Source organism: Petaurus breviceps, unplaced genomic scaffold (genome assembly GCF_028583685.1).
Source record: "Petaurus breviceps papuanus isolate PSGF00001 unplaced genomic scaffold, PetGlider_PUasm1.0 90865, whole genome shotgun sequence".
Classification (NCBI taxonomy): Eukaryota; Metazoa; Chordata; class Mammalia; order Diprotodontia; family Petauridae; genus Petaurus; species Petaurus breviceps.
In genome coordinates, this window is record NW_027187367.1 from 18,554,359 (window position 1) to 18,618,966 (window position 64,608).

Below are 64,608 nucleotides of genomic sequence, written 5' to 3' on the forward strand. Positions count from 1 at the left end.
GGGGTTAAGTAACTTGCCCAAGGTTACACAGCTAGTTTTTGTGTGTGTGTGGGTGTTAAGTGTCTGAGGCCAGAACTGAATTCGGGACCTCCTGACTCCAGGGCCAGCACTTTACTCACTGTGCCACCTAGCCACCCCTAGTCCCTTCAACTCTATGACTGTGAATGGGATGAGGGTCTTAGGAAGGAGGTTTTCAGCTGGTTTGAAAGGGAACAGATACATGGTTTGATGGAGAAGAAAGGAAGAATGAAACCATAAGAGCACAGATTTTAAAATGGAAATCATATTAGAGGACATCTAATTCACCACCTTAGGTCATAAATGAGGAACTGAGATCAAGAGAATTTAAGTGACTTGCCCAAAGTCTTGCTGATCATACATATTAAAGTCAAGACTCAATCCCAAGCCCTCTGACCCCAAATCCCTCTCTTTTTCCATTATTCCAAAGTCCTTCTCCTTTCTGCTAAACCAATGGTTCATCTTAGGTGTTCTAAATGGTTGCTAGTTTGGAGTAAGTCTAACCTTGTGCTAGGGTAAAGGGTGGGCTCCAGGACAGGGAACTCATCAGAGTCCCCATTCTTTTGAAATGTTAAGTAAATAATAAACACCTCTGGTTCAGGGACAGAGGGGCTTAGGGAGCTAAGTATAGTGTATTGAGGAATCCCAGAGGCTGGGCCCCCACAGTCATTTATCTCTATAGTGGAAAATTAGCTTGACATGAGGGAACATGGAAACTTGAGTTTCAGTGGGGGAAGGGAGGGCATGGATTCTACAGGGGATTACTTAGCATTCACCCCACTCTTTGGCATCCATGGCTGATCCCTTAGGTCATCAGTATATGGGAGCACCAATGCTCCCCCTGCACATTTGCCAGCAGTTTGAGTAACCACTACCTCAAATTAGGTCAGAATAGGATCATGGATTTCAAATTGGAAAGGACTGAGGTCATCTTAGTTCAACCCCGTCATTTTACAAAAAAAGATAGAAATGACTTGTCTACTAATGGGTAACAACTAGTTAATGGCAGTGCTGGGACTTGAACCCAGATTCCAAGGCTCTCTCCACACTGCTTCTCATAGTCCAAACAATTTAGCCCTTAATTAAATATTGTCTCATATTGTTCTGTTTCAAGTATGTCTTATCTTCCTTGATTAGATTCAAGGTAGGAACTATTTTTAATTCTCCTTTTGCATCCTCCATTGCATCTAGCTCAGTTCTGGACATACTGTAGGCACTTTCTCAATAAATATTTGATTAGAAAGGTAGCTGTTTGACTTTGTATGATAAGTCACTCACAAGGTTGTTGTAAAGTACAGGTGAGATCACATATATTGTCAGAGAACTCTCTTGACTGAGAAGAATGGGACCGTCTTAGAAGAGGGGTACCAGTAAATGGAGGTCCCAGTGATTACAGGTCAAAGATAGGAAGCCAAACTAAAACAAAGAAATTTATTAGTATGCTAAGGAAAGCTGCTCTCACTAAAAGAAGCTTCTACTTCTTACATTACAGATTTGGTTTTTATAACCTTTTCAGGCCTGCTTAGAGTACACAATCAGCAGCATTTTGTGGCAAATTTGGATAGATAAGAAACGAACTTCACATAAGGAGGAGTAGAGAAGAAGGGAGAGAAACATAATAGTTGGAATACAACCAGCAGGATTTATTATAAGAAAATATTCCCTGTTCAAGGGAAGGAGACAAGAGGAAGCGACCAAGTACTTTTACAATTGTGAAAGGCCTTTCAGGAAAAAACTGCAAGATCTCCTATCTAAGGATGACAACTAGTTGTCACAACAGTAGATGAGACCATCTACTTTATTATATCCTTTCATAGTTTATTATATTTCATTTCTCCTTCAATAGGAGTTAGGAACTTCATAATATTTGGCTACCAAATAGTTGAAGTATTAGTCCTTCAAGATATTGCAAAATAATTGTAGTTCCTATTTCCCACCATGATGTAAAGCATTATGGCATATAAATGCAAGGTGTTATTTCTATTTCTCATAATAATTAGTAACTATTAGTAACAATGGTGATAATAATATAGTTGAGTGTTGACTACTTCCATCCATCAAAGTGATTAAGTGATGATGATTGGGACAAAAGGAAGGAGAAGGGAAAGATAGGTAAGGAGAATTCTTGCAAGTTTATCTGCAAGACTCATCAAAAGTCACCTCATTTTCTTCTCTACCATGTATAAAGAGAAATGACTGTGGTGGAAGAAGGATGGAGTTTGACATGAAAATGGACAGTTTTGCTGAGGTCTTTGGTAAATGGATGCAAGAGGGGGCAGACAAATGAACACCAGTAAGGTAAAAAGAAAATGAAGTTTTGTGAATTCCACACTTATTATATCCCCAGAATTCACCACCCAAAGCCAAGAGAAAGTTAGGAAACAGCCCCAGATGGCTTTGGGTGGGAGGTTTATGTGGGAGTTTGATCTGTTTTCTAAGTGGGATGAAACTGTGTACACACTGCACTCATCTCATCCCTCACTCTGGAGTCACCCTTGCTGCTTTTTTTAGTAGGGAATCAGCTAAAAGTTGGGAGGCAGCTTAGTTAGTGAATAGGGTGCTGAGGTCGGAAGGCCTGTGTTTCAGTCCAGGATTTGACACACTCAAGTTATGTAATATCGATGCCTCAGTTCTGTTACCTATAAAATTATAGTTTAATATCTGTACAACCTATCTCATAGGGCTGGTATGAGGAAATTGTAAAACTTTAAAAGATACTGTATATTTGTGTAATTTTATAGTTTCTTTGTCTAACTTGAAGGAGTTGTAACATGATAAATTAAGTTCCAACTCTGAAATCCTATAATTCTTGATTGGGGCAGGGCTCTCCATTGCAGTATTGATCTTTAACTGGCTATCCTTCCAAACAAAATCTCACCTGATGGCCCACCTCCTTTCCTTTTTTTTCCCCTCTCTTCTTCATCTTTAGGGAACGGCTTCCTGTCAATTACTTTAAGTTTCAATTCAGGAATGTGGAGTACAGCTCTGGACGGAACAAGACCTTCCTGTGCTATGTGGTGGAAGTCCAGGGCAAGGACGGCCAAGGCCAGATGTCCCGAGGCTACCTGGAGGATGAGCATGCTGGATCCCACGCAGAAGAGGCCTTCTTCAAAACCATCCTGCCCACCTTTGACCCTGCCCTCCGCTACAATGTCACTTGGTACGTCTCCTCCAGCCCCTGTGCAGCCTGTGCTGACCGCATCTCAAGCACCCTGAGCAAAAACAAGAACCTTAGGATGCTCCTCTTGGTGGGTCGGCTCTTCATGTGGGAGGAACCTGAGATCAAGGCTGCCCTGAAGAGGTTGAAGGAAGCAGGATGCAAGCTACGCATCATGAAGCCCCAGGACTTCGAGTATGTGTGGCAGAATTTTGTGGAGCAAGAAGAGGGAGAGTCAAAGGCCTTTGTACCCTGGGAAGACATTCAGGAGAACTTCCTTTACTATGAGGAGAAGCTGGCTGAGGTCCTGCATTGATCTGCCCTTACATGTGAGTCTGCCTTCTCCCTTAACCCTCATCTGGGCCATGGGCTTGGGGATTAGGAACCTATAACCTAGCCCCCTCCTACCCTTCCAGTCTTCTTGTACTTTACCCCCCAACCTATACTCTTCAATCCAGTGGCGTTGGTCTCCTGGCTGTCCCGCACACAAAATACTCCATCTCTCAGCTCCTGGTATTCTTTCTGACTGTCCCCCATGCCTGGAATGCTCTCCCTCCTCCACTCCAACTACTGACCTCCCTGGCTTCCTTTAAGTCCCAACTAAAATCCCAGGATTTTAGGAAGTCTTCGTAAAGGTTCCTGAAGGAACACAGGAAGTCTTCCTCAACCCCTCTTTAATTTTAGTGCCTTCCCTTCTGTTAATTATTTCCTATTTATATTATATATCATTATATTATTTCCTAATTATAGCTTGCTTTGTATATGTTTGTTTGCATGTCATTTCCCCCATTAGATTTTAAGCTCTTTGAGGGCAGGGACTGTCTTTTACCTCTTTCTGTACCCCTAGCACTTAGCACAGAGCCCAGAACATACTAGGTATTTAACAAATGTTTATTGAATGAATGAATGAGTAGGGAGGGAGCTCCAGTTCTCCTACGGAGGGCTTTAACTCTGCCATGCAGAGGATAGAATGATGGACCTGGAGTCAGGACAACAAGTTCAAGACTCTATTCAGACATTTGCCTGCTGTGTGATGATGGTCAAGTCACTTAACCTCTTTTACCCTCAATTTCCTCACCTGTGAAATGGGGATAATAGCCCCTACCTCATAGGGTTGCTGTAAAGACCAAGTGACATAATATAAGTCAAGTGCTTTGCAAACCTTAAAGCATTAAAGTCTATCATCATCATCAACAACAACAACAAAACCTTTATTATCAGAGAAAAATCATTCCAAACCTGTTTTGTTTCAACCTGGCTCTGCTTTCCCCTCCTTCCCACTGGTCAGGGGAACTGTCATACTTTTAGAAATTCATAAATTCCTAATTCATGCCTCTTGGTCCTTCAGCCTACAACAGCATGACTCACCCTGATGGTGTAGACATGCCTTGATCAATCTTGTGCAAACTGGTCTCATCCTGCTACATCTACATATCTTGGTTCCCTTCTCTAAGGACACAGTTTCCTTTTTGGCAAAATGAGGAGATAAGATTAGATAATCTCTATGATTTCTTCCATCTCTAAATCTATGATCTTATAATCAAAATAACTTCCCCATACCTAAGGAAAGAGATATAGCTGAAGTTGACCAGGGATTCTAGAGTTGGGACCCAAAGCCCTGGTAGAGTGGGAAGTGCATTTTATTTTAATTTTGCTTTTTGGAGGGGGAAGTGCAGGGCAGTTGGGGTTAAGTGAATTGCCCAAGGTCACATGGCTAGTAAGTGTTTATCATCTGAAGCCCGGTTTGAACTCAGGTCCTCCTGACTCCAGGGCTGGTGCTCTATTCACTGTGCCACCTAGCCGCCCCAGAAATGCATTTTCTATAGCCAAAAAAAAAAAAAAAGAATATGAGGACTAAATTTGGTTATTAAAGTAAATATCAAAGAAACCATTATATCTACAGATTACCTTCCTTTTTGCCTCATGCCTGTTAAAAACCTGAACCCTTTGCAGGCACATTGTTGTTGCTACCTTCCCATTATCCTTACTCCTCTTTACCGGGTTTCTCTCTCTTCGAGGGATAATGTTTTAATTTCTAAACAATTTTTCAAGTCCCACAAGAGGTTTGAATTTAATGTCTTTGGTTTTGGTATTTCTAAGCAAACAATTATAAAATTATTTTAAAGGAGATTTATGATTGGTGTTTAGATGTATAACTCAGGAGCCATTCATTTTTTGTTGAGGAGCATCTCACTAAAAGCCCATGAAAATGTGCTGAAAGGAAAGGAGCTTGGGATGGCAATGAGCCATGCTCTGCAGGAAATGTGGCTGGTTAAGATGATGTATTTATCCAACTGGTTGCAAACATCAAGTCAAACCCCTACAGTGGTCAAGAGAAGATAAGAAAACTAGAAGAGTAGCTGTGTTAAGGGAGGATTAGCCATTTAAACATCCAATTAGGACACAATTAAGACCAACTTGGTGTCTTGCTGGGGTGAGTTAGATCCTTAACCAAAACAGACTGAGTGCCCTCTTCGAGATTAATGGATCCTTTTGTACACATTTCTAGGTTTGTTCTGCTCTAATTTTCAACCTTAGAAATTCTATGTAATATTCACTGAATCCCTCTGCTAGCCTCTGGGTAGGTAGTCACAATTACCCAACCATTGCAAAAGGCCTTGGAAGTCTTCCTGACTTTTGCATTATTTTACCTTAGGTATTTATCAGCAGTCCTTTGCCCTATGGCTTTCTTCATATTAGTTTGAGATGTAGGGCCAGGTTAGTTTTAGAATGCTACCAGTAAGGATATTTCAGTGCCCAAGAGCCAGTGTTTTCTATGCACCTGATCCATACCTTAATGATAACTTTTAAATGACATTTTATTTTATTTATTTGGCTTTTTGGAAGGGGGAGGTAGGGCAATTGGGGTTATGTGACTTGCCCAAGGTCACATGGCTAGTTTTTATGTGTGTGTGTGTGTGGTGTGTGTGTGTGTGTGTGTGTGTGTGTTAAATGTATGAGGTCATATTTGAACTCAGGTCCTCCTGACTCCAGGGTGGGTGCTCTATTCACTGTGCCACCTAGCCGCCCCTAAATGACATTTTAAAAAAATCTTGAATCTGCTTGAATTTAGTGGGAAATGCAGATGGAGAGGGACCTGGCCACTAATAGAAAACCAGAAGATGGTTTTCAAATTGAGCTTTATTGAATCCATAGCCTGGGCTTTCCACCCTGTTTTCCTCACCAAAAATTGGACCCTTTCATTTGATTTCAAGTTTAAAATAAAACACAAAAGTCCACTGGTTTGAGATTGTGTCTTTGACTCCACCATCCAGGTAATTAGACAAATAAATCTTGACCCCAGGTGATCAAGTAGTAGTATGCTTTCCTTTCTATGAGGGCTAAAGAGTTTGGGAAAGGACAAGTTGGCAGAGTGTTCACATGATCCCAGTTTGAGATCCTGAAGAGACCCTAGTCCAATACCCTTTCAAAGATGAAGAAATTGAGATTCTGAGAAATTAAATGTCCTTTAACTTGTCCTGGGTCACAAAGTTAGTAAAGTGTCTGAGGCCAAGTCCAGGATCCTATCAACTATACCATGTTACCCCATTATTGGATCTTTTAAAAATATGCTTATCCACAAAGTTATAGGCATATGCCTCTGTAGGCATGACAGTGCACACATGTCAAATATATATATTTTATAACAAATTTTAAAACCCTGGATGTTTTTGCCTTTCCCATTCTACAGTTTCCTGGACTACTCCTTCCTGAGGTCCAGTTGTTATATGTTCAGGGAATACATGCTAATTATTACTATTTTTTTTTTGGCCTGAGCAAAACAGTTAAATTTACCTTAAAAACAATCACTAAAAGCATATCAAAATAGATTTTGAGATCAACTTCTGATTATCTGTAACCACAAGGCCATGGCTAATTAAGGGTTTTGGTTATTGATGTAACCAATCTGAAAGTAGGTCTGTGGGGAGAAAGTTTAGGGGAAATAATTATTCCTAGGTCAGAGAGAAATGATTTTTTAATTCAGAATAATTGGAGGTTATTCATGTTACTGAACATTTAATGATTAATTGGCATAACAGCATTATCTATATTGGTTAAGAATGCTTCCTTCTTTCTGAGTTAATCCTGTTACTGAAAGGGTGATCATAATTATGAAGTGGTTAAAGGATCAACATGGCTGAAGCAACAGTCTTAGAAAACAAGTATGTTTTAGCATTGATTTGTTGCAAGTTTCTTACTCAGTTTTGCAAAACACAACAGAACTTTTCATTCAAGATAAGAAATTGCTAAGACTGGTTCTCTCTGCATTTTCTATCATAAATATGAGGGGAAGAAGGGAGGGAGCTCAACCAAAAAGCAAGCCAAAAATCCCAAGACATTATGAGGCAAATTCAGGAAACTAGCTCTAATGTGAATGGTATTCTTAACTCTGAAAGAAATTCTTATTTTGGACCAGCAGTTAGCCTCTAGTAACATTTTTTCTCTATCTTTCCCTAGGCTAGCCTGTCACCTCCAAGAGACATCAGTGACATACACAGCCATCTGGGACATGCCTGTGGCTTCCTAATACCACTTGGAGCCAGACAGTATCCAAGTCAACCTAATCAGACAGGCCCCTAATGGACTAAAAATATACTCCCTGTGCTGCAATTAATTTAAGCTGTGCCCCTCTTTGTTAAAGTTGCTCATGGGGGAAGGGAGGGACAAAGTAAATCTGGGTGGGGGAGGGGGGGCAAAAGTGAAAATTCAATTGTTTAGTAAACAGGTTAGTCACTCACCAACAGGCTGTAGCATAAACCAAATATCCTCAGACCTAAGGTACCAATCTTAGAAATACATCCAGCAATGTGTTTTGTAATGTTAAGAAACTTTTTTTAAAAGAGAAAACCAGCAATCATAACCAAGAGAATAATGTTGTGTTTTGGTTTTTTTTCCTCATGCAAACTGAAAGATGCTAGGCTTTCAAGAAACCTAGTACCTAAGAGTTATAAATAGCAGGATATGATCCAACACAGGGTCGAAACTCAAGTCTAAGGATTAGAACTGATTTTTTTTTTCCTCCATCTGTGACTTCACTGGTGCAGAAACTCCTTCCACAGAGGTAGCTCAGTAATTTATGTATTTTATAATTATTAGAGTAGCCTATGATAACTGAGGTTAAGTGAATTATCCAAGGTCATATAAAGTTCATATTTGTCAAGAGAAAGGACTTGAATTTAGGTCTTTATGATTCTAAGGTCAGGTCTGTCTTCATTCTAGCACTGCCTCTGAATCAGTTCATAGTAAAAAATAATAGGAGGCTTAATTGGTAATTGCTCCAACAACATGACAACTCCTTTTTTTTTGCTTTTTGGAGGGTAATTTGGGTTAAGTGACTTGCCCAAGGTCACACGGCTAGTATTTGTGTCAAGTGTCTGAGGCTGGATTTGAACTCAGATCCTCCTGACTCCAGGGGCAGTGCTCTATTCCCTTCGCCACCTAGCTGCCCCATTAAGTGCTTATTTCTTTTGTTTTTTTGGAGGGCAATTAGGGTTAAGTGACTTGTCCAAAGTCACATGGCTAGTGTGTCAAGTGTCTGAGGGCGCATTTGAACTGGGGTCCTCCTGACTTCAGGTTCAGTGCTCTATGACAACTCCTTATACAACTTTCTACTAGTGTCTTTCATCTCCATAATAAGGTTGTCTTGGGGTTTTTAAAAAATTTTGTCCCACATTCAGGCTGGCTTCTGGATGCAATTATTTTATTAAATTATCTGGCTTCCTCAACCTTCTCTGAAAACAAAGATCAGGTATGTAACAAAAGAAAAGTGAAACTTTTATCTCCCAAGGAGTAGTCCAAAGCTTAATTACCATAATAATTAAGCAGCTAACTTTTCTAACTCCAGAAAGAGGGCAGGAATTCCCACACAGTGAGATACAAATTAAATCATTTACAGAGCCTCTAAAATGTTAAAATCTTGGTCATTATTCCCACTTCTCTGGGACACAAAACCTTGTAAAAACACACTGTGTGAATTCTTGGTGTTTTCCTAAACCTTGGCCAGGTCTTCCCAGGAATAACATTCCTCATTTCGAAATCAGGGTCCTGTTTCCTTTCTCCATTCTTTCAGTGCGATAAGTCATAGGAATCTGACCCAAGTACTATCTGCAAATGTCCTGACCCCATTCATCTCCAGACCATACTGGCTGAAGTAAATGTAGATTTAATGGCAAAAACCAATGAGACTTTTCCAAATGCAAAAATCGACCCTGAACTCTTTTTTAAAATGAGGGAAGCAGAACTTCAGGGGAAAATCTTGTACTTAATAGTGCTGAGCACAACAGCTATGTGCAACCACGAACCTCTCCAGCATTCAAGGCCAGAGTCTAATGGAGACACACTACACAGGGGAGTCCTAAAATCTATGTGTAGATACAAATGAAGTTAAGTAGATATTGAAACTGCTTTTTCTTATCTGAATGAAGTGATAAACCAAACACAGGTCTGAAGTACAAAGATTACATTCAAAGGTAGTTTTAAAGTGCTTTACCAAGATCCATAACCCTTCTAACATTCATGGTTTGTTTTTTTTTTCCATTTGGAAGGGTAGCTCAAGAAGTCTTGTTTTATTGAGAACTCACTATAGGAAAAAAAATCACTAACTGGTCTGGCTATTCTAATTCTTAGAACAGAAACACAGAAGGAAAACATGTACATATAGCTTTCATAAGCTACTCATTTTAAATATCACGAGCTTTGTTCTGTTGGTCTAAAAAATGAGATAAATGAAATGGCTGCAATACCTTAGTTTGTCACAGGTGGGTTTGGTAATACAGTTTGAAACTAGTGAAAGGAACAAAGAAGACCACCACAGGGATAGCTAGGAAGCTTTCTCTTCTCTCTTATCAGCCTTTAAATAGCCAGGTGTGTTGGTCTTTTCTTGGAGTGGGCTACAGATGAATCTGGTACCAGGCACTAGGTAGCATTTAAGTAACAGATAGCATCACAGATGGGATTCCACCACTGAGAAGATATATTTGGTTGGCAATATGTAAAAAAAGAGCAAAGAAACTCTACCACCTGAGGGACGTTAATTTTGCTCACATCATTGTAAAGACATTTCTCAGTCTACAAACTGGAGAAGATGGGGGGAGAGAGCAAAGATATGAAAGCTGTAAAGTCTCAGTCATTCATGGAGAGGGCTCCTGACTCATCATTAATTCCAGTTATATAATTTCTCATGAAAATGACTGTATGGTTCCTTACAGTAGCTTTGAAATAAGGTACTACAGTCAAATGTAACTGAAAACTCTTGTAATTTCTTTACTCTAAAGTGAGAGACTAGGTTACAGTCCATGAACACAAAACCTTAAATTTTATAAAACTCAAGAGAAAGCTTTTTTTCCCCACTTTATTCAACAGAATTCCCCCTGTCAACAACATAAAGCTGTTATACAAATTAAAAAAAAAAACACCTTAATTCACCTGTCCTAGAATGGCTCTGGCAACACAAAGACAACACTGAACAAGTGCACAAATCATGATTTCAGGGGGGGCAAATATACAAAAAGAAATGCCAAGCCAATTGAAACTTTCATCCTCCCTGAAAGTGCTCTCCTCAAAGAGAAGCAGAGTCAATGCTGCCACTTAGTGGCCAGCTGAACAAATCAATGATACACACCAAGGGGTGTTCAACCTGTTAACTTATCACCCGGCATTTCCTCGTCTAACAGACCATCAACTTCTCACCCTCATGTGAACAAAACAGCAACATATCTGAAACACCCTAGTCTCCAAAGCCCATCCAAACAACGGCAACTGGAATTTGTCCGGTGTAAGAGAGAGACTACTTCAAATAAAACTTTTCCCTGCTCAATTTAAGATCTCCTGTCCCAGTTCTCTGGGCTTGGTGGGGGTGAGATGAGAGACATGGACACATCCACAAGGTCCATCTGTTCAGAGAGTATATACAGTAATCTTGATGTCTGTGCCCTCAAACACCTCTTCAATCATTGCAGACACTTTCTCCCACTGTAGTCGGTCAAGACCACATCCAATCCTGGAAGAAACAAAAACATTCTTGTTGGGTGGAAATGAGGTACTCAGAGAGCATTGCCCATGTCCCCCAAACCCCAACCCCCTCCACCCCTTTCATGAAGGTTAGATTGCACAGCAAAAAGAGAAAGAAGGTCTTTGCTTGGTGGCTAATTTCACAACGATTGGCTTTGTTTTAGGTCAAGAATTATACAGCTCATGCTGCTATGAATTGTCTGAGGTTAGCCCTATCAGTACCAAGGGAAAACAAAAATTTACAATTCTCTTTTCAGTGGAACACAGCATCCAAATCTTTTCCATATCAAAGCCAACTTTTAGAAAAGTCTGAAATTTTTGCAATACACTCCAAAAAATTAAGGGGGAAGAAGAGAGATTTTCTCTGTATCTTCTAATGAAAACTATCTGGCAGTGAAAGGGAGTGTAAGGCCTCTAAAATAACATTTATGATAATGGATTCCAAATGAAGGTGTAAGCAAAAGAAGGAAAAAAGTATGGAGTAGGGTGCCAACTCAAGGCCACACGTGGCCCTTTAGGTCCTCAAATGCAGCCCTTTGACTGAATCTAAACTTCACAGAACAAATTCCCTTGATAAAAAGATTTGTTCTGCAAAGTTTGGATTCACTCAAAGGGCCATACTTGAGGACCTAGCCCTGGATTAGGGTCTCTTTAGGTAGAAAGTTTAATGGCCTAAAATACAGTAACATCTTTGTGGAAGTCGTATTTCTTTATACAATCTAACCAGGGGACTTGGTTCTTGTCTTGAAAACGTTATCAGTTCAATTTGGACTCAGCCCACAATGTTGTCTAGAGGAAAAAACACTGAGTTTGTGGTCAGAAACCTAGTTTCAGGTAGTTACTGCTCTAAGTCTTAGTTTCATCTATGAAATGAGTAAAATGCTTCTGTTACCTCCTTCACAAAGCAGTTAAGAGGAAAGCACTCAGCAAAACTTCAAAGTGCTATCAAAATGCTATATTATTATAAGACAATAGCTTCAATACTAGTGGCTGGGTAAGTCAGGAAAGAATATTATTCCCAGAGGAGACATTTGCATTTGTTTACAAACTATACACCCAGACATTTTCCAGATACCTTCCTTCCATTAGAAGGGAGTAATTCTCTACTTTATTGATTCTTATCAACCTTGGAGGCAGGTAGATACCAGGCATCATCAATGTTATTTTGCAAAAAAGAGAAAAGTAAGTGCTAAGGGCTTAATTCATTCCAGGCCCCATTTAGTATCTAAACCAAACAACTACTATAAGAAAAAACAAAGAGACAGGCACTCTGGTCAAGTTCCCAAGAGAGGAGAGTTAAGGGAATCAATTAGCACTTTCTAACACATGGAAAGAATTTAAAGGAAGAAGTATAATAGAACCCTAAAGAGATTCCCATGGTTCCATTTATATCAGAACACTTATAGAATCAAAGCTCCAGCAAGGCAAAGAATTTTTGAACAGGGATTACAATGGCCTATCTTCCAGTTATTAACTGTGACAATTCAACTTTCCTTATAAAGGGAAGTGATCATTTTGCCACTTTTGTGCCCCAAGCTTAACACCTCTGGGGGACCTGGATGGGGCATGGAGAAGACCAAACAGCCCAGATTTGGTTTCTAAATTCATATGACTTCAGGAGTTGAAGCCAAGCTCCAGCCTTAAAATGTCATGCATGCAATTGCTATCTGACAAATAAAACTGAGTGAACTGTTTCACTTTCACTGTGTAGTACACTGTACTACAAATGTACAACGATGCTTTTTCAGCACCAATGCAGGGACAGGGAGTAGACCTCTAATTCTGCAATTTATTGTTCTGAGAGTTGCCTAGTGCACCAAGAAGCTAAGTGGCTTGCCTGGTAACATACAGGCAGTATATGTGCCAGAGGTCAGACTTAAACCCAGGTTGCCTGGCTATCAGGCCAGCTTTCTTTTCACTAAGTCTCAATGCTTCTCTCTGTTATACATTATCATGAACAACACTGATTATTCAGTGTGAGTAGTAAGCTGGACAATGGGAATAGCTTCCACTTAACCAAAATTTTCACTTCTGATTTGAAGACTGAAAATAAGAAAATCAATATTTAAGCCCCTAATTATGTGGAATATTAGACCATTTACAATATAACACTTCAGGTAGTATAGTATATTAATATCCTTAATGTCCTCAAATTAATGAAATTTTAATTCTGGACCCCAGAATTCCTTACCTAGGCATGGAGAGGTCAGTCACCCCATTCTTGAGACAATGGGTTTTCATGGCCTCTAGACTCTTTTGCAAGTTCTCATAAGTTGGCTTGTGAGAAGCCCTCTTCTTTGTAATCTGAGGACAAAGAGAAGATTTAGATTCTTATTAGCCAAAATGACAAGGAGTCAAAGGTCAATACCATATTATAATCACCCAGCAATAAAGTGTTGGTTTTATTTGACTGAGTCATCTGTCAGGTAAACATTATCTGTATAATAGGTCTGTATGATATTCTTCTGAGATGGTTGTTTTTTGATATGTGTGGTTTAAAAAACTTACTAAAATCATTATATGCAAAATTATTTTCCATTAGCCAAGTGTTAACTATTCCATTACATCAATTAGAAACTTTCCCTACTAAAAAGCCCACCCTGAAATCATGTTTCTAGTCAACCTTAAAAGCATACTAATTAGTTTGTTTTCTCTTACCAGGTAGTATACATATCTTTCATCTCTCTTTAGCACTGCTACTTCACCAGATTTCTTTTCTTTAAGAAAAAAAAAGGGCAAGTATTTAATATAGGAATAAAAAAAAAACTTAAACACTTAAGTTCACTAATATATGAATTCTTTCTCTAGAAATAAGACAGAAAGGTTTTCTAACTAAAAATGTGAATGCTAAATAGAATTCTATTCCTTCTACATTCCGTGAACAAACATTAAAGCATTCCCCTTCTAAACTCCTTAACATCCTGTCCTCCCCTTTTACTATTATTCTCTTTACTCTAGCCCCTCCTTTTATCAATTCCCAATACCTGATTCACACCTTACCCTTCCTCTTTTAACTTTTTACAAACCCAAGTTTCAAAATAATAAGATGAAAAAAACTACCTATGATGTTATATTTATAAAATATTTTTCATTTCTCAAAACATTGTTTTTTATTAGGCACATTTACTCATTCACTCAACAAGTAACTGCTAAGTATCTATAAGAGTTAAGGCACTAAGTGCTTAAGATACTACAAGGGGATATCATGATGTATGTACATAATCCTCCATCCATTAAGAGTTTAAATCTATTAGGGAAACTGACATGCACATAAATAACTAAGCCACCATAAGTTCTACAGGTGAAAATGCTATAGATCAAGGAGCGGAAAGATCACTTTTGGCTAGGAAAGCTTCACAGAAAGGCTGGGATTTGAGCTAGGCCTTCAAAACAAAAAGGATTTCACCGGGCAAAGGAATAGCATGAGCAAAGATGCAGCATCAGAAATATGCAAGACATGTTCAACAAACATAAAATAGGCCACTATGGTCAAATAAGAGTTTTCCCAGGCGACAAGTGTGATATAAAGCTAATGGCCAGTTGTGGAGTACAATAGACCTAGTTTCAAGGCCTGCTCCTAACACATACTGGCTACATGGCTATGAATATTTAGCTGTTTAGTATCCTCAAATAACTCTCTAAAATAGTATGCAAGAGGGCATAGAGGGCTAGAGTACAGAAAGCCTTGAACATGTATAGATTTTGTATGGTAGGTAACTGGGAACTACTCAAAGTTGTGGCACATACAAGTGATGAACAGAGAGACAAGAGGTTAAGATACAATTAAAAAGTTATTATAATAGTTATTATAATACTATTATAATAGTATAACTAGGGTGGTAGCATTCAAAATAAAGGGATGTATAGGAGTCTGGAGGGCTGATACTAACTATCTTCTGAACTCCTAGTGAAGAAGAATATCCTTGTGATCATATTTTGGACATAGACTTGCCCATAGTAGTTTAACAAATATTTCTAGTCAACTGAAACCACAAGACCTAAACTCTACAAAAACTCACGTTGATTTAAGAGCTCCTGCACCCCTCCAAACTTCTTTTTGAAGAGCACAGCTATCCCAGCACCCATTCGACAATCCTCACTGATGCAGTGGGCCAATGAGTCTGTTTGGGGGCATGCAAAAAGGTCCCCTTTCACATATACAATCTGGAACATAGAAGAAGGGGAAGTGAGAGAAAACAGTTTAACAGATATGCAGAAATGCTTGGCTGTTTCTTTTGGCCTCTTTCCCCTTCTTCCAGGGAGCAACTTTATTCTTACTGGAATCAAGCATAATCTTTCACAGAGAAAACCCCAAGAGACTAATTCAAAGAGCTGAATGTGAACTGAACCATGAATATGATGGAAGTAATGATCCCTAAGATTGCATTAGCCTCTTTGGAGTAAATGAGTTAAGAAAAGAAAATTCAGTTATGTTGCTTAATTAAAAACAGTGCTTAATGCCTATGAACTCGATTATTCTGGATTTTTATTTGCCAATGAGACAACAATTTTTTACGCACTCTGTTCTCTCCTGGATCTTCATCAGGGCTGCTGGCCATGATAAGGAGCCTCTATTTCCAAGACTTAACAGTATTTCTTCAGCTAGGAGAATGAAAAAGGAAATCAATTTGCTTAGGGTTAAGCACATTCCTTGACCTAGCTCTCCCTGTTTACTACATATAAACTCTTACCATTCTCATTCTGAAGGGGCAAAAAAAAAAAAAAAGAAAACCTAGTGCAAAAACTGGAGATGAAGGCACCACTCTATCCCATCCCAGCTCCCCAACAGCACCCTGGCCCCACTCCCCCTAACTTGGGGAAAGTTGGACCCGTCCTTTATTCCACTGGGGCTCCAAGTCTCCGAAAGGTGACCTCGAGCAAATTACTTCCCCTCTTTGGGCCTCAGTTTCCTCCTTTGGGCCTCAGTTTCCTCAAGTGCAAAATGAGGGGTGTAGAAAAGGCTCCTTCCAGCTCCAATTCTACATTTCTGGCTCCTCCCCACAATCACATTTGTTACAGATTTCAGAGACGCTCCGCGGCTGGGTGATTAACCCTTTTTTGTTTGTGCCAAGGCCACCTTGGGTGTCAGATGGAACCTCTGGACCCCTTCTCAAAATATTTCTAAATGCATAGCATTACAAAGCAAACCAAGTATATTGAAATAAAGACGTAATTGGCATTTTTTTCTCCATCCAAATTCAAGGGGCCCCTGAAGTTTATCGACGGGTCCAACTCATTACACAAGGAGAGGAAAAGGAAGGGGAGCCCAGGCCTCAGAAGGCGCTTAAGGTTAACAGCCCAGCTGGGCCCGAGGACAGGGGGCGGGCCAGCTTGACCCCTCCAGTAGGGTTCTTTGTTTTCCTCGTGCCCCCGCCCTCTTCCCGCGGCTTCCCCTCCCCCCAGGCCCGAGGGGAGGAGTGTGCAGGCTAGCTCCTCCCTGGCTCCCGCTCGGGGGACAACGGTGGGAGCCCGACAGAAGCCTTGCATGCGGCGCCCGGCCCGACCCAGAGACAGATGGACTGACGCCCCGCCCCCCGACTCCTACCTAACCCAGGAGCGCTGCGGGGGGATGGGTGTCTGCAGCCCCAACATACCCAGGATCCCGGCAACGGGCCAGCTGGCGGGAAACCCAGGCCTTGGCCCCAGAAGGCAGCTGCTTCCGATTCAGCCCGGGTGCTCGTGACCGAGCCAAATCGGACTCGCGGCTGCCCCCACAGGGACCTAAAATGGCCTCCCACGATCCGCCGGCGAGCGGAAACGGGGCACCTCTAGCCAGACCGGAGGGAGGGTTGCGCTCTATGGTGGTTCCCCTTCGAGAACTTCCGGCGGGAAATTTCTCCCGCCGCCAGGCTAAGCATGCGTAAAGCAAAGAATGGGAACACGCGCGGGACGAATCGGCGCTTGCGCGCCAAGTACGGGGGTGTGTTTTCAAAGATCTGCGGCGGACATTGGGGAAGAAGGACGGAAATGGCCGGTAAACGCTTGCGCAGTAGCACCTCCAAGGTGGAGTTAGAGTTGAAAGGGCCTGGAAGAACCTACGCGTTCTTCCGGAGGTGGGGGGGGTGGGGCCCGGGCTGGGTCTCGGGGACGCGTGCGCCGTACGCACCCAGCACGGGGCGGGGAGAGTCCGCAGGTGGGGAGGGGAGTGGGGGCGGGGAGAGGGGCGTGGCTTATAGGCGCCTGCGCCGAGGCGGTGGGGGGGGGGGGCCCGGAGCTCCTTTGTTCGCGTTCGCCATTTTGCCAGGCAGCGGCAGTGGCGGCGGCAGCGGCGGCTGGAGCCTCTGATTGGGTTTCGGGGTCCGGTACTGGAGCCAATCAGCGCGGGCAGCGAACCGGGGGAGCGAGGCACGGTGAGTGTGAGGAGCCAATATCCAGCGGCCCAGAGCCGGCCCCAGCGCCCCGATTGGCGGGTCTCGCTGACCACTCAGGAGAGGCCCAGGCGCCCGCCGAGCCCGGGGAGCGGGGCGGGTGGCGGCGGCGGTGGTGGCAGCAGCGGAGCCTGCGGGGCGGGCCTGCCTGGAACCGGGCCCTGGCGTGGTGTGGCTGTACCGGGGACCTCCCGCCACTCCCGGCCGAGGCCTGCAGGGGGCCGCCCTGCCCGTGTGGGGATGGACGGGGCCTCTCCGGGCGCGGCGCGTTGACCCAGGGGACCTGACCCCTGACATGGGGCCTGGGTCCCCCGTTCGACCACGGCTCCAGGCGCTACCCCCAACCTCCCCGGGGGCCGAGCAGCAGCTCCCTGGGCCCACAGGCTCCAGTGGCTGGGGGGAACGGGTCCCCAGTTATTGGCACTCTTACAAACCCTTGCCGACTTTACTGACCATCCAACACCCCTTTCTTGCTCCCCTCCACGGTCCCCGTCTGGACGTGCCCATTGTACGTTTGTGTGTATGTATGTGTACACGCACTCAAACCCATTTGTACTCCTCTCCACCCCACTGAATCACCTGGACCCTAAAACCCCGCCTGCTCTGTCTCCCCCCACCCCATCCTCTGTGAGTGGGGTCTGCTTAGACGTCTACCCTGGTCAGTGCCCCTTTCACTACATAGGACGGGCAATTTGGCAAACCTGGTACAAAAGCCCCCTGCCGTCCGTCCCCCCCCCCCCCATGCCCTCCCTTTTGGTTCCTCTACTGTCTTGACTTCCCTTGTCCGCCTGGTTCCTGGATCCGGGAGGCCCTTGGCCTCCCCTCCACTTCTCCCACCCCCACTCCCACTGGCCTGACCATGCCCCTCCTTCCAGCCAACATTCCCTGTGTCTCCTGTCCCGTTACCGTTACCACCCCTTTTGGCTCGTCATTTCCTCCTCTCTCTCGTTGCTGGGGCAGAAAAGCAGCCCCCTCCAGACTTGGTGCCAAACCAAGCTGCCTCTTTTTCCCAGGCTGCATGTCCATTCCGCTCTTGGAAGCTCCCTGTACCAATTTGCTTACCCCTCGAAAGACTGACCTCAGGAGGCTTCTTTCTCTAATCTTGAATACTTTCTTAATACCCAGAAAACATTCAGTTAATATTTCCCTACTACCATCTCCTTTCTTACCTGACTTATGTCAGCTAGGACTACAGGCTCCTTCTCTTGATTTATTCTTCTCCTATTGTATATAGTGTGTAATTAGGTTCCTATTTATAAAATGTTTTGCATCTTAAGTTTGTTTTTTAAAAAATCATTTTTCTGTGTTTATCTTTATGTTAGGATCAAGCTTCCTTTTATTTAAAAAAATAAGAGGGTTTATCTAACTTTAAATCCTATGATTAATGGCTGCAGTAAAGTTTTAGCAAGTGGACTTCTCAGTAGAGTTGTACAGTATTTGGATTCAGGTGAAAAAAGATTTTATATCTATATCCCTGACCAAATTAAATTGAGTTAACAAGTAATTAACTACCTAGTAGGTGCTAAGCACTGTATTAGGAATGCAAAGGAAGACAAAAACAGTCTCCTCAAGAAACTTAAAATCTAATGAGGATGACTTGAAAACAGTTATGAACAAACAAGATGTGTATTGGAGATAATCTTGAGTAGGCACTGATATTAACCAAGACTGGGAAAGGCATTTTGCAGAAAATGGAATTTTACCTGAAACTTGAAAGAAGTTTCTGCCTGGAGGCAGAGATGAGAGGTGACAATTCCAGGTATGGAAACAGATAAAATGCAGAGTTGGGAAATAAAAGTGCCCTGTTAGAGGAATAGCGAGGAGGTCAGTGTTGCTGGATAGAAATACTCGGAAGGGAGTAAAGTGAAAGAAGACTTGGAAAGGTAGGAAGTTTATGAAGAGCCTTAAAAGCCAAATGGGATTTTTTTTTTTATCATGGAGGTAATACGGATCCACTGGAATTTATTAAATAAAGGAGGAGTTGATGTGATCAGGTCTGTTTTAGAAAAATTACTCAACTTTCTGCGTATTATTGGGGTTGATTTCTTTTGGACGTAAAAGAAGATTTTTGTCCCAACCCTTTCTTGGTCCTAACTATTATACAACAAACCCTCAAATAATTTTTTTTTCTCTCTGCTTCTTAGAATTCTGTTTTCTTTAATAAAAGTAATTTTCCCCTATGGCCATCTCCTTTCTTACTTGACTTATGTCTGCTAGGACCTCAGGCTCCTTCTCCTGATGTATTCTTCTCCAATTGTATATAGGGTGTAATTAGGTTCCTATTTATAAAACGTTTTGCATTTTAAGTTTATTTTTTTAAAAATTCAAAGATACATTCAGTTATTCACATTAAAAGGTAGAGTTTCATGGCATGGATAAATAAAAAAGAGCATTCAGAATGTGTTTTTGCATGTGTATTTGAAGAAGTATCTAATGTTTTTAAGTTCTCTTTACAAAACTGAAAGCTACACTCTGAAAATCCAACATAGGGAATCTAATAGGGAAGCTGTTAAAGCTCTTTCTGCTCTCTACTGGAAAGTGCACATGTATTATATCTATGTGAGTATGCATTGAAATTTGGGATACTTAAAAGTGTCATTCTTAGAATTGTGCCCTGAAAATATACATTATGTTCATTGGAGGATCTCTGAATTTTGGGTTTTGCAATTTCCATGGGATACTTGAAGAAAATCGTTTTTTGCATAATCTTTGTTTTCTTGTGTGAATGTAAGACTTGGATTTTACATTAATCATGGAGGGGATAAGAGCCAAAAAGGCATACTATGCTCTGTCAGAGTTGACTATTCTCAGTGGAGAAGGATATTTTTGAGGCAAAACTATGTTAAATAAAATTGTTATTTGGCCAACTGAAGGCAAGAATGGTAGAGTTGAATTTTGCTTTACTAAACATCAGGGTCACATGCAAATTGACTCTTCAGAGGCACTCTGGAGAAATGAATAGAGCATGCCTGGACTTGGAGTGGGTAACCTTTGGATATGAGTCTCCCAAGGAGACTGCTGACGGTATAACTCTGAGCCTCAGTTTCTGTAAAATGGGAATAATAGCACCTACCTCTGAGAGTTACAAGGATTAAATGAGCGCTGTGTGTGTGTACATGTATCTGTGATGTGAGCTAGAGTTATTTCACATGTGTACACTCAGTAGAAGGGGGAAGAGACCAGCTTTCTACTTTGGGAGGGAAATACTGCCCAAGGTTGCTTTTCATCTCTGTCTCGTATTCTAGTTTATTCTTTCACATTAACCTGCAAGTATTGACTCTCAGGGAGGATTAGAAATAAAAATTCTGAAATTGTGAAATCATGGGGAAAAAATTTAACTGGGGAAAGTGTAGAGGAATTTGGGAATTCAAAAGAAATCAAAGATACATTCAGTAGTTAAATGCATTTACTTCCTATCATTGGAATCACATGTAAATTCCAGAACCTTCTAGATTCTGACTAGGTAGTCCCTTCCTACTTAAAAACATTTAATAGGTATTTGAATAATACTGACTTTGATCTCAGGATTGAATAATGTACTCTCTTGATTAAAGTAGTGTAAATGCACTATAATGCCTTGAATAAAGACAGACCTTACAAACGTGCCTCCTGCCTTGAAATTATTTCAAAAGCTTTTTGCAGTATAGACTTATTGTAATTATAATCCAACTATATACTAATTTAGCATTATAATTTTAGTGCTAAATGATATTGATTAGTCATACGTTATTATAGTGATCTATATATATATTGACTATAATCCTCTAGTAACGTTTCTTTCTTAACTTTTCTAATAGGAGCACACTCTTAGCTATTTCCCAGGATATCCAGCAAGAGGTTGTTATAGACGGAATTGCAACCTAGATGAGACATGGAGCAGTATACAGCAAACAGCAATAGTTCTACAGAACAGATTGTCGTGCAGGCTGGACAGATTCAGCAGCAGGTATGAAAATGACTCAACTTTAAGTACCAAAGTAACAGAATTGGCTGTAACATTAGGAGGGACTGGTGTAATACCATTGAAAAATTATCCTGTTCTGGGTTTGGTGAGATGCAAAGATTTAGAAATTTGCCTGGTAATATTTCCTTATATTTGGATTCAGTATCTCAAACTGTGTATTCAGGTTTCTTTGTAATTTGTATTCTATCCATAGCCCAATGGAATTTTTTCTTCATGTTACCTGAACAGTCTGCCTTATTAGTGTAGATTTCTGACAAATTATTAAACTTCAAAATATCAGGCTACTTTCATGTTGAACTTTGAAATTGTTGAGTTTGTCTTCATGTGAATATCTTGAACTGATTCTGTTCTATTTCTTTTCCTGATGTAATTGATGTATGGATACTTTGGCTTTCTACAGGAGATGAAAACAAAACACTTAGATTCAAGTAGATCTTCTTTGAACTGGTCCGCAAGATGATTATTCTGTAAAGCTAATTTCTAGTTCAGCATTAGGATGCTATTTAGGCAATTGCACTTGCAAATATAGATGCATTGGAAAAGGATTAGGAGCTGTTTTTAAATTAATTCCAAATCCAGGTAGGATATTGTTGTGAAACGTATACAGATTCATTTTCTGCTGTTGCTTGCTCAAGTTTACTTTATTTTAGGATAAGCCCTCCCCCTCTCCTTTTCTTTTTAATTTTATTCTTTTGCAAGGAAGAGACATTATTCATTGTACTTCAGTCTGACTTCAGATAAAATTGCTGATCAGCTATAAATGAAAAGGGACTTAACTTTTTGTTGGGTTTGGAGTCGGTTCCAAAATCTGATATATAGTCTTAGGTACTTAGAAAATTGAGCTGTCAAGAGGGCATAACAGAAAGTTATTCCTGATTAGTGACCAAAGGATGTAGTCAATTTAAATCAAAATAATTTCAGTTCATTGAGATCATCATCCTTAAAAAAGAGCAGTTTCCACAAAAGCTTCGTCATCTAGATAGTATGCTAATTGATGTAAAAAAAAATGTTTTTTGTGATGGGCATTTATTAAGATAGGCACAACTATGTGAAAGCCATTAGATTCATTGACTGATTTATTGCCGTTGAGTTGAATAGAAATAGTTTTAGTTTGAAGTTATAAAAGTTGTGAATTCATAAAGATGTTAGTCTTTAATAATTTGTCCCCAATGCATCATAGATATTTGTAAGGTCTTTGAGAGCAAGGATCTAGTCCAAGCCTGTACAACCTGCAGCCTGCATGAGCCACTTTATGGCCTGCCCAAGGATTTGGGGCAACCCAAAAAATGTAGAGGAAGACATCTTCTGCATTTTTCTCAGGCCACCAGAAATCCTTTGGTGTGCTGACAGGCCATAAGCCTGTGGACTGCAGGTTGTGCAGGCCTGGTCTAGTCTTATGTTTATATCCTTCTCAGTCCAAAACAGTGCTTTGCATGTAGTAAGACACTCATTATGACTTAAACTGGTTGTATTCAAATACTGTGAAATTCTTCAAATGTACATTTTCCCTTTGAAAATGTAGCTGCAGTTCCATTAAAAAATAACTTTGCTATCTAAATGTAATTGAATAATGAATGAGTGCTATAATAACAAAGGAGCCCTGTAATGCTTCCATAAGCAAATGAATTGAAATTGCCTGTTTCTGAAGACCACCTTATACTTTGGTTTTAAACATGATGAAAAATACTTTGACCATTTCATACAAAAGAGCAGAATTTTGAGTCTCGGTAAAAGGACAGATGCTTATCTCCCCATCATTGTTCCAGTTGGTGACAGTAGCAACTTGGGTCTGTTCTTTCAGTCTGAGAGTCCTAGAAAAGGGGCTTTTGAGGAGAGAATCTCTCTTGTCCCTCCAGGAGGTAAGGTGAACTCTTGTCTTGAGCTGTGCGTTTCCTTGTCAAGTTTCAAGCTATTCCTGTTCCTGTTCCCAGCAGCAGGGTGGTGTCACTGCTGTCCAGTTGCAGACAGAGGCCCAGGTGGCATCCGCCTCAGGCCAGCAAGTCCAGACACTCCAGGTAGTGGTGATTTCTCTAATTGTATCTATGTGAGCACTGCATGAACTTCCCCTTCACTTCATGTCTGATGCTGTTTTATCAGGGTTTGAAATGTTAATGGTAAAGTGAGTGGCATGTGATTCTCTTCTCTATTTGATGCTGCTAGTTTTCATTTGAGACCCATAAAAATTCCTGCTGAGTTTCTTAATGTTTCCTAGAAAGCATGCAGAACTGTTGTCATCCAGTTCTGAAACCACACATCTCTATTTTTGGAATTAATAGAAAGTGAATGATTGAATGAGTAACTAGAAGCAATTCTCAGCAGTAGGAATTTTAAATTAACTTAGAAATTTAATTAGGAGTTTGATCTTTATTCATGTACTGAATGTCAATAATTTGAGATAAAAAGGAAACAAGAAAACTGAATTAATAAGGCTTGCATTAGCCATTTTTTTATTAATGAACTAAATGGCTAGAAAATAGTTTAATATAATGTATTATTTTGAATAAACTAGTATAGTAGTGGGCTGACAATATCATGTAGTCTCATTGAAGGATGTACATTATTAGATGTCCAAATTAGGCAATAGAAAAGCTAAGTTGATTAAAGAATTATCATTGGCATATGTAAGCAAGATAAGGCACTTGGTCATAGAAAACTTCAGAAACTAGCATATTGGATAGTTCCCTGCAATAGATCTTTATATGGTTAAATTAAGCACCTCTTTCTATGCTAGGAATTCTACTGGAGCATCCCATAGTCACTGGTAAAATACAAATAAGCTCATCAAATTTATATGTATAAATCATTACCCTTTCTTGACAAGAGATGAGAATTACATTGCTGTTGGTTTTGGAAGGAGGTTCCTTCCCTTTTAGGGACCAAGACCAATAGTCACCTTTGTGAGTTTTAGTAGAGGGTACTTTAGGGCAATTTAAATCAATTAACCAACCAGTATGCCCCATGGTGTGCTAGATAAGTTGGTAAAGAAGAGCCTTGGCTTTTGCTCAGAAAACTGGAACTCTAATTATATATCTTGAAGTCTAAGTTCTTGGAATTGGTCAGTGATAGGTCTAAAACTTTGGGATTGGATAATGATAGTGACAGTCTGTGAACTTGAAGATTGTATTTCTTTAACTTACCCAGTTGAACAATTAGGACAGAAAGTAAGTTATTTCAAACCCTGATTTGTTCAGCCCGTTTCATTTGTTCCATATAGATTGGAAATTCTTCAAAGCAAAAACTAGGGTACAGAGCTTTACTGCTTAATGCTGTGTGCTGCATGACTCCTTAATGAACTGGTCCTGGTTTTCCTTTTCATGCCAGTTTGTCAGAAAAGAATAGTTGTGGGATGATGTATTATGTATAGCCATTTCTGAACACTACATACTGGAAGAAGTTGATCTTGTATATGCCACCCTAATGGTATGTGTCCCAGGGATCAACGGCTCATCCATCTTTTCTGCTTGCTTTGTCTTAGTTTTAATATATAAAATACAGACAGTTCTTGCTTTAAGTAAATGGACCATTCTGCAGACCTCTCTGTAAAGCAATTTTTATGTAATGTGAATTTGCCTGCAGATGTGAGGGAGAGAGGCAGGAAGGAAAGAAACTAGGCATGCATTTGCCTGGTTCAAGGACAGGGGTCAGGACAGAGAACTGAGAAGCATGAGGAACATGCAGGGGTGAGGCCAGTCAGGTGGTGGCTGGACATAGACACAACTGCCATACCCAACCAGAAGACAGACACACTGGGGAAGGTGAGGCGAAGGCCTCTTTTGCCAAGATCTCGAGCCAAACCCCCAACGTCTTTCCAAGCATCCTTTCTGCTTTCATTTGGAGGGGTAGGTATCGGGGTGGGGTGGGAGGTCTCAGTACTGGAGCAGAGAGAGAGCGCAAACATAGTACTATAAAGTAAATTAACATAGATGTGTTGTTGGAATGCAGATTTCTTTCAGAATTCAAAAAGTTGAATTTGTGTAATACCAATTTATGCAAAGCCAGAACTGTCTGTAAGTATTGTGGATTGTCATTAACTGCCTGTGGAATGGGAACATAATAACATGCTACTTAACTGCTGCTCGTCTTATGCATGTACTTTTTAACTGTTCACATATCAAAGACTTCTCCTTAGAGCTCGTTTTTGAGTACATAAGTGGTGATCTGGAGAAGGATTGAGAGGTGATAGATGGCTAGGTAAATAGGTGTGCTATATTTAAAGCTTGTTCTAAGTACTTTCAGAATTTTTTAAGGAAAAGGAAGCTCTTGATGGAAATAAGTAGCAGCCCTTTTTCTCTAGGGATCTCATTATTTTAGAGAATTGTAAATTGCTCTTTTAGGTATTCATGCAGTAAATATTCTGAAAACCTATCCATGTATCAAATATTACTTGGACTGTGTGTCTCAAAAGGAATCTACTTTGGAGTGAGAAGGCAGAGGAAACAAGTATATGAGATTCTGACAGTAAAGTTTCTAGATGATAAATATGGAATTCTTCCAAGGAACAAAACAATAAAGCCTGGAATTTGAAATTTCTTCATAATGTTCTTTTACTCTCTCTCTCTCTCATCTGTTTATATAATGAAGAAAATAATTCCTAACTTTTATAGCCTCTGAAAGTATAAATTGACCCATTCTTAGCATGTTTGTCAGCTACTGATTTTTTTTTAATTGGAGAATAATTTTAGTGGCTTAAAGTGTAAAGTTCTTTTGTGAAAGTGTTTCCTTTCTTGGTTTGGAAGAACTACCATCCTATAGTCATGATGGAACCTGAGAAAAGAAGATCCAAACTACCCTTGTGGCCCCTGATCATTCTTTTTTTCTTATTTCACTGAAGATTTTTGCACTGTGGCTTCCAGAAGGAGTTCTGGGAAAAGAACATTTCATTTTAACAATCAAGATGTTACATAATACTTGTAGCTTCCAGGCTTACAGTGAGTTCCTCTTAGAAACTTGAAAAGCAGGAATACTATTCATATCAGGTGCCTCTATATAAAATTTCGACATTCCTCGTTCTACTGAAATTAAGATCAATATGGTTTGTATTAAGGAGCATTTATGGGGATCCAAACATCTCATATTTTTTGGAACAGCACATGGAGTACACCAATTTAAGTGCAATCTATAATTAAAGGCAGTAAGCATTAAATGATGAAAATTGCTCAGAATTTTCAAGGTGAGTTAGGAAGAGTTAAATTAGAGTTGAAAGACAAGGGAGAGAGAAGCTTGCTTATGAAGACCCCCAAATGAAGCTGCTTTCCATACACACTCTTTGTATTTTTTCTCCTCCTTTCTCTCCAGGTTACCTAGAATCCTCACTGTCTGCTTTGATAAATGGCATTCCTGGAAATTGTTGTGCTTACAAGCAACCAAATTTTCTTACCAGCTACTAAGGACTTATTCCATGCATATTGATAAAAATCTTGCTTTTTTTGGTAAATCTGTTGAAACTTCCAAAGATTGTGCTTGTGTTCCATTTTAACTTTAAGCTTTCTTGACATTCAGTCACATATGTCTTATACTGAAAATCACTGATAGAAGATCTCATATGCTCATTTTACTTCACCCCAATTTCCAGCGCATTTTTGTCCCAAGTGACAAAAAACTTAGTTGGTAGTACTGATGACTGGGTTATCGTTAAATTCCTTCTCTATGTACCTTTATTTCATTGTTCTCATTCTATCGATCTCTAGGTTCAGGGCCAGCCTTTGATGGTACAAGTGAGTGGAGGTCAACTAATCACGTCAGCTGGCCAGCCGATTATGGTCCAAGCTGTTCCTGGTGGCCAAGGTCAAACCATCATGCAAGTACCTGTGTCTGGGACACAAGGATTGCAGCAGGTAAGCATCTTCATTTAATCATATGGACAATTCATTAGGATGTAAATTGATGTGATTTTTCTTAATTACACTATTTTTGTGTCTTGCCTCAACAATTAGCACAATGTACTTGACATTTAATGCATATTTGTTTAATTTGTTCTTCAGATTAATTGAATGCACATTGCCACAAACCATTTGTTGATTCAGTTCATCAAACTTTTACCAAGTGTGTACCATGTTCAGTATCTTGGAGATAAAAGGACAAAGCAGTTCCTACCCTCAAGAGGTTTACATTTTATTGGGGGAGTACAACATGAAAACAAAAGAAAAAGAGGGAGATAGAATACTAATAATTGGTGGGGGTGGGGGTTGACAGTGGGATCAGGGAAGTCTTCATGGAAGAGGTGGTACCTGAGTTGAGGCTTAAAAGGAGGCAAAGTCTTTGAGATATGAGATGAAGAGGGAATCCATTCTAGCCATGAGTAATGGATTGAGTGAATACATAGAGAATGGAGCATGTATTAAATTAGGAGAATGTCTAGTATTCCAGTTCTGCTAGAACATAAAGTTTGTGTAAGGAACTAATATAAAATAAGTGTGGAAAGGTAGGTGGGAGCTATGCTGTTGAGGGCCTCAAATACCAAGCTAAGGAGTCCATATTTTATATTGGAGGCATTGTGGAACCACTGAAGATTTCTGAGTAAAGGAGTGAAATAATCACATCTGTGCCTTAGGAAGATGGTTTGGGCAGCTGTGTAAACAGTGGATTGACAAGAAGAGGACCTGGAATCAAGGAGAACATTAGTCTGGGTTGGAGGTGATAAGGGCCTAGATTAGTCGGGTGGTTCTGTGAATGGAATGGAGGACCAGTGTGTGAGCATTGTGGGAGTTGAATCAGCAGGGTTTGACAACTGATTGGATGTGGGGGAGAAGAAAAGAATCAATGATAATTTTGAAGTTATGACCATAAGTAACAATTCTGATAGTACTAAATGGTTTTTATTGTTCCTGTTTCCCCATGCCCATCTGGTTTTTCTTATTATGAACTGAAATAGAATCATTCTAATGTTCGATATATAGGATAAAAAGGATTTTAGAAACATCCTTTAATCGAGTTAAAGACAGGAATGAGGTGGACCTTGAGCAGAAGGAATCAGTGTGAATTTAAGCAGCATCACTGAAATAATTGAAAAGAATTTATTAAATGGGGGGGCGGCTAGGTGGTGCAGTGAATGGAGCACTGGCCCTAGAGTCACGAGGACCTGAGTTCAAATCCAGCCTCAGACACAACACAAAACCAGCCATGTGGCCTTGGGCAAGTCACATAGCCCTAATTGCTTTACTTTCCCCCCTCCAAAAAGCCAAAAAAAATTTTTTTTTATTAAATGGATTAAGTGTTTTGTTGTCATTCAGTCATTTTTCAGTTGTGTCTGACTCTGTGACCCCATTTTCTTAGCAAAGATTCTGGAGTGGTTTGCCATTTTCTTCTCCAGCTCATTTTGTAGTTGAGGAACTAAGGCAAATAGGGTGAAGTGACTTACCCAGGGTCACACAAGCTTATAAGTGTCTGAAGCCAGATTTGAACTGAGGAAGATGAGCCTTCCTAACTTTAGGCCTAGCACTCTTACTGTATATCAAACCATATACTAAACATTGGGGATATAAATTTAAAAGTGAGGTGGTCTCTACCTTAAATAATCTTACAATCTAATGGGATAGAAAACACATAAAAGAGAGTGGAAATGAGGAGTATTTTGGTCTGGGGAGTCATGGGGATGCTAATAAAATCATAGAAGAATCTATACACAGCCTTTCCGAAAGCAATGGCAGTACACTGATTTGATTTTGGTTCATAGACCCAGAAATGGGTGGAGAAGGTAGGAATGGGATGTATACATACATACCAGAAGAACAGATGACAATAGAATGGATGAGATGATTGACTGGAGGGGTTGTGAAGCATAGGTGGTCTGGTTTGGTCTTGCTTGTGGCCCACTAAATATAATGGGTCACATGAGTTAGTTTTAACATAGGATGCTTAAGTATATTAAGACTCAAGGGCAGGGGTCTAGAGGCCACACAAGGTCCTCAAGTGCAGCCCTTTGAATCCAAACTTCACAGAACAATTTGGATTCCGTCAGAGGGCTGCACTTGAGGACCTGGAAGTCCACACGTGGCCTTGATGCCACAGGTTCCCCACCCCTGTTCCAGGACATGGACATGGTCTTCTGGAGGGTTTGTTGGCAGAGTGTATGACCAAAAGATGACTGCATTCTACTTTGGAAATTTTCTGTCTTAAATTGTTAAATGGCATATGTGCTTTTTGATATATCTTCCCCATGTGGATTGCAAATGAAAGCATAAGGAAACTTTAAGAGAGAGGGAATGGAAATTGATTATAATAGAAACTATGCAAGGTATCTAAGGATCTAGAAGATACTTTCACTTTTTTAAAGTTTAATTCAATAACTTCTCTCCATAATGTTTCTTAGTTATTCTGTGCCTTATAGACAGAATAAATGTATCAATAATTGAAATATTGTCCCAGGTTTTATTACCTTCTCCAGTTTCCCACTGATATTTAGTTCTTCCAATTTGGAATTGTGCCCAAAGAGCAATAAAACTGCATATATCCTTTGACCCACCAATACCACTACTAGATCTGTATCCCAAGGAGATCAAAGAAAAAAGACATATATACAAAAAATGTTTTATGGGTGTGCGTGTGCGTGTGTGTGTGTTAGCGATAGCATTAGCAAAAAATTGAACGTTGAGGAAATGCCAGGCAATTGGGGAATGGCTAAACTAGTTGTGTTATATGCTTGTGATAGAATTTTATTGTGCTGTAAGAAATAGTGGGGGGTATTGTTTCAGGAAAACCTGGGAAGATATATGAACTGATACAGCATGAAGGGTGCAGAACCAGGAGACAGTAACAGCAATATTGTAATGATGATTAACTATTAACTGTGAAAGACTTTGATCAAAATAATGATCTGTGACAATTACAAAGGACTTAGAATGGAAACTATCCACCTGAAGAGAGAAAATTGATAAACTCCGAGTGCAGATTGAAGCATATTTTTTCACTTTCTTTATTTTTCTTTTTTGGCTACATGGCAAATATGGAAATGTGTTTTGTATGACTTCATATATATAATGGGCATCATATTGCTTGCCTTCTCAATGGGGGGGAAGGAATTTGAACTTCAAAATTTTTTAAATTAATGCTGTAATTTTTATAATTCTTCCCTTTTTTTCTTGTTTAAGAATGATAAACTTGGGGCAGTCCCAGAGTTGGGATGACCTGGGATCGAATCCGGGCTCTGATACTTAGCACCACACCCAGAAATAACTGGCCATGTAACCTTGAGCAAGTTACTTAACCCCAATTACTTAAAAAAAATAAAAATAAAATAAAAAAGAATGATTAACTCTTCAGTCTGTAAAATACCTTGAAGTGGCCATTTATTTCTTCCCCTTCTCAAAATGGGATTTACATTTACCATCTTGGAAAGATAATTATTTCCCATATTCTTAGAAGAGATCATACAACTTACCTCGGAAACTTGTTCTGTCATTTTCTTAACCACTGTAGTTGGCTTTTCTTTAGTATGTGTCTCTTCTAGCACTGTGCTTCTATTAAGTCCGTCCTATATTCATTCCCTCTCAAGCTAAACTGAAATAATTGATGTCATTCTTGATTCAGAGTGATGAAGATAAAGGTAATGCCATTCCTTTCTTACTGTATGCCACTTTTCTGAGGTATAAATTGAGAATAAAATTAGAAGACCAAAAGAGGGAAGTTTCAAGATGAAATAATTTTCTGTTTTTAATCTTTTTAACTTCTATAGATCCAGTTGGTACAGCCAGGACAGATTCAGATTCAAGGGGGCCAGGCTGTTCAGGTGCAGGGTCAGCAAGGCCAAACCCAGCAAATCATCATTCAGCAGCCCCAGACTGCTGTCACTGCTGGCCAGACCCAGGTAACTGATCTCTCCTAGAATGCAGTAAAATGGTTACTTTGAAAGTATTAAGATGTTGAACCAAAACATGTAATATATATTAGATATGGGAAGTTAATGGCTACAAAAGTTTCCAAAAGATGAAGAAGTTGAGTAACAGATCTAAAACTCATCTTTATTTTTAAGGGGAGGGTGAAACAAAAGAATCTGAAGACTTGAAACAAGTATCTAATAGAAGGAACGAGAGTTCTCCAACTTCTATGTTGTTTCTGTCTTGGCTGCATTTAGCCTTTTTGTGATAGTTCAGTTCTTTTCCCCATGTAAGGAACCTCTTTCTTTCTCTTAAATTTGTTCCGTAAACTGATCCCTCCCATCTCTTTTACCCTGAATGTACTTTTAGGAGAATGTATATTGTCTATTGATGTATTTATTGTTGGCTCTTTTCAGACTCAGCAGCAGATAGCTGTCCAGGGGCAACAGGTGGCACAAACAGCAGAAGGTCAAACCATTGTCTATCAGCCAGTCAATGCAGATGGCACTATCCTCCAGCAAGGTATGGATAGTATGTGTGCCTTCAAGTTACTGTTTCTCTCTTTTAGGTGTATTGTGTTTCTCTTAGGTGGCTGGCTTACTCTTGAAGAAGGGGCATCTAACTTCCAAGAAATAGTATTTTTCATTCTTTCATATCTTCCTCTTAGTCTCAGATCTTGGTAGTTGCTATAGCTTTCTTTTACCAAAATATGGCGGTCACTTTTCTAAATGTAAAAAGGTTTTCCCCACAAGAAACTTATAAAATCTTGGTCTTAGGAATCCTGCTGACTTTTTTTTTTTTTTTAACTAATTGGGGTTAAGTAACTTGCCCAAGGTTACATGGCCCGTTTTTTTGTGTGGGTAAGTATCTGAGGCCAGAACCGATCCCGGATCCTCCCGACTCCAGGGCCAGCTCTCCTGCTCACTGCGCCACCTAGCCACCCCTGATTCAGACTTTCAAAGCTCTTTGAGAGCAAATGTGGAAATGTTTCCAGACATTGGAGTTTAAAGATTGAAGATGGTTAGAGTTTTAAAGGTGAAAGCTTTGGGGTATTGGGAGAGAGGGCATTATGGCAGAGAAGGATTGACTAAGCTTAAGGAAGTACAGCATTTATAATCTAGTTGCTAGTATAACTGATCTTAGGACACTTTGTCATCTCTTCAGGGAACTGGGAATCTGAATTTTCATTTACATTTTGCAGCTGACTTGCTGTGACCTTGGGCTGTGTATGGCTGAGTCTCCAATTCATTGCCAGTCTAAAGCACGAATGCTTATTTCAAAAGGGAATCCCCTACTTTGGATGTAGAGTAGGACTATTACCTCCCTTGGTGGGAGTTTAATGTTTCTGTTAATCTACGATTGGCAACATGGTGTAGTGGATAGATCTTGGAGTCAGGAATATATTGGTTCTTTGAAGACCCTGGTCAAATAACTTAACCTTTCAGAATCACTAGGCAACTCTTTAATATTGTAAGTCGTAAAACAGATGCTGAGGTATTATTGGAGAAAAAATTTCCTCTACCAGTGAATTCACAGTTCTGGTCCAAAAACTAAAAAGTTGTGGCTTGGGGGACAGTCATAGCACATTGTTGACTGCTTAGTTTCAGTACACATCAATAGTATGTTTCAGTCATGTCTAATTCTCTGTGGGGAATTTTTGGGATTTTCTTTGCAGCGATACTAGAGTGGCTTGCCATTTTTTCTCTAGCTCATTTTACAGATGAGGAACTGAGGCAAGTAGGGTTAAGTGATTTGCCCAAGGTCACACAGATAGTAAGGCTAGATTTGAACTCGGGTCCTCCTGATTCCAGTCCTAGTGTTCTATCCACTATGCCACCTAGCTGCCCTCAGTAGTACAATGTGTCTTCCAATTCAACAAACATTTTTATTTGTTTTGAGGTGTATGAAAATCAAATGCAATTAGGACATATTAAATAAAAGTGTCATGTTCTGAGTGGTAATAGTCCTACTGTACATTGCACAGGACAAACCACATCTGAAGTATCATCCAGTTTTAAAGCACCTAATTATAAGGGTGTGTAGGTACAGTTGACAAAGAGTCTAGAAAGAAGTGACCAGGAATTGTAGAAATTCTGAATACCAGTTGGCCGAATTGAATTTTGAACTGAACATTTAGCCTGGAGGAAAGAAGTCTGTAGGGAAAGAATATGCTATCTTCAGATATCTAAAGGGTTCTCATGGAAGAAGTACTATTTTGTCACTTTTGCTAGAAGTTATAGGGTAGTAGGTAGATTTGAGCTTGCTGTAAAAAAAAAAACTTTCTATTTGCGCTGGCTACCCAAAAGTAGAATAGACTGCTTTGTGAAGGAGTGAGCTTCTCAGCATTGAATGTGTTCCATACAAAACCAGAATATTGTAGAGATAGGGTTCCTGCATTGAGTAGAAAGCTGAAATGTATAATCTCTAGGGCCTTGTATAACTCTAGTGTTCTATACTTTAAGAATACTTAATATAAACATTCTGATCTATATCCTTTGGCTTCTGGTCAGTACTAGAATAATTTAGAAATACAGGTTGTTACAAAGGCTACATTTATTGATGACCCAAGGAGAGCAACTTTTAAAGTTACTAAAAAGAAGCAGCTTTATCTTTAAATAAGTCCTATTATTAATTGTAGCTGACTTTTGTCCAGCATGTAGAGATTTGCAAAGAGTATATATGCATATGCACATATATACACACATATTATCTCATCAATCCTGAGATCTTACATAAAAATAATATGTGGTTATAGTCAGAGCAACTTGTGGAGGGGAGTCTACAGATGCAGATCCTTTAAAAAAAAAAAAAGGTCCTACCTTCAAATATGGGAAATGTTCATGTGAATACTGTGAGTTATTCCAGTTGTCCCACAGTTAGGGTGGTCCATAGTACTGGGGGGGGGCCCATACTGATCCTCTTCCACTCTACCTAGAGGAAATCAGTTCTTACTAGAAAGATGGAAAGATGAAGAGATGACTACCAGTGGTTTTTCCTACTCTTTTCTGTTTAGCTACCCTGGGTCAGTGAGTATGCACTCAGTAGAAGAAAGACTAACTTCCCTTGTTTATTTGTGCCATTTACAAATGTTTTATTTTCTTAAAGTTACCGTCCCTGTTTCCGGCATGATCACCATTCCAGCAGCCAGTTTGGCAGGAGCACAGATTGTCCAGACAGGAGCCAATACCAATACAACTAGCAGTGGACAGGGGACTGTTACTGTGACTCTACCAGTTGCTGGGAATGTGGTCAATTCAGGAGGAATGGTCATGGTGAGTAATTGACTCTGTTGCTTCTTCTTTTCTACAAGTTTTGGTACTCAGTTTATTCTTCTATAAAATGATGACATTAGGCCATATCATCCCTAAGGTACTGTCTGGGATTATAATTCTGTGACAATAATTACAATAGAAAGAGCACTGGCTCTGGAGGCAGAGGACCTAGATTCAGTCAGTCCCCATATCTGATAGCCCCCGTATGACCTTGGGCAAATCATCTAAGCTTCTTGGGGCTCCGTTTCCTCATCTGTAAAATGAGGAGATTGGAACAAGGTGCTCTCTCACATGCTTTACAGCTCGATTTTACAATGGAGCTGTGACACAATACAGATTTTTTCTTTCTTGAAATCTCAATTTATGCCTTCTAGAGCTGATTTCATTTATAAAAGCTATATAGCACAACTCTAGCCTTTGTTTTGTTACAAAGATCCTATAATAACTTAAGACTTATACATATGAGTTATGACGGCCTTTAATACTTTTAAATTAAGGATTTAATTTTGCAGTGAAATTCTTACAGTTGCAACCTTCACTATTAGAGAAAATGTGTGTGTTAGTTTGGGGGGGAGCCCATTCTGTGCCTCCACTCATGCTGCCCTTCTCCTTCCCCCTGCCCTTCATTTCAGGTATTCACCAAGCATTTATTAAGCCCCTACTATGTGCAAGGCTCCGTGCCAAGCACTGGGGACACAAAGATGAAAACAAAACATTCCCTGCTGGCAAGGAGCTTACATTCTATTAGTAGGTGAGAATCTGTATGTTAGTAAATAATTTAGAGTGATTAATCGTTTTAACAAAGAATTTTTCGAGTTATTGAAGGGTTTTTGCTAAGGAAGCCCCTTAAAAATAGCAAAATACTTTATATTTTAAATTAATTACAGAAATAGCATTTACATAAAATTTATCAGGGAGGGACATTTTAGGTAAACTGTACAATACTAACAATGAGATGCTTTCAGGGATTAGGGAAGAAATGTTCGTTTCCACCAGGATTGTGGGTTTATAGTACTCTATACATAAAACAAGTTAAAACAAAGTGAAGAATCTATTTGCAGCTTAAAGAATATACAGAATCTTCCTGCATGAAAAGATCCTTAGGGATCAAAGAAGTTTTGATCTAAAAAAAAAAAATCCCAATTTTATTGGGATAGTTACTTAGCAAGCATAACAAAAGAATGATCAAATGACTTATAGATTGGCTCCCATGGACCACAGTCAGCTATCTAGGACACCAAAAACTCAGTAGGACAAGGCTATCTATCAGTGGTTAGTTTATTTCAACAGAAATGGCAAGCAAAAGCACAAGATAATTATTCTTGGTATTTGATACTATAGGTTTGAGCTAACATTGTATCAAGCAGTGATGAATCTGAATAAATATTGAGTGAAATGAGATTGGTACATTCTACCAACTTCATTTTGTGTGTATATGTATCTGATTGCTATTACTGCCAGTATTGATAATTATAATAGCCATTAGATGGCAGCAGGTATGCAGATGAAGCAAGCAGTGGATATGATTTGTTTTGAGATATTTTAAAGCCATCTTTGTGTTTCTTGCCTCAGAAGAAAAAAAGGGTAAGCAGGGATCCAGCAACTCTGCTTTGTCAGGGCCTTTATTTTGCTAATTATTAAGTTCTGGGTTATTTCTTATTCAGATGGTACCAGGGGCTGGTTCTGTGCCTGCTATCCAGAGGATCCCCTTGCCTGGAGCAGAAATGCTTGAAGAGGAGCCCCTCTATGTGAATGCTAAGCAGTATCATCGGATTCTTAAGAGGAGACAAGCTCGGGCCAAACTAGAGGCAGAAGGGAAAATCCCCAAGGAAAGGAGGGTAACTATATTATTGCAAAGTATATAGAAGTAGTACATTGGGTCTTATTTTGGTCCATAATAGTCAAATAGTCAATCTGTTTCCCCTTTGACTTTTCTGGGAATTTATAGTACTTTTGTTTGTCTTCATTGGTAATTAATCATTGCTAATAATTAACTGAGAACCAATTTGGTATGAGCATCATCTTCTATGTTTATGTGGATTATAAGAAGGGAGGCAGGAATATTATTTTGGATATTAGTAGAATTTGACATTTGGGATCATAGAATTAGAATCAGATTTTTATTTCAAACAGGCTTTACTTGTTTAATATACTCAACTGCCTGTCATTTTCTTCCCACTGAATTAAAGTTACTTGTCTTTTATATTGCTGAATGTAGTGCCTTGTACACTGTAGGGTTCTTAAAAACTGTTTATTGAATTAAAACTATATATGCTCAAGCTATTTTGAGGGGGGGGAAGATTATACTTAAATAATTAAGGTCTCTGTAAATTAATAACTAAATAAGAGGATCTTTGTCATTGCAGAAATATTTGCATGAGTCTAGGCATCGTCATGCCATGGCAAGGAAGCGTGGAGAAGGTGGTCGCTTTTTCTCTCCAAAGGAAAAGGATAGTCCTCACATGCAGGTAATGATAATAGTTATAAGAACAATAACTGACAAAAATTTAGCGTTGTAGGGAATTGTAACACACTTTACATACAGGATCTCATTTGATCCTCATAACAACCCTATGAGGTAAGTCTTAACAGTTAATCAAAAAGCATTTATTGAGCACCTGCTATTTGCCAGGCACTGTGCCAGCTGCTGGAGAAAGTTAAAAAAAAATTGAAACTGTCCCTGCCCTCAAGTGACTTACATTTTATTAGAGGAAAAAAAATGTGGTCAGTTAATAGTTAACAAACAAAATTTATTAAGTGCTTACTATGTGCCTGGCAATGTCCTGGAAATACCTCCCAAAGGGCAAAAATAGTCCCTGCCCTTCAGGAACTTGCATTTTAATTGGGGAGACAACATGTGAATAACTATGTATAGCCAGGCTTTTACCAGGTAAATTAGAGGTAAACAGAGAGAGGGCACTAGTATAAATGGAATGGATCAAGAAAGGTTTCTTACAGAAGGCGGGATTTTAGCTCAGACCTACACATGCATATTTGCAGAGTAAATACAAAATAATTTTTTGAAGGAAGGTACCAAGCATCTTGGAGGAATCAGTAAAGGCTTCTTGTAGAAGATAGAAGGAAACTAATATTTTGAAAGTTAGAGGTGAGGAGGGGTACAGCCAATGCAGAGGCAGAGAAATGAAGGTTTGAAGGGGAGAAATAGTAAGAAGGTTGGTTTAGTTTGACTGTAGAACCTGTGAAGGGTAAGCATATATAATATGGCTTGAAAAGTAGGCTGCTAAACAGGAGTTTATATTTGATCCTGGAGGTAATGGGAAGCTGCTGGAGTTGATTCATGAGGGGAGTGACCTGGTCAGACATATGCCGTGTGGAGCATGGATTGGAGAGGAGAGGAAGCCATTTAGATAGCAGTGAGACCAATGAGGAGTCCATTGCAGTAGTCCAGGTCAGAAGTGATAAGGACTTGAATTAAGTTTGTGGCTGTGGGTGCAGAGAAGATTGTGAGAAATGTTATATAGAGGTAGAAACAAGATTTGGAAACTGAGTATATGGGCTAAAAGAGTGTGAAGAAGTCAGAGATGACACCAAGCTTATGAACTTGGACGACTGGAAAGATGGTGTTACCCTCAACAGAAATAGGGAAATTGAGAAGAGGTTTGGAGGAAGCAATAATGAATTCTGTTTTGGACTTCTTAGGGGTTGAAGTTCCTTTGGCATGTGCAGTTTGAAATGTCCAATAGAAAGGGGTCAAACGCAGACTGTGGGCTACTTAATAAGGCCCACATCACTCCCCGGTGCAACCTAAACCAGATGAAAATGTCATTCAGCAAAATAAAAATGCAATGAAACATGTCACACTTTAAAGTTAAGTCAACATGCAGCCTGCAGAGATCCTTATGTAAAGCATAGTGGCCCCCATTTCTGTTTGAGTTTGATACTGTAAGTCTAATAGACAGTAAATAATCTGGAATTCTGGAACTCAGTCTAGGGCATAGAGATGGGAGTTGGTGGGATTGCCAAGAGAACAGAGGCCCCAAGACAGTGCATTGCAGCACTCCAAAGTTAGCTGTGGAATATGCATGATGATAATCAGGCAGCTAGGTCAGAGGATCACCAAGAGAGATCAATTGTCCCGGTAATTCAGAGAGAAGAAAGTATATCCAGCATTGTCAGATGCTGCAGAGAAGTCACAAAGGATCAGGATTGAAAGGAGTCCATTGGACTTGGCAGTTAATGAATATTTCAGTTGATTGTTAGCATCCCTAATTTTCAGATTGAGAAATTGAAGAGCAGAGTAAGTGACTTGCCCATGGTTACATAGCTAGTAGGTGTCGAGGTGGGGTTTGAACACAGATCTCTCCTGACTGTAGGTCTAGCATTCTTTCTACTGTTTCTCTTCTGCTCATTGAGTGAGAAATTAATTTCTATGACATTTCCTTGCCCTCTTTCTAAACTTACTTTCTTCATTAAGGGGCAGCTAGGGTTAGTAGATAGAAAAAATAAGGTTAAAGCCTTATTTTTTTTTTTTTAATTTTTTAAATTGAAAAATTTTTAAACCTTAAAAAAGGTTAAGTCTTCCTGAGTTCACATCTGACCTCAAACACTTAATAGCTGTGTGACTCTGGGCAAGTCACTTAACCCTCTTTGCCTCAGTTTACTCATCTGTAAAATGATCCAGAGAAGAAAATGGAAAACTATTCCAGTGTCCTTGCCAAAGAAAACCCCAAATGGGGTCATGAAGAGTCAGACATGATTCAACCATAACCAGCGGTGGCAGGCACAGTGGATAGAGCATCAGGCCTGTATTCAGGAAGACATGAGTTCAAATCCATTCTCACTGAGTGACCCTGGACAAGTCACTTAACCTTTTTGCCTTAGTTTTCCTCATCTATAAAACAAGGATGACAACAGCACAAACTTCCCAGGGTTGTTATGAAGATTAATAATGATAATAACAACTGACATTTACACAGCACTTATTATATACCAGGCACTGTGCTAAATGCTTTACAGTTACTACCTCTTGATTCTCACAGCATTGTGAAGTGCTTAGTACAGTGCCTGTCAGTCACATAGTAAGTTCTAGGTAAATGTTAGCTGCTTTTATTATTAAATCTTCATCTCCAATTCTGACATCTTAACCTTCATGCCAGTTACATATTACCAACTGCCAACAGAATGTTAATTGGTACTTCAAATTGAGCATATCCAGAACCAAATTCATTATTTTAGCTTCCCATTTCCTTCCATGATTAGCCATTTTTTGTCCATTACAACCATTATCACTTTTTCCCAAGCTGGAAACCTTGGCATCATTTGACCAATCTTTTTCTTCATCCTACATATATAACTTGTCACTTAATCTTTTGTTTTTTTTATCATAATGTTGATAGACTTCTTCCTATCCTTTTTAAATCTTACCTAGGATTGGGCCTAAAGACTTAAGTACTCCTGATCAGTTTTCTGTCTAATTCAGCCTTCACAGCACCAGTGCCAGTTTTAGTTTCCTAAAACGTAATTTTCATCATATCCTTACTGGGCTCAACAGTCTACTTGGGCACTTCATTTCCTGTGACATCAGGTCCAGACCCTTTTGCCTAGTGAAAGGCCTTCCACCTGAATTTCACCCTTCCTGTCCAATCTTAGTAGCTGGTTTTTTTTTTTCCTGAGTGTGAATTCTCTGTTTCATCACTGAACAAGCATTTATTAAGTGCCTTCTATATGGTAGGTGCTATATGTGGTACAGAGACTAAAAAGGCAAAAAAGGTTAAATAATCCCTACTCTCATGAGAAGACATATTTCAGTCAGGTTTCACACTTCATTTGCCTCTGCCCCAGTTACAAATCCTATTTTTGTGCCTTGGTTTTTACTACTTCCAAAGTCTAGAAAGCCTTGTCTCCTCTTCATCTACCTAAGTGCTTTGATTCACACCTTCCCCAGTTATGTCTCTGACCATAATAGATGATTAGCACATTCTGTCATTAGTCAAGCTAAATTTTCATCCTACTGAATAAAGCCTCATCTTCCAAACCTGGCTTTAGAAGGGTGGGGAGGATTTTGAGGAGCATCACTATCTGTTTCCAAAGGCTTCTTGCAAAATTGAGCTACTCACAGCATTATGTGGAAAGAACACTGGACTAGAAATCAGATGGTTTTATTTTTAACTTTGACTGCCACCAAGTAGCTTTTTTTTTTTAATTTGGGTAACTCAGTTACCCCTTTTCCATGCCTCACATTTCCTTCTCTGTAAAATAAAGGGGTTTAGATGATGATCATTATTGTACTCTTCTGCACCATGCCTTTTATTATCTAATTATATGTTTATTGCTATCTTTATAATTTGTATAAAATGAGTGTAACAATTCAGGACTATCTCCCAGGATTATCATCAGTATCAAATAAGATGATATATGTAAAGTGCTTTGTAACTGTTAAACACTTTACAACTATTAGCTATTATTATTTTTGTCCTAGAGTTGATGAATAGCACTTCATAGGTTGGGAAGTTCTATTTATCAGTTTGCCACTGTGTGTTAACTTCCAGTTAAGAAGGCAATGTAAAAGGTTGTAGAGTAGCCCAGCTCTCACATAACTCAAAGGGTACAGAATGAACAGTGATCAATAACTGTAGGAAGCAGCTCCAGCCAGGCTGTGGTTACAAAAGCAACTTGTGGGAGTGATAGGGAGTGGAAAGTCAGTCTGAACTGCTGTAAAAACCTGAAGCCTGTAGGTGCTCTGAGTCCATGGGATCCATGGTTACTCAAGCTGAGAGAATTAGTCTGAAACCTGCTCATCCTGCACCTGGACTGTCAAAATGAGATGGCACACCATATACCTCAAAGTACCTGGAGGGAGACCCAATAGGAGATTAGTTTAGATCAGCAGTCAGGTGGACACACAAGTGACCTAGCATAATCTTGGACATGATGCTGAGTCATGTCAGGGCTATAGCACAGTGAAGTAAAAATTACATAATAAAGGCTATTTCAAGAGAGGGTTCAAACTTAGAGATTGTACCTTTCACCCAGTGTTCTTGGCAGTGTGACTGGTTGGGTCTTTCCAGGAACACTACCAGCAATACTCTTCTGAAGACAGTACTATTCATAGACAAAGCCTCTGCCACCCTTCTTACTAGCCCTTGACTCTAACAATACTGGAGGCTATATCTTCCCCAGTTAGTTCTAAAGGGCTGATCCCTGGTAAAATATGCCAGAACCAGTAGATATCCAGCCCTTTGTTACTGTTCCTTAGTAGACTCTTTCCCCATGCCTTGCCCAGTAGTGTTGCCAGGGCCAGATATTTGGGTTTGGAGGGTTGGATTCCCAGAAAAGGAATAGGGCAAGGTCCCAAAATGCTGAGAAAATAACTTTTTTTTTTTTTAAATACAAATCAGTTCTCTTCCCCCCAGTTTGGGAATGGAGAAGGGAAGGTAGGACCCAGAACTCTGAGCCTTCCTGGTTCAACATTCCCATTCCCTTCTTCTGTGGTCCTAGTTATTTATAAAACTCCAGAAAAACCATGAGAAACAGCAACAAAATTTCCTGTGGGTCAAAGAACATATCATAGAATGCATAGATAAATGACTTTTGAAAACTAGAATTATAAGACAAAATGCTAAAACATCCAGGAGGATAGCCAGAGGAGGAATGCAAGCTGTCCACAACCATATAAAACAGTACTCCAAATCTCTAATAATAATAGAAATGCATTTTGAAACAATTCTGAGTTTCTACCTCACTTAGAAGTGGAAAATGACAGTTGTTGGACGTTCTATGGGAGTACAGACATACTGGTTCATTGGTGGTGGAGCTGTGAATTAATTCAATACTTAGAAAAAATAATTTGGATCTGTACCTAATCTGCATACCCTATAATGTGGCAATACCACTACTAAGGGTATTCCCCAGGGAGGGAACAGACACTGAGAAAGAAAAATATTTATGGTAATACTTTTGTTGTAACAAAAGAATTAGAAACATGGAAGGTACATCTCATTTGTGAAATGAATGATTTTGGAAGGTGAATGTAGGGGAATATTATTTTATCATAAGAAATGACAGAAGGGTCTGATTGAGAGAAACCTGAGAAGGATTTATTTAACAGTTGATCAGAGAGAAGTGAATACAACCCAGAGACAATGTATAAGATGATTACAATGTTGTAGAGGAAAATTACTCTGAAAGACTTAAAAACTATTATCAATGCAGTAATTAATCAGGACTCCAGAAGTCAGATGATGAGTTAGTCCTGTGTCCTCCTGCCTCTTGGCAGAGGTGATAGCCTCCTGGTGCATTATGACAAGTCATTTATTTGGAGAATCTGCATTTCTTTTGCTTAACTGCTTATTTGTTACCTGGGAAGGCAACAGTTTTTTTCTGGGATGGGAAGTGAGGAAGGGTTATGAGATTTAGGCAAAAATAGAAAAGAAAGTAAAGGTTGGTTGGTTTGTTGGTTTTTGTTTTTTTTTTTTTTTTAATACACAGAAGAGAGCAGAGGAAGCAGGTCAGTGTTGGTACTGCAGTGTTGACTTAATATCCTTAAAACAAGGTTACATAATAGAGTTTCACAGTTCTGTATACAATTCTCTTTGTATATGAAAATGTTCATGTTTGTTGATTGTCAGATTCATAATTTTAAAGAGTATTTTTAAAAATCATTACGTTATTTTCATCTCTTAAGTAGATTGTAGCTGTCAGTTGTGGGCCAGGCCTGACTCGATCCAGTCTGGTGGATTGGAGGGAAATGAGACACTCATAGATCATCTAACACTTAACAAAAAGAAGCTTACTTAATAGCATGGAGAGGATTTTCAGCAAGGATACAACCTTGATACAGTTGAGTGAAGCTCCCCTTACCTCCACATTAGCCAGCAACTCCTGTGCATTTCCTCTCCCACCACTTCAAGCAAGAGGTCATATTGATTCATGTTTCAGTCCTACCAAGACCAAAACAAACCTATAGATTAACATTTAACAAAAGGAATTTTACTCAACAGTAGCTTGTAAAGGATATTTAGCAAGGATATAATAGTTCCCTTGCCTCTAAATTTGCCATGGTATAAGAAATATGTGTCAAACATGAGGAGCTCCAGATTCCTCCTGTTGCTGACTTTTTGTACTTAGGTGAAGAGCTAATTATTTCAGTAGTTGAAACCTTAGTCCTTTGGACCAACTGAGTCTTGAGGATGATTTCTTTCTTTTTTAAGGGAAAGCACACAACCTACCTGCCAGGGGCCCTAGTAAATGTTGGTTCCACAAACTGCACCAGGCAGAGACTATTTTATATTTCTCTCATAATTCCTACTAGGGACATAGTTGGCACTTATAAGTACCTGTATATTGAAAATGGAATAGATTAGCCCCATTTCTTTTAAAAAGGCAATATGCAGGCAGTGCTAATCCATTCTTTATACTTATTGCAAGCTATATAGAAAAATAAACTTTTTATATACTGTATTTTGTTTTTGATAAAGCTGTCTTTTTCTATTAAGACTAGTTGTGAAAATCAGAAATATTTAACTTTTTTTGTTTTTATTGTTTCTTTGTCTACAGGATCCAAATCAAGCAGATGAAGAAGCAATGGCACAAATGATTCGAGTATCCTAACCAAAAGCAGAGAGAGTGAGCTGATCCAGGTTCCTCTCCACTGTGTCCCATTATCCCAGGAAACTGAGCAGACCTTCCAGTGGGACACTCACGATCACATTCTGCCCTTTTCTACAAAACAGAAACCACTTAATTTTTCATAAGTGGTTTGGTATAATAATTGCAGTGATCTCTGGCGAATTGAAATTCCAAGGACTCTGTCCCATCCCTCTCCGTCAAGACTTCAGACTGTTAATGACATTAGTATTTCATATATTTGGATGGTACAAGAGACAAAAAGCCAATGAGACAGTACTACAAGCGGCACTTAATTTGACTGGTGAAGCAGAGCCATCCCAGGGGAGAGATAACTGTTCAATCATTAGCAAGACTGCAGTCCTGGAAACCACAACCCACTTCTTCCTGCTTGGAGTTTGATTAGTCTCATTCATCCATGAAGTTTGAGATTATATGTGTGACCAACAGAATGAACATGTTGCATGCAGAGATGACTTTCAGGCAGAGGAAATTTCCATCCTGTGATATGTAAAGAACATACTGTTCCCTAAGAATAAGGTTCAGTCAACCTACGATTGTAGCAAGAACCTGAATCCACCTGTTTGGTTTCCAAGGGGAAAAAATGTACCTCGGGATTAAAAGAATCAAAGACTCACTAGCATTTTAAAATGCTTCTCTTCTCAGCTTAGGTGGTCTTATCTGCCTTCCCACTGAAAATGTAACTGATATATAGAGAACGCCTGTATCACAGATTTTTCTCATTTTTTCCCCCTATAAGGTTCTAGGGACAGCCAGTCGTAGAAGTTGCCATTCCTGGAGCAGAAAACAAAACAATTTAAATTATTTTTGTGTTTAAATGCTGAGAACATTTGTAGTCAGTAAAATGTCAAGAGAGCAAAACTGTAGGTTGCTGATCACAGACTTTCTGTAAAACTGTCTGCCTTTGACAGCACTTCAGGAATAGAAGGGAGAATGCAATGATTTGTTATTTGCGGGGGGGGGGTTGTGGGTGCGTGTGTGTGTCTGTGTGTGTGTGTTTGTTTGTGTGTTTTCTAATATGACTCAATGGGGACCTGGAGTAGATTGTTAGGAAGTGAAGAGTGAGGAACAGAGTCATACTAAAACCTAACTTGGCAAGGGAGTGGAAATTGACTTACTGTCTTTAGTCTTGAGATTTATTTTGTTAGTCCTTGGCCATTTCCAAAAAACCATTGCTTTTACCCAGGTGCCGTGGTTATTCCATGTTACTTTTTGGAGCCAGTAATGAAATTTTGTTCCCACAGCAGTTTTTGTTTTTTAAATCCCCTTGTGGCAGCTGGTATGAATGCCTGTTTTCACTTGCTTTCCCCATTTAAGATGTAACCTTATATTTTGATTCAGGGGTCTCCTACAGAAAGGCTTCCACATTGTACTCTTACTTGGGACCAAACTGGAAATAGATTCTGGAGCCCTCTAAACATCAGGAATGGAGCAGGGTTACCAGATCTGAGTACCCATCATAAAGCAAGCTTCCATCTCTTGGACCTTGTGGTTTCAGAGAATTAAGGTGATAGTTTTAGAAGAGTTGCTGTCTATTGAGCAAATATTTAAAATATTCAGTATTTCTAGTGAAAAAACCTGGAACTAAGTATAAATAAGGGGATGGGGAATGCCTTCTTGTTTTTGTCTTCCCTGTAAAAATGTTGCATGAAAAAAAAGAGGGAAAAACTAAACCTTTAAAAGAAAATGGTTCAAAATAAATAAGGGCTGTTATATTGACAAGGGCAGAAGTATGGATAGGTACATCTCCCTCATCCTAGGACTAATAGGTTCTGGAATCCATGTATCCAGTGTGGCTTCTAGATGCCAGGAGGTTCTGTCCCTTTCAGATGCTCCCTTGGAAAGTGATTATTTGTTATTCTGTAGTTTCAGAGGCTCATCTTACTTGCTAAGAACAAAGTTTGTATAATGATGATAAAACAGAAGGGCTTTTGATTCCTGGTTTATCTTTAGGATCCAGTATTAAAAGAGTAAGCCCCTCAAACCTGATCTCTAAAGCTCAAGCTCATTAAGAAAAGCAATTTTTAAACTGTATTTATTTATGTTTGTAAACTTGTACATAGTAACAACCCTGCAAATGTTTTATTACTCTATTTTACATCTTTTAGGTTCTTTTAGGGGTTTTTGTTGTTTGGGGTTTTTTGTGAGGGAGGGGGGCGGTGGGAGGAAAATACTTCAGTTTTCATTTTGACTTTTGCATTTAGAGGGTCGTCTTTTTTTTTTTTTTAATCTTGAAACACCATGACTTTGCAAGGAGAGTTTGGGGTTTGGGAAATTATTTTTATTTGCTCCTAGGAAATCCTTTCCTTATTTGTAGGTGTGACTGTTCTAATGATCTTACAATTGAAAAAGTGGTTAACTGGATGAATGAATAATTGGCATAATGCATAGTGTTACATTTCATTTGGGTACCTTTTTTTGCAGGATAATTGTGTGTGTATGTATATATAAATATATATATATATATATATTTTTAAGTGCATTGTTACATATAACATGTCCATGTCTATACCGCTGGACCAGGGGAACGTTTTCTGGGTTGTGGGTGCCTGTTAATAATGTCTTGGCTTTCATTTGTGACCTTAAGCTATATGAAGGTTTTTCCCCTAGAGAGGGGAGTACAGGTGATCATTGGTGACATTGGAATTCAGAGTAATTTCCCATTGTTATTTTTTAAAAGAAATTTATAAAAATATTAAAATAAAAGTTTGTGTTTTAGGGAAGCACTTTTATTCCTTTGACTCTTTCGCATCCTGTGCTCATAAATCTAGCTTGTTTGTTCGAGATGGCAGTTACTAATTTTGTAAGAATAAGGTTTTCCTTGGACTCTTATCATGGAAGTCATCAGTTTACTTTTCTAAGGGATAATAACAGAAGTTAAATTTTATTCAGTATAGATCCAGTCGGGAGATTTTCTTTAAAGATATTAAGGGCCAGCTAGGTGGCACAGTAGATAGAGTACTGTTCAGTTTGGGCCTCAGATGCTAGTTATGTGACCTTAAGTAGTAAGTCACTTAATCTCTGCCTCAGTTTCCTCAACTGTATAATTGGAATAACAATAGCATCTGTATTCCAAGGTTTTTCTGAGAATCAATCGAGATAATATTTGTAAAATACAGAATAGTACTTGCCACAGAGTTGGTGCTTAATAATTGCATATTTCCTTCCTATGGGGAAGTAGCATGGTGCAGTAGATAAAAGAAAGATTCTGGATTTGGAATCAAGACCTGAATTCAAATCCTGGATTTGCCACTTACTCCTTGTGATTGGCAAGTCATCATAATCCTCAACTCTGAAGTGAGATGCTTTAAATTTATGAGATCATCCCAAGTTAAAATGTCCTCAGATACTTATTAGCTGTGTGACCTTGAGCAAGTTGCTTAAACCTGTTTGCCCCAGTTTCCTCATCTGTAAAATGAGCTGGCAAGTAAATGGCAAACCACTCCAATATCTTTGCCAAAAAAAATCCCAAATGGGGTTGTAAAGAGTTGGACATAACTGAACAACAACATGAGAGACTGGAACAGGTCTCTAACCTGTGGGTGGCTGGAGCAAAGTAAAGCAGTCTGGAGAGTCAGGAATCAAACAAGTTTAATGTCAAAGTGAGGAAAGCAGCTTGCAAGCAAAGTTTTTCTCAGCCTTACTGCTAGTGGGAGGGCCCAAGGCAGTGTGGGAAGATCTCAGTTCTTACACCAGAGACTGTGCAGTGAGCTGTAGCCCAGATGATGTGATAATAGCAACAGTGGATAGTTTGGTTCATGGGACATTCATGACCAGAACATGGGAACTACAGGTGCTTGTCCAAGGTCAGAGACCACCTGGTGCCAATGTGAAACAATTCTGGGATTTTGTTGGGGGCTGAGATCATCCTGAGTGTGAGAACAAAGCATTGTTGCCATGCCAAGCTCAGGGCACAGCTTGCATAGTTTGCTGGGCCTTAGCTTTGAGAAACGGTGTCTCCTAATATCTTGACAAAAGTTATGGAATAGGAAGGGGAAAGGACAGAAACACCAGCTTCACCACCTATGCAGGACCATTATCTCGTTGCCAAAAACTTCCTTTGGCTTAGCAATGCCATTGGCCACATCACCACAGTGTTTCCCCGGACAGGAATTAACCTACCCTGGTACAATAGTCCTGCCCTGTGGCTTCCTTAGAAAAGTGGCAAATTATTGTATCTAGGAAGTAGCTTTGAAGCCCAACAGTATGTATACATGTCTGGTGGCCCTGCCCTAACCTTGGCAAGCCCACAGTGACTCTGGGGTCTTTCAGGGCTATTAATGATAGGGAGTTATAGGAGGTCCCCAGAAGCCAGGAGTCTTGTGAAATCTCCAGTGCCAAGAGGGTGCAAATGGTTATGACTGGGCCCAGGGAGCATTCTGGTAAGGCTAAGGAGGATGCCCCAGCCCAGCTAGGTGTGCATGAGGTTCCAGGCTAGACCTCCTTGAAGAAGGACACCAGAAGGACAGAGGAATACTTGAGAAATCCAGACAAAATCTGGTACTGGTGGCATGGGACAGAGGTGTAACATTGACTCCTGGTTCCCAAGATAGAGCTAGGATCTGCACAGCTAGCAGAAGCATGTTTGTGCTGAGCAAGGTTGGAAAACCTATGGATTCCCACTATCCTCATGAGGAGCTGCCACCACCATAAACGTGACACTGACCTTGGTTTCATTCAGAGTAGGGACAGTGCCGGCTGTCCCATCTAATCAGATGATCACATACTAATTAGTCTTCATGCAGCAGGGACTACCAGTGCTGGCAACAGTGTCTTGGACTCCACAGTCTAGTACAGCTTTGTCATAAACTCCCGGGAGGGCGTGCCCAGATGGTGATCTAGGCAAGTGAAGCTCAAGAATTTGAGCACCAGAAAAGCTGTGAATCAGAGCAGCTGCTGGCCTGCTCAGGGTTGATCCTTGACAGCTGGAGTGGGAGGGGTTTCTTGTTGGGTGTTACCTACCCTATTATGATACAGCCTGGGTGCCCTCCTGCAGTGACCCATCCTGGCCTCTACCTTGGCTGCTGCCTGATAACTAGCAGGAGAGCAGGCTGTCCTGGAAGACTTGGCCTTCTGGTCAGCTTCTATTTGCTGCTGGACTTTTTGAGAGCTGCTTCTGCCTTCCAGGCAGGCGAGGTCTGGGCCCTTGTCTGCCTAGCATACTTCAACCCAGATGGTTTTTGTGATGCCTCTGTCAGCTACCTGGATCAGGATGCTATCTATATTGTCTTTTGTTCCTCTCTACTATGAGGTCTTCCAGTCCCTGGTTGGCTGACATTGCATAGCTGAAGAGGACCTACAAGCCCTGGGGGCCTTCTAGATTCTGGCAGCTGGTAGGGTAAAGGCTTACATCCTACTATGTCTTTGTCCTATGGTGGTGGTTCCCCTAGGAGCCCTTTGACACCCTTGACAACTCTCAACAGCTGAGACAGTTCATTAATTCATTCAGAGATGGAGGGTCCATATGCCAGCGAATGAATGCCAGAGACTTTTTTTTTCTCAACTGTAAAATTGGAATAACAATAATATCAATGTCCAAAGATTTTTCTGAGGATTAATCAAGTGAGATGATATTTGTAAAATACCTTTTACCTTTTTACATCCTCTTCATGGCTTAATGTATTCTCTGTCTTATCCCCTTTAGCTCATCAACCATGTGGCTGAGGATACTGCTTGCTTGAGTGATGCCAAAGTCTGATTCAATCTACTGTTTACGAAATCAAATGCCATCCATGCAGTGACCAAGCTCCTACAAAGGAGGACTGATTATATCTGTTATCCTCCAAAGTACTCAACCATCCTCTACCCAATTCCCCATGGGAACTCAACAGACCTTACTACTTCAAAGAATGACCTTTTACACCCTTTCCCAAAGTCACTGCCCCTTTTCACACCTTAGTGTATTAGCTTGGGAAACAGAAGGTGGTAGCTATATTGATGATCCCTTCCCTGTTTCTTGGGGAGGGAGAATGGAGATAGGGAAGGGGTAATACATGTGTGATAGAGAGCAGGCATGTGGGAAGGCCACCCACCATTCCTTGGCCTCCTTACTGCTGCTATCTGAAGGCTGATGATGGCCAAGTTTCTTCAGGAAAGCTGAGAAAACTTAGCTGTGAGTGTATGCCTATAAGAGTGTCTCTGGGTATTTTTTTCCAATTGCCAAGACCTTGGGTGGGTGGGAAGGAATGTCTCTCTGGTGGTTTTTGAGGATTTAGCTTTCTCTGTTGCTATGAAGCTATATGTTTCTATGAAGTTATGGATCTGGGAGCAGCTATGTTGAATGTCCTTTTGTGTGTCTGTGCCATGCTGTCCCTGGTTGGGCTTATCTCTCAGAATGCTGTTCCAATACTGTCACAGTATTATGTGTGAATCAGTGAGAGGCATCATCTACCTCTTTTTATAATCTGACCCAATTCTTCCTGACCTTCAGGCTCCATCTTCTCCAAACCCCGAGACTTTCTGGCCATTGACAAGGGACATTATTTTTGCCACCCCAAGACACTGATTTTTGTATGTGCATAAATAATAAAATTTTTAAAATTAAAAAAGTGGTAAGTTGAAAATCATATTGAGAACCAACCAATCAAGAAGTTGTATCTAATTTCTTTTAGGCATTGAGGATACAAAGGATGAAACAATCTCTCAACATTCTAAAAAGGGAGAGAAGTACATGAATAAATATAAAGAGAACAAATACAAAACAATTAGAACCAAGGTAGTTTGGGAAGAAGGGCATTAGCAGCTGAGGGCAGGGAGGGTTCAGGGATGGCTTCATGTAGAAGGGTACTTGAGCTATGTCTTAAAGCAAGACAGGTCTTTGAGTAAGCAGAGATGAGAACGGAGTGCCTAACACACTTGAAGGACAGCCGGTGCAAAGGCAAGAGAAGTGAGATGAGAGTGACGTGAGAAATAGACAATTTGGCTGGGTTGCGGAGTGGGAAAGGGTGGGATGTTCAAGTTGGGGGAGGCTGTGAAGGGCTTTAAAAGTTCAAGGAGTTTCATTGGGGCACCACTAGAGTTTTTGAATAGCAGATGCTTATGCCTGTGCTTAAAAGAAAATCACTTTGTAATAGTGTGACTATTTTGAGGGAAAAACGAGAAACATAAGTCAAGAAGACCAACTAAAAGACTGTTGGAACAATCTAGACAAGGGGTAGGCCTTAAGGCCACATGTGTCCCTCTAGGTCCTTAAGGGTGGCCTTTTGACTGAATCCAAACTTCACAGAATGAATCCTTTTCTAGTCACCCAGATTCTAGGTGAAAAGTGATTAGAAGCTGACCCAAGGTTAGAAGGGGTCAGATACAGGAGAATTTGTAGAGGTTTGGGTAAGCTAGGTGGCGCAGTGAATACCAGTACCAGGCCTGTAGTCAGGAACACTCAAATTCCTGAGTTCACATTTGGCCTCAGTCAAATAGCTAATATAGTTAATAGCTAAAATAGTTAATAGCTGTGTGACTCTGGGAAGTCACTTTACCTTGTTTGCCTCAGTTTCTTCATCTGTAAAATGAACTGGAGAAAGAAATGGCAAACCACTCCAGTATATCTCCCAAGAAAACCCCAAAGGGGGTCACGAAGAGTTGGACATACCTGAAAATAACTTAAGATGGCAAGATTCAGCAACATATTGGATACATTGGGTAAGGAAGGGAGTAGTTGAGGATAGTGCCAAGGTTCCAAATTTGGAAGACTGAAAGAATGGTGATACCTTAGAAGTAGGAAAGTTTGGAAGAAGGCTGGGTTTGGGGGAAGGGAAGGGGGGAGATAATTAGTACTATTTTGAACATGCTGAGTTTGAGAGGTATCCAGGACTTTTTTGAAATGTCTGATAATTGATGTGGGACCAAAGCCTAAGAGAGACAAAGGCTGGATATGTAGATCTGTGAGATACAGATGATTTCACTGATGAAGTTCATGGAGAATGTAGGTCAAGAGAAAGAGAATGTGGATTAAGGATTAAGCAATAAGAGAAGAGGGCCCAGGACAACCTTGGGAAATGTGCACAGATGACATGCTATAAATGATGAACCAATAGAGGAGACTGACAAGGCACTGTAAGGAAGGTGGGAGAAGAATCATGAGAGGGAAGTATATTGAGGACACAGAGGAATGTATCGAGAAGAGACGGAAGGGTAGTCCAAAATGTTAAAAGCAATAGGTTGAGAAAGATGAGGACTGAGAAAAAACCATCAGATCCAACAATCACTGGTAATTTTGGAGAAATTAGTTTCCATTGAATGATGAGGTCAGAAGTCAGATTTCAGGAAGAGTGAGAAGAGTGAAGAAAGGAGTATACAGTTTTGTTTTACTAGGAGTTTGGTTAAGAAATCGGGGGAGGAATATTGGGTGAAAATTGCTTAAGGGAATGATAGGGTCCAACAAAAGTTTTTAAAAGGATAGGGAAGATAGGCACATTTGAAGGCCATAAGGAAGGAATCAGTAGATAGAGGTTGAAGAAACAGGAGAGGACATGACTGAGGCTTTAATCTGTCAGAAGAAGACAGAAGGGGATGGGATTAAGGGTACATGTGAATGAAGGATTAGCCTGACCAAGAGAAAAATCCAACCTCATGGTCAGATATCTGGGAAAAGGAGGAGAGTGGGGAATGATGTCCAGGAGCTTTGAGGGGAATAGTGGGAAAAAGAGGGCATTATAGGCAAGTGGTCTAAATGTCAACGTTCTCAGTGAGAGATAAGGTCCTTATTTGGCAGGGTGGGTTGTGTGGAGGTGGTGGGGAGGATGGTGTGTGGGGTGCGGAGACCCTGACCCAAATTGACTACTCAGAGACCTCTCAAAGTGAAGGTAGTTTGCCATTTTGACCTGCTTGTGTGGTCATTATATATTCCAAACAACTGATATTAAATGAGAAACAACTTCAGTTTGGTTTGGAGAAGAGATTCCTTAGAGAGAGGTTACCTATTTGGCCTAATCATTACTTAAGTATCCTCCCAAGTCTTTTGTTATAATTGGAGTAAAAGTCAGTCTCTGGCAAATTCATTTGTGTTACTATTAAACCCAGGGGTGGAAAACTTTTACCTGCCAAAATGTTACTTAAAACTTTTGAGAAAGTAACAAGGTCAGATAATCCTGCAGGTCAAATGTAAATTATTTTAATGGGGTTCATGCATTTTTACTTCTCCCCATATTTGGGCCCTGCAGAGTTGCTTGTCAGATTTGTGTCTTCCAGACTACAGACCATTCACCTACAGTTTGTAGCCAACAGTGGGTACCAGCCAATGTCCCCCCATCGTTCCTTGGATGCAGCTTGTGCTTGGTTCCAGTCAACCTCCTCCTTGGGACCCCCTCAAGGCAGGGACAGCGCTATGCCTTTTTCCAGCGGGAAGCAGTTTCCGAATCTGAGACCTTTGACCTTACCCCAAAAGAATTTGGGTCCTGTTTGTTTGTGGGGGGAATGATGGGGATGGGATTTGGACCCCAAAATGGAAAAGCCCCTGGACTTTCCCACTTGTGCTAGGTGCCTGTAGTTTACCTGCGGCAATTGGCACTAACCAGTTATTAACTTTTCTTTCATTGTCTGCACCTGGCCCCACCCTTAATTCCATTTAGATCCCCTTCTCTGTTCTCACCGTCTTTAGGTAAGATTCATCTAGCCTCCACGAAGATGCTCAGATTCAATCTGACCCTATCGTCCACACAAGTCTGTCAAATGCTCAGATTCCTCAAGAGTCTGGTCAATATGGTGGATTTTTAGAATCATGTCCACACTCTACTGGTGCTTTAAAACTTTTGTCTTTGGCTGGAAGAAGACGAGTCAAATTCATTTGGGTAGGGCTGGTATATTGCTATTTCAGGGTCCCAGCACCCCTAGACCTCAACAAAGTGACTTGCTCCATGTTACACAGCTGGGAAGTATCTGAGGCTGGATTTGAACCCAGGAAGATGTCTTTCTGACTCTAAGATTGACAGTCCATCCCTTGTGCCACCTAGCTGCCCAAAAGAGAGAAGGCAGGCTGATTAAGGGATTGAGGAAAGGTTTCTGGGTGAAGATAAGATTTTAGGTGGAACTTCAAGGAAATGAATTTCAGGAAGAACAGTGTGTTAGTCAAGTCATAGAAGACAGACAATGAAAATGCCTGGAGAATCAAGATGGAGTGTCTTCTGCGAGGAACAGCAAAAGGGCCGACACCATTGGATTGTAGAGTGTATGGAAGATGAAAGGAGACTGAGAAGGTAGGAGGGGCCCAGACTTTGAATTCCAAACAGAGAATTTTGTATTTGATCATAGAGGTGATGAGCAGCTGAGTTGAAATCCAGCCTCAGACACTTATGAGCTGTGTGACCCTGGGCAAATCATTTAGCCCTGTTTGCCACAGTTCCTCATCGGTATAAGCTGGAGAACGAAATGGCAAACCACTCCTGTATCTCTGCCAGGAAAACCTCAAATGGAGTTACAAAAAGTTGGATATGACAACAAAAATAACAAAAACCTAGAAGTGATAGGGAGCCACTGGAGTTTATTGACTAGATGAGGTGCCGTTTTCAGATCTGTGCTTTTGGAAGAGCAATATGACCTGAGTAAAGGATGGATTGGAATGGGAAAAATAGTTTTGCTGGTAGGGAATACTCCATCAACTATTTTTTTTGGCAAATATGAATGATTCCTTCAAATTTTCAAAATAAAGGTTTGTAAAAAACTGCATATATAGGGGAGGCTAGGTGGTACAGTGAATAGACCACCAGCCCTGGAGTCAGGAAGACCTGGGTTCGAATCCAGCCTCAGATACTTAATACAAAAAAACTAACTGAGTCACTTTGGGCAAGTCATTGAACCCCAATTGCCCTCCAAAAAGGAAAAAAAAAACACGACAAAAAAAAACTGCATATATAAAAATGGGTATTTGTTTTCAAAGAAAATATGATTCTACCTGGTTTTGACGTGGTTACTATTATATTAAATACATAAAAAGAAAGTTACATAAAATATAATTCCATTGGAACTTAACTTTTCCTAGAGAATTTTTTTTTGATAGAGGCACCAAGACAAAGGATACATGAGCATCCTAGCTAATTGTTTGAATTTTTAATACTCAAATTATAACTAAAGACCCTGTGCCTCTCTCAAATTCAAGAAGGTAAGATTAAAAGGGTTCTGGTACAATCCTTGTATGAGAAATCTATTTTCTCTCCATGTTTTCCATGGACAACATTGATTTAGGGAGGCTTTGAGGTCAGTGACAGCTAGGTCTTGGTTATATAATAGAAGTACAAACCACTAGTCAGGAGTGGGGAACCTGCTGCCTTGGGTGAAGCCTTTTGACTCAGTCCAAGTTTTACAGAACAACTCCTTTTATTAAGGGGATTTATTCTGTGAAGTTACTAGACCCTGACAAAGGCAACTAAACCTAGTAAAAGTGAGACTATAGCATGCCATGTGCACATATACGTATGTACACGTTTATACACACATATAGGCACATCTACATTTATATATGTAAAAATAAACCTGTCTTGGAGGAGGTTAGGTGGCACAGTGAATAGAACACCAGCCCTGGAGACAGGAGGACCTGAGTTCAAATCCACTTCAAAAACTAGCCGTGTGACCTTGGGTAAGTCACTTACCCCAATTGCCCTCCAAAAAGCAAATAAATAAATAAACCTGTCTTACCCTCATATAAAAAGAAAACAAATCCTACAGCCTTTTTAACTCATGAAGTGGTTTCTGAAGAGCTGAGAAAACGGTTCTCTAGGGCAGTTGAAGTATCCAGCTCAATTCTAAGTAGATTTCTTTAATCGCTAAGCTTTTACTGTGTCAGCTCTCTGATTAAGCACTGCCACATAAGTATATGATAAACATATTCTAATAGAGATAATGTGGACACTGGCTTCCCCCTCAATTGTTTCTGAAGTCTTTTAAAGTAATAAAATTAGAAAGTACATCAGACAATACCACCACCACCACTGGCAGTAATTCTAATGAGATTTAATTTAACAATCTACAAAAACTCCTTTGGCCTTGACTAGTAGGCTCTCTGGTGACTTAATTACTGTCATTTCTTGGCAGCAGAAAGTAGGATGCAAATTAACTTTCAAATCTATGGAGAGAGGTAGAGTTCATAACCAAACAAGGGACAGAGAAGATCACAGAAGATAAAATGGACAAGTTTGATTAGAAAAATTTTTTTTTCAGTTTTTGCACAAAGATTAGAATGGAGACAATTACCTGGAGGAAAAAAAATACGAGCAGTAAATTTCTTTTATAAAAGTCTGATATCCAAGATACATAAGGTATGTATTCCAATTTATAAGAATAAGAGTCATTCCTCAATCAATAAATGGTCAAAGGAAACAGAAAAGGCAGTTCTCGAAAGAAGAAATCCAAGTTATCTATAGCAATATGAAAAAATGCTCCAAATCACTATTAGAGAAATGCAAATTAAAGCAACTTTTGAGTTTCCACTTTATATTCACAAGATTGGCAAAGTTGACAAAAATGGAAAATAATAAATGTTGGGTTATGTTGTTTTGTTGTTGAATCATTATTCAGTCATGTCCAATTCTTCATGATCCCATTTGGGGTTTCCTTGTCAAAAAGATACTGGAGTGGTTTGTCATTTCCTTTTCCAGCTCATTTTACAGATGAGGAAACTGAGGGAAACAGAGTTAAGTGACTTGTCCAGGGTCATAGCTAGTAAAGTCAGATTTGAACTCCAAAAGTGTTTTCCTGACTTTAGGCATGGTGGCATTCACTATGCCACCTAAGGGTTATGAGAAAACTTTAATGCACTCTTGGAAGTGCTGCAAATTGGTTGGACCATTTTGGAAATTTGGTATTTAGAACAATTTGGAACAATGCTCCCAAAGGTACTTAAGTGTAGTTTGGTTAACTTTGGGGGCATTGTTCCTTTAACTCAGTGAAACTACTACTGGCCTATATCCCAGAGATCAAATAGTGAGTAAAAGAATCTACACGAAATATATAATATTCATAGCAGCTCTTTTTTATGATGGTAAAGGAATGGAAACTAAGGGGGTGCTCATCAATTGTGGAATGACTGGATAAATGGCATATGAATGTAATGGAATACTACTGTGTGTCTGAGAAATGATGAAGGGGATGATTTCAGAGAAATCTAAGACTTGTGATGCAAAGGAAGTGAACAGAATCAGAACAATTTATACAGTAATGATACTGTAAAGACAAACAACTTGGAAAGACTCTTGAAATCCAATCAATAAAATGATCAGCCATGATGAAGCTTGTTACATACCTCTGGACAGAGAGATGACAGACTCGGGGACTGAGACTTATTTTTTTTTTTTTTTTGACATGGAGGAGAGGGGTTTAAAACGTTGTCAGAGGGGCAGCTAGATGGCGCAGTGAATAGAGCACTGGCCCTGGAGTCAGGAGGACCTGAGTTCAAATTTGGCATCAGACACTTAACACAAAAACCAGCCATGTGACCTTGGGCAAGTCACCCCCAATTGTCCTACCTTCCCCCTCCAAAAGCAAAACAAGCAAACAAAAAACATTGTCAGAAGTGGTATTTGAACTTGGATTTGATGCTGGCAGAGCTCTGAGTTCTCTATCTACTATGTCACATAACCCTGTCATTCTTAATATAAATGAAACTTGGAGATAACAGGGAATTTGCAGAGAAATGGGAGGATAGCTCATAGGTTCTTCTTGAAGGGGCAAACAAATAAAAGAAGTTAGCCAAGTTTGTTTTCTTGTGTGGGCAACAAGAAAGACTGTTTCATGAGACACTTGGTCATTAGGAAAATTGGAGGATGGGTAGCACTTAATAACCTCTAATGTACCTTCCTCCTTGAAATCAATGATCCTAAGTTAAGGCTATGATTGTTTTGCACTATAGGGTCTTTAGTGAGCATTAGCAAATAATCGCCATGAAGATTAACAGCAATGTATGCCCTTTCATCTTTACTTCAGATAATGAGAAGACAGAGAAATTCTGCAAAGAGCTACCTAGATTCAATCAACCATAGATACTTTAAACATCTGGAGACCCCAGTGCAAAGGCAGACATATGCGAGGATGACAAATTTCTGTAGCAAACTTTTTTTTCGGGGCCGTCAATTCACCACCGCATTTGGGTTTTGGCCTCCTGGTTTCTCATAAGGAAAAGAAATAGCAATAGAGAGAATCAGACTGCATCAAAGAATCTTTACGTAGAAGATTCAGTGTCAGGAATCAATTTTGAAGACTCCAAGGGACTGATTCCCAAGATATCCATCTTGCAATTTTTTTTATCTTTTCTGCATGATGAAGCAATTTCAAATACTGGAAAATTCATTCGCCTTAATTTCCTTAACAAAGAAAGCAACAAGTTACTTATGACCCACCCCTAGTGTAGTACTTATTAATTATACATGTATTTCCCATGAGGCTTTCTGGTAGCTCGTGATCTTTCTTTATGAGACTTCATCACTACTACATTCTACTAAATGCTATATGTGGTCCTGGCCTATTATTAACAAACCAACTTCTAGGTTAATTGACTTCATAATGTGATATGGTACCAAGTTGTCCAATCTTGTGTCCACTGTTGTATATGGGATAAACAGCAACTTCCCCTCACAGAATGCCTCTGTGCCTTAGGAGGCAAAAAGTATTCATAGAAAGCAGAGGGCTAGCTAACCCCAACCACACCATCAATAACAAACAGACTATCCCTGCTGGAACATAGTTTGTATGTGAGGACAGGAGATGGGGATGAAAGATACTAAAACAATGGTACCAAGGTAGGAAATTTCTCTCACTAAATGCAACTTCTGGTCTGCAACAACTTCCGGTGGCTGCTGAACAATGGTTTCCCCATAGGCTAGCTCCCTACAGAACGCTACCTGATTTTCATGCCAGTTTCAAACGGTGTTCATTGATTTGACTAAATACATTTTCAAATTATAAAGGTAGTTCTAGGGGCATTTTCAGGACCCAGATGTGATACGGTATTTTGTATTTTTCTGCATCATGGGGAACATTAGGCTCAACAGCATACAAAAACACTCAGACTTCATTTAGCCTAGTTTTTAAAGTCTATCTAATAGGAATAATAAAATACCTTTTATCATAACATCAGAAGTTGGTTTGGTCTAGATGATAAAGGGACCAGCGTCTTAGAGCAATGATGCCTTGGACTTCAGTTCTTTTCCGACACATCCTAGAGCAGCACAACCATGGGACAGGTCATTGAGTTTCTTAGCATAAACTATGAATAAGCTGATTTACATCTCTGGTAGGAGTTTCTATCTGGAACCTCCAACATAGATGAATTATCAGATCCAAGTTAACAAACATTTTTACAAACAAAATCACGCCCATCCTTCCCCAAGGTTATATTCCAGAAAGGCATGAATCCAAGTATTTAACACAAAACATGTGGTGAAAACTTAATGAGTCCCCAAATCCCTAAGTTAAAAGGTGATAAATCCTTGAGACATGTTAATAAAAAACAATGAGTCCTTTAAATAGGTTAAAAAGTTAATGTTTATTGTGTTTAGCAATTGTAACATGACTGCATAAAAACATCTAATTTAAGACATATATCAGATGCATAAACCAAATGAGTACATTGTTTATTTTGGCCAACATTGTGTACTCAAGTTTAGACAAACTAAGAAAAATATAGCAAACATAAACAGGAGAATCAATGACATCCCAAACTGGAAATTCTAGTACCATTCCCAATCCCAACAGGTCAACGCTACTGCTCCAACATCTGAAGAGACTAGAAAGAACATGCCACAGAGAAGGTATTGTACTTAGCTTCAGTTCCTGGAGACCTTGCTTCTTCACCTTGGTGGCCTTTTCCTCTTCTGCCAGTCTATCCTCAAAAAGATCCTCCTAAAACCATGCCTGGGAGACGTTATGCCTCTCAATTTTATGTGACCCTGCTTCTCCATCTTCGTAATCTTCTGCCCTCCACCATACACATACTATCACCCCTTCTACCTTTGCAGCTTACTAAATGCATCTTCTTGGTACAATTAAAGTGACAACACATAAAAATTGGCAACAAATGAAAATAACAAGCATAAAAATACATGTAATACAGTGATAAGCCAATTTGGCCATCAGATAATCTATTAAGGAGAAAAACATGGAATTGCACAGATTGAAAAACTGAAGCTTTTATATAAAAAAGCACACGAATTTAAATTGTCAGACTTTTAAAACCACATAGTTTATACAGAGAAGTTTTAAGCTCTGCACAAGGAAATATTATTTTTTTCTTATATGAATTATATGAATAAGCACTTAAGATCCACTTCAGAAAATGAAGCCTTTGTAATTGCACCTATTAGCTCAAGCATTTTATTGGAGATACATTTAAATAGACTCTCAAATTAAAAAAAAACTTATTAAACAAAAACAACAAAATCAGTCAACTTCATTTTAGTCTATAATACTCTTCCAGCCTAACTTTCAAAGCGATACCTATAAAAATTATTCATATATGGCACAAAAGTGGTCCCAATGAAGACACTCAACCTTTCTTATTACCTAACCATAGACAAACTCCTACAACATTCCTATTATCCTTTCTTTCAACAAAAAATAAAAATAAAATGTAACATTTGGCAACCCTGTACTTCTCTTTGCCCTAAAAAAACCCCCCAACTTACTAAACTAAAAAAAATAACTTCATTTTAGTTCATAATACCCTTCCAGCCTAAATTTTAAAATAATGCCTATAAAAATAATTCAGATATGGCACAGAAGTGGTCCCAATGAAGGTACTCAACCTTTCCTTATCACCCTACTATTGACAGATTTCCTACAACATTCCTATTCTCTCTCAACCAAAAATAAAAATAAAACACAAGATTTGGCAATCCTATACAAACTGTACATCTCTTTGCTCTAAGTCTTGAAATCATTTTTTTGGTCTTAGTCTCTGGCACACTACTGGTTTCACATCAGATGAATGAAGTTCCTCAGGGTTATTAGCTTTGGATTCATTTACCCGCTGTCCAGGTGAATCTGAGTTCACAACAAAATTCACAGTATTTTCTTGACTATAAAATGTCCCTGGTGGGAGCTGCAGAGTTCTCCGGGCTCTGAAAGCAGCAAGAGGATTAGAATGCAAAGAACTTCCTTCTGTTCCTTCCCTTACCACTATCACTGGTACCATGTCTGGCTGGCTGAGTTGTGCGGCACTGGATGAAGGGTTATCGGAGTTGAGAGCTAAAACACAAGTAGCACCACTCTCTGGTTCTCTGTTTTTCTGGAGTGCATTGGGCATAATCACTGTGGTCCTTGTATTTATATCATATTGTCTAACTTGTTTGTCCCAAGTTTTGGGGTCAAAACAAGAAAGTCTAGAGGGTGAATTCGGAAGAGATTTTGATTCAAATATTTTTTCATTGGTTGAGCTCCTGCCAAATTTGTATGAATTTAAAGTTCCAGGAGTTTTGGAACTGTTATCATTTAAAAATTCTGGAAGAAGAAATCGATCTATGGGCAGACTCACAGGTCTAACTGATGTTTTTATACTTGGCGATCTCAAAGTTGTTGGATTACACTTTACATTTGAACGATTGTCAGTTTTAAAATGATTTTCATTCTTGAAGGGGTAGTATTCAGTCTCATGAAAAACTGGAGACACAGCATTTTCTGAAAGAAGTAATAAATGGATGTTAATTTCCATTTTCACACACTCTAAATGTGAACATATGAAATTATATGGACATCTATTTCTGCTCATTGAAAGAAGACAGATTCATAAAGATCTCAGAAGCTTATCCCAGCATGGAAAATACATAAGAAGAATGAACTTATTACTCTTGTTACTACTCACCTGACAAAATTTACCTGTTCTGGAAAAATGAATATTTGTAAGGAAAAAAAATAATGTAGGCTTTCTCACTACCATTCTGTTCCAGTAAAAAAAAAAAAAAAACTTGATGCAGAATATAATTTAGTGATATACTACAAGTCCTTACCCCAGACTGTAACTTGCTTAAATTGACCTGCTTGTTAGCTGTACTGAATTCTACCATAATTTAACTCCCCTCATCCCTTCCCTTTTGCTTAAAATAAAAATGATAAGATGGAGTAATATAAACGACCAATTTCTGGCCAGAAGTGAAGATTTCCAACCACAAATATGTACTAATAGGAGAAAACAACCAGGCATAGCAAAGAGTAGAAATGCCCAAGAGTTCCAGTACCTAGCAACAACATGGGGCTTTTTCAGGAGTGATAAGAAAACTGTGATGATGCCAGTGCACTACATCACTTATTAATGAATCAGCTTCATTCTTTCAGAGACTGGCTGTTTAAACCTTTTAAATTAAAGAATTTCTACAAGGAGGGGTCACAGCTTCTAGGAGAAAGAGAAGAGGAGATAGGAAAGGAAGGTTACAATGTAGAGAAGTATCAAAATCTCTACAACAGGTACTGGAATGCAAGAGATAAAGGGCAACAGAGATACTGGCAGCAACAATTACATTAAACACAATGAATTCTCCCCCAAAGTAACATTCTTCATTCATTCCTAACAAAAATGGAATTTAACCTACTGAGTTTAAGAAGAAGCCCTTAAGAAGTACTACTACTACTATCACTAACTACTACTAGAATTAACAACCAAGTACTACTAACGATGATGAGTACTAACTACTACTACCAACTATTAGTACCGTTTTCCCCCATAATAAGACCTATCCCGAAAATAAGCCCTCCCCTTACTGTGTAAGATTCCTCTAAAATAAGCCCTCCCCCGAAAATAAGCCCTATTGAGATTGCTACTATAGTGAAGGTGATCCCCTGTGCTACACGCTATATTATGGTACCCTCTGTATGCACCATTCCCCCCCCCCACCGGTGAAACGCACGCTGCGCTCTGAGCTGCATCCAATCAGAGCTGCAGCAGTGAGCGCGTCATCCTGTTCTTCCCCAGTGATTTGCTTATTGAATAAAGGTACATTTTTTTGTTCACATTTACCTGTTTATTAAAATTGCTGTCAACGTTCATTAAAATAAGCCCTCCCCTGAAAATAAGCCCTCTGGTGTTTTTCTGTCCAAAAAAATAATAAGACAGTGTCTTATTATCGGGGAAACACGGTACTACCACTACAACCACTACCACTACCCACCAGTATTACAGCTATGACAACCACCACTACCACTATAACTGCTACCACTACTACTACTACTACTATGACTTCTACCACTGCTACTACCAACACTACCCACCACCACCATCACTACTACTACTTCCAACACTATACTACCACTGCTAACTATTGCTGTTGTTGTTACTACTACTACTACTACTTTTATTAGGCTGCTCTTACAGAATGTCTCAGCTGGACATACATTTCTTTTTTTTTTTTAAAGCAATCTGGGTTAAGTAACTTGCTCAAGGTTACATGGCCAGTTATTTCTGGGTGTGGTGCCGAGTATCTGAGCCTGGATTTGATCCAGGTCATCCCGACACTGGAGATGTGCTCTTACTCACTGTGCTACCTGGCCGCCCCCGGACATACATTTCTTAATAAGAAACAAACTCTAAAAATTGGTTTAGCTCACAATCATCATATCATCTTCCTTTTATCCTCACTTCTTCCCTCCAGCTCTCTGTCCCACATCTGTTCCTTTCCTTCACACCTCAGCCACAAATGATAATTGTCCACTTCTCGGTCCCAGAGCCAATTCTCCTCTGGCTTTCCCTATATGACCATAATCTATTACTATTCTACCTTTCCCTAGAGGCTCATCAAATGCCTAATGGACATTTTAAGCTTGATGTCCTGGCAAAATCTCAGCTTCAACAAATCTTAAACTAAACACATTATCTTTTGCACTAAACCTTCCTTTCTTCCAAAACATCCCTATTTCTGTCAAAGGCCCCACCATTCTTCCAGTGTCTCAAGTCTATTATCTCAGCATTATTTGGGCTCCTCTCCCTCCATATACAGTGAGTTGCCAGATCTGGACTTGTGCTCCTAAACATTTCTTGAATCAGACCCCTTTCTCTCTATCTGCAGCTACCACCTTAGTTCAGAACCTTAACACCTTTCACCTGAACTACAGCAATAGCCTTATTAGTCTCCCTGCTTCTCCCCACTCTGACCTATCTCCTGAACTGTTGCCAAAGTGATTTTCCTTAATTAATGACAGATCTGACCATGTGATTTCCCCTACCCAATCAACTGCAGGGGTTCCCCATTGCCTGGGGGATCCAATACAGACTGCAGTATTTGCCTATTAAACCCCTTTAGAACCTGCTCTAACTCAGCTTCCCAGTCTCACTGGACATGTCTCTCCCTCTCACGCTCACTAGGCAGCTGGTGACGTGGGCAAGTCACTTCACCTCTGTCTGTTGCAGTTTCCTCAAATGTAAAATGGGGACAATAATAGTGCCTACCTGCCAGGTGCTGTGCTGTGTGCTCCATGATTATTATTTCATTTGACC

At 39.7% G+C, this 64,608-nt stretch overlaps 3 protein-coding genes across 11 annotated transcripts in view; 2 read left to right on the forward strand and 1 right to left on the reverse strand.

Annotated features, from left to right (window-relative positions):
• The window catches only part of APOBEC2 (apolipoprotein B mRNA editing enzyme catalytic subunit 2), a 22,398-nt gene extending 14,350 nt beyond the window's left edge, over positions 1–8,048 (forward strand). The window contains exons 2-3 of the mRNA XM_069073633.1: positions 2,948–3,504; positions 7,634–8,048. Of these exons, the coding sequence (XP_068929734.1) occupies positions 2,948–3,491 (544 nt within the window). The 3' untranslated portion in view covers positions 3,492–3,504; positions 7,634–8,048. The remainder of the gene's footprint in view (positions 1–2,947; positions 3,505–7,633) is intronic.
• A 2,366-nt stretch (positions 8,049–10,414) lies between these two features.
• OARD1 (O-acyl-ADP-ribose deacylase 1) lies at positions 10,415–16,918 on the reverse strand. Of its 2 annotated transcripts, none has more exons than XM_069073634.1 (6): positions 16,780–16,918; positions 15,706–15,787; positions 15,205–15,349; positions 13,844–13,902; positions 13,377–13,489; positions 10,415–11,174 (listed from the first exon to the last, which is right to left on the reverse strand). In XM_069073634.1, exons 2-6 carry the CDS (start codon positions 15,742–15,744, stop codon positions 11,072–11,074), a joined length of 459 nt encoding a protein of 152 aa, XP_068929735.1. In that variant the 5' UTR covers positions 15,745–15,787; positions 16,780–16,918; the 3' UTR covers positions 10,415–11,071. The 2 variants fall into 2 exon arrangements, with proteins under 2 accessions (XP_068929735.1, XP_068929736.1); XM_069073635.1 differs by having other exon boundaries at positions 16,731–16,869.
• Positions 16,919–17,025: 107 nt separating this feature from the next.
• NFYA (nuclear transcription factor Y subunit alpha) lies at positions 17,026–46,930 on the forward strand. 8 transcript variants are annotated; one of them, XM_069073627.1, is made up of 10 exons: positions 17,026–17,159; positions 21,351–21,499; positions 23,449–23,535; positions 27,205–27,351; positions 31,188–31,319; positions 31,746–31,851; positions 34,435–34,601; positions 36,266–36,439; positions 36,968–37,069; positions 44,118–46,930. In XM_069073627.1, exons 2-10 carry the CDS (start codon positions 21,425–21,427, stop codon positions 44,169–44,171), a joined length of 1,044 nt encoding a protein of 347 aa, XP_068929728.1. In that variant the 5' UTR covers positions 17,026–17,159; positions 21,351–21,424; the 3' UTR covers positions 44,172–46,930. The 8 variants fall into 8 exon arrangements, with proteins under 8 accessions (XP_068929728.1, XP_068929726.1, XP_068929731.1 ...); XM_069073625.1 differs by lacking the exon at positions 17,026–17,159 and adding an exon at positions 17,377–17,535; XM_069073630.1 differs by lacking the exon at positions 17,026–17,159 and adding an exon at positions 17,377–17,535 and having other exon boundaries at positions 23,449–23,532.
• Positions 46,931–64,608: the final 17,678 nt, after the last annotated feature.

What these genes read in the sequence shown, in the direction of transcription:
- NFYA (XM_069073627.1), top strand. Translation starts at nt 21,425, where the DNA reads ATGGAGCAGTATACAGCAAACAGCAATAGTTCTACAGAACAGATTGTC. An exon ending in CTGGACAGATTCAGCAGCAG is followed by an intron (nt 21,500 to 23,448) that starts GTATGAAAATGA and finishes TCCTGTTCCCAG; the next exon opens with CAGCAGGGTGGTGTCACTGC. An exon ending in TCACTGCTGGCCAGACCCAG is followed by an intron (nt 31,320 to 31,745) that starts GTAACTGATCTC and finishes GGCTCTTTTCAG; the next exon opens with ACTCAGCAGCAGATAGCTGT.
- OARD1 (XM_069073634.1), bottom strand. Translation starts at nt 15,744, where the DNA reads ATGGCCAGCAGCCCTGATGAAGATCCAGGAGAGAACAGA. An exon ending in AAGATCCAGGAGAGAACAGA is followed by an intron (nt 15,350 to 15,705) that starts GTGCGTAAAAAA and finishes TCTATGTTCCAG; the next exon opens with ATTGTATATGTGAAAGGGGA. An exon ending in ACTGACCTCTCCATGCCTAG is followed by an intron (nt 11,175 to 13,376) that starts GTAAGGAATTCT and finishes TGTTTCTTCCAG; the next exon opens with GATTGGATGTGGTCTTGACC.